The sequence below is a fragment of the Lolium perenne genome, chromosome 4, assembly GCF_019359855.2.
Source record: "Lolium perenne isolate Kyuss_39 chromosome 4, Kyuss_2.0, whole genome shotgun sequence".
NCBI lineage: Eukaryota > Viridiplantae > Streptophyta > Magnoliopsida > Poales > Poaceae > Lolium > Lolium perenne.
Genome location: NC_067247.2, coordinates 120,894,955 through 120,966,440, shown reverse-complemented (window position 1 = coordinate 120,966,440; position 71,486 = coordinate 120,894,955). Strand labels below are relative to the sequence as shown.

The 71,486-nt window shown below is 45.9% G+C and overlaps 2 protein-coding genes, 1 long non-coding RNA gene and 1 other non-coding gene across 7 annotated transcripts; 3 read left to right on the top strand and 1 right to left on the bottom strand.

The window, feature by feature from the left end:
* Positions 1-42,972: 42,972 nt before the first annotated feature.
* TRNAP-UGG (transfer RNA proline (anticodon UGG)) lies at positions 42,973-43,044 on the top strand. Its single transcript has one exon. It is a non-coding gene; the product is annotated as a tRNA-Pro (tRNA).
* A 1,968-nt stretch (positions 43,045-45,012) lies between these two features.
* On the top strand, positions 45,013-47,463 carry LOC127293767 (uncharacterized). 3 transcript variants are annotated; one of them, XR_007846125.2, is made up of 5 exons: positions 45,015-45,174; positions 45,267-45,369; positions 46,228-46,441; positions 46,702-46,854; positions 47,123-47,463. XR_007846125.2 is itself a non-coding variant. In XM_051323415.2 (4 exons), exons 1-4 carry the CDS (start codon positions 45,058-45,060, stop codon positions 47,175-47,177), a joined length of 489 nt encoding a protein of 162 aa, XP_051179375.1. In that variant the 5' UTR covers positions 45,013-45,057; the 3' UTR covers positions 47,178-47,463. The 3 variants fall into 3 exon arrangements, 2 of the variants coding, with proteins under 2 accessions (XP_051179375.1, XP_051179376.1); XM_051323415.2 differs by lacking the exon at positions 46,702-46,854 and having other exon boundaries at positions 45,013-45,174; XM_051323416.2 differs by lacking the exon at positions 47,123-47,463 and having other exon boundaries at positions 46,702-47,100.
* A 159-nt stretch (positions 47,464-47,622) lies between these two features.
* Positions 47,623-57,895, bottom strand: LOC127293766 (uncharacterized). Of its 2 annotated transcripts, none has more exons than XM_051323413.2 (12): positions 57,560-57,895; positions 56,883-57,163; positions 56,588-56,782; positions 55,834-56,180; positions 54,670-54,961; positions 53,991-54,149; positions 52,978-53,343; positions 52,543-52,608; positions 51,509-51,557; positions 51,298-51,421; positions 51,083-51,165; positions 47,623-48,275 (listed from the first exon to the last, which is right to left on the bottom strand). In XM_051323413.2, the coding sequence occupies exons 1-12, from the start codon at positions 57,723-57,725 to the stop codon at positions 47,860-47,862; spliced, it is 2,544 nt and encodes an 847-aa protein (XP_051179373.2). In that variant the 5' UTR covers positions 57,726-57,895; the 3' UTR covers positions 47,623-47,859. The 2 variants fall into 2 exon arrangements, with proteins under 2 accessions (XP_051179373.2, XP_051179374.1); XM_051323414.2 differs by having other exon boundaries at positions 56,883-57,152; positions 57,560-57,757.
* Positions 57,896-70,100: 12,205 nt separating this feature from the next.
* Positions 70,101-70,725, top strand: LOC139830903 (uncharacterized). Its single transcript, XR_011744421.1, has 3 exons — positions 70,101-70,244; positions 70,330-70,567; positions 70,677-70,725. It is a non-coding gene; the product is annotated as an uncharacterized lncRNA (long non-coding RNA).
* Positions 70,726-71,486: the final 761 nt, after the last annotated feature.

Below are 71,486 nucleotides of genomic sequence, written 5' to 3'. Positions count from 1 at the left end.
GTTTGCCATCAAGGACCTGGGCGCTCTTCATTACTTCCTTGGCATTGAGGTCACTCGGCGTCCTGATGGCTTCTTCCTTCATCAGCAGAAGTATGCCCATGAGTTACTTGAGCGCGCTGGTATGCTCAATTGTCATCCTGTCGCCACCCCTGTAGACACGAAGGCCAAGGTTTCCGCTCTCGACGGTTCTCCAGCGTCTGATGCTCCGTTCTATCGCTCTATCGTTGGAGCTCTACAGTACCTGACGCTCACACGCCCAGACTTGCAGTATGCTGTTCAGCAGGTGTGTCTCCATATGCACGCTCCTCGTGATTCCCATTGGACGCTCGTCAAACGGATTCTCCGTTATATCCGTGGCACGACGCATCTTGGACTCACCCTCACAGCGTCCCCCTCTATGGAGATGGTAGCCTATTCGGATGCCGACTGGGCTGGCTGCCCCGACACTCGACGCTCTACCTCCGGCTACTGCGTCTACCTCGGTCCCTCACTCGTTTCCTGGTCATCGAAACGACGGCCTACTGTTTCGCACTCTAGCGCGGAGGCTGAGTACCGAGCTGTGGCCAACGCCGTTGCCGAGTGCACATGACTTCGACAGCTGCTTCAGGAGTTGCATCACGGTGTGTCCCGCGCTACGGTTGTCTATTGCGACAACGTCTCGGCCGTATATCTCTCCGCCAACCCCGTTCATCATCGCCGGACGAAGCACATTGAGCTTGACATTCACTTCGTACGCGACCAGGTTGCTCTCGGACAGACTAGGGTTCTTCATGTTCCGACTGCGCAACAGTTTGCCGATGTGATGACCAAGGGATTGCCGACTTCTACCTTTGAGGAGTTTCGTTCCAGTCTCTGTGTCTCTGGCGACGCTTCGACTGCGGGGGGGTGTTGAATATATTGTATATGTGTGCGTTGTGTAACCGGCCCACCTCCTAGTTTTCTTGTATAGTTGAGGTAGAGGCCCGCATCATGTACTATATATACGTGCCAAGGTGCACCGATCAATGTATTCCGCTTGCACCTAAAACCCTAGCCTTCTACACCATCAAGACAAAGTTGCGTCACATACTTTGAGATGGAGGAAATATAACATCTCTTACAATACAAGCCAATATAAATGAAAGTTTAGTCAACACAAAAGCCGAATCAGATCACATAGAGAATATAGGGAGATATATTACCATAGTAGGAAATATAGGGATCGGATATGCTCAACGGAACCCGGCAACGGGCGAGGATGAAATCGTGCCCGTGCAATGATTGGACATTAGGAAGTACTAATGTATTGCACTTAGTATAGTGCTATGTATTGATGGATTTGCCAGCTGTGTATGTGAGCTAAATTTAATGAACCTGGTCTGCATGTTGACTAAATCAACCGCAATCATTGTTATCTGATCACACACCACACCGAGACATGTGTCACCAACCAGTAACGTTTAAGTCTACAATTTAATTAGAGTTAGATTCGTCTCTTAATATCATAGCAACAGTAAAAAATCAAGCTAATTAAAAAAATTCAATCAACAAAAATTTATAATTATCATGGCTAAGAAAATAGTGTCATTATATATTCGCTTGAGAAATCAAATTTAATATCTTGAATTTTTCCTATTTTGCACATATTCAAAAATTAACTGTTTTCAAACACGATTTCATTTTTTTTGCATCAGATAGTTTAAAACTTTGTATCAATCCCCATTTTGAGCATTTAAAATTCTAGGGAGAGGAAACTTCAATGCTCTAAAATTTTGAACAGCCTATAATGGACGGAGTGCAAACTAAAAGTAGAAGGTAAAGACATTCAACGTGTGTTTACTGTGAATGAAAATATCTGATTGCAAACCTGGAACAATTTTCTTGACCGGTAAATAATGGTATACAACTACATTAGAAAATTTTCACGATTGGAAAAAATTTCCCAGGTCAAGGTTTGGAAACACAAATGTGTTTGTGCTAAAATAAAGTTCATGAGTTCAAGGGCGTGGTTTTAAATAAAAATGTTCATAGTTTCATAATACACCAATGGCTACAGATAAAATCGATAGGTACAAAAAATATTCATGATGTTTAAAAAATTTCATGGTTTCAAAATGTATTAGCCAAAAAGTTAAAAAGAAATCGTGCAATGTAACCACTTGTATGCACTATGCAAAATGAACACCTATTTTTTTGAATGCACATGACAACTACTAGACTGCATCTATGTTCAACGCCCACCTAATCTCACAAAATTTGCACCAACAAAAAATGCAAAATCTGATAAAATGACAAAATCAACAAAAAATTGACAAAATTTGGAGGTTTGAATTGCACTAGTTCAATACTTTACCTATCAGATTTTATCTTTTTTAGTGCAGCCAATCATGCGGTTATTTTAAGTTGAGATTTTTTTCACGTTCTTAGAGTACATCATTTTTTTTATCTCTATATATTGTTTCTCTAATTTTGAAAAACTTCAAAACACCATTTTTATGTTGTTTTAAAACATCCTCTACAAGAATCGCGCGAGGATCCGAAGGATCCGATTCCTGAGATTAGTAGCCCGTGCCTAAACAAAATCTGCCCATGAAGCTAAGAGCATCTCCACTCGTCTCCCCACAGAGCCCCCCACGGCCACTTTTTTCCATCCGGACGGCGAAATTCGGCCCAGTCGCGCCCCCGGTTCCTCGTTTTGGTCCGGATTTGCGCCTATTTTCATCCGGCGATCCCACGCCATCCCCAGCCCCCCGGGGAGCGCTCGGGGACTCCGGATGAAGCTAAACCAACCGCCCACGCCCACGTGTCTCCTCTTTCGTCCGGATTCCCCGAGCCATCCTCTTTTTCCCCGAGAAACGCCGCTTGGGGAGCACACGACTGGGAAACTACTCCTCCCCACGCCAAATCTTCCTCCAATCCGGACGAAAATTTCGCCGGATTTGGGCGTGGGGAGCGCCAACGAGTGGGGATGCTCTAACAGGTTTGATTATGCTACTGCCACTACCAGCCAACGATTCATTAAATTCAGTACGTGGGATAAATATAGTCAATAACTGCACCGTGATTCACTACATCCACTCAATTAGCTCTGTGATTATGGGTGTCAACCAGCCCATAATTATCCATGAGAGCAATTCCAATAGTATAGCCAGCTGCTGGCTATAAGCCAAGTTATAGCCAACTTACAGCCAACATATACAATAGTGAGCTATAAAAGTAGAGTACTTTATCAATGTATGGCCCATTTTTCACTCTCACAAAGTGCCTAGGAGCACGTGCTAGAGCTGGCTCTTGCATAAGAGCCCACTCTTCTTCTCTCTCCTCCTCTCTCTCCTCCAACTAAGTAATAATATATTATTTTAATTCTTATAGTCAGCTGACTAGGACTTATTGTATTTGCTCTGATAATCAAGGAGTACATGCAAGGCTGCTGGTCGCTGCTTGCATTAAATGGAACGCATTGAATTCGCTAGGCCCCTATATTGAATGTGCAATCAAAATGCTCCCACTTGCATACTGCCAGGAGTATATCATGCCTATCCAACTAGATAAGGAAACTTAAATCATGTGTATTAATTTGACGCTATATTAGGTGCTAATCACATAGCGATCATTAATGCCAGGGATTTCGACCTCGCGCGTAGCCGGGTCCCAAACGTGCGGGTCGATATAGGGATATGTTTTTTTTTGTATAAAAAAAATATATTAATACCAAAAGATACCAATTACACCTAGCCTCTGCAACAACGCTCCACCCTAGTGGCAGTACGGATGCACACATTCAAATAAGAATAAAGAAAACTAAGAAATAAAAGTCCCACTACAACATTCCATGCCTAGCAACAACAATACAATCACCGCCGTGACAACTCCTGAAATATAGACTCTCCAAAAGGGACACCTCCAAGAAGGGAACAGTGCACCAGCACCGTCGTCGCCCGACCAAAGGTCTTAGGTTTTCACCCTGAAGATAGTCCCCACACTCAAAACAAAACCTCCAACATGGTCATTGTCATGCACAACCAATTAAGGTTAGACCTTGGGTTTTCACCCTGAGATGTAAGACTCTGAACTTCACCTGTGTTGCTGCCCCCACATGCATAACATTGTTGTTGAGCCCGGAACGCCAAGCAAATCCCTCAGCATCACGAAGACTCGAACCTCCTTTAGCCAGTCCACCAGTCCGACCTTCATGATATTCCTTCTTCTGATTTCACCATGGACCAAAAAGTCACCTGATGTCAACACAGAATAGAGCTTCGCGCTGCTCCCTCCGGAACCAAATGGTCGGAATAAAAACATGGGTGCGCGCGACTGAATAGCACCCGATCCAGCAAACTCCAGGCAAAAGATGCATTGTTCCATTCGCCGGCGGAGATTTCCGGAACTCATCTCTCCAAGCGGATCAAGGCAAACTGACCTCGGTAGATCTTCATCTTCGCTTGCGAGAAACCCGAGGACCGCCACCAAAAACAATGCAAGACCAGCAGCCCCCACGCCGCCAGTCCCTCCTGACGGATCACCAAGGAAGATGACGGCGGCGCGAATCATACGTACCACCGCCAAACCGTCACCGGGGGAGGAGGCCGCCACTGCTCCACCGAATCCTCCATGGCTACCGACGGAGAGCATCAGGCCCCGGCCAAGTAGCCGTGTCGCTCGGCTTCCTCCACCGGCGCTTCATCACCTCCCATAGAACGCTGCCACGGAAACCCTCTCCACCCCCTCATCGTTCGACGGAAGGGGTGCCTCCACCTCCGCTGGGGCCGGGGTTGTGGCCGGGGCCTGGGCCGGAGCCGGGGTCGAGGCCAGCAGCAGCGGCGGCTAAAGGGGCGGCGGTCCGGGGGCGGCTGCTCGGGGCGGGGCGGGCGGATCCTCCACCGCCGCCCGGGAGGAGGCCGGGAGAGGAGGAGGGTGACGGCTAGGTCAGGAGGAGGGCCGCCCTAGTCCTATTGCTTGAATTCAGTCTATATAGGGATGTACCCCTGTCCTCCAATTATTAATTGAACATCTAAAAAAAAACAAGGATAATCAAACATAAAAAGAGTAGACAAGTACCAGTTTTATTTTACTGGATGTATAAAGGAATTATGATGAAGAGCATGACACAACAAATTAAGCGTATTTCAAACCTAGAGAAATATACTACAGATGAGTGCCTGAAGATGGGAAATATATTAATTACATATATGTGTGAATACATTGTTCTGAGATAATAGTAGCCTTAGACAAAACAAAGCCACATGATGATCACAAAGATCGCTACCAAGAATGAAACATCAAAAGTAGCTAGCATAGAAGAAGAACATTTTAATAATAATCCATCAGCAGCTCGCCAGATTCATACCCGTAGATCTCAAAGTCCCAGTGAATTGAGTGATCTTCACATGACCCATAGACTGGGATCCGTCCAGCTTGCAAATGTGAAGCTCCTTGTCAAATGTATCGGACCCGGAGCAAATCTCGATTTTGAGCGGTTTCTGCCCTGAATCAAATCATGATGCTGGTTAGCTAGCTCGCCGGGCTTGACGAGCGATCACGTACGCCGGCCTCTCCCACAACCCCAATTCGTCATCGCGGCGATGGGTGACTTCGAAGGTCGAAGTGATTGCGGTGTTTCGGCAACTCAACGAGAAGATCGACGTGCTCTGTGGCCATAGTGGTATCATGGATGATACCACTCAGAATCAGATGGCGACGTCGCGGCGTTCGTGCGCGCTGCAGAAGCACTACGGGAAAATCAGGCGCTGCCGTGCAACCTATCAATGCCGTGAGCCGCCGCACAGCAAAGAAATCATTGCCGTGCGCAGCAAGCAGCACGCACGGCAACGACACTCCGCACGGCAAAATCTGAGAGCAGCGCACGGCAATGAAGGCAAGCACGGCAAAGACAGAAGCGGCACACGGCAAAGAATCTCATCACGGCAAAGTACAAAGAAAGCTCACGGCAAAGAAAGGAAGACGGCAAAGTCCCTACATGCCGCACGGCAAAGAAACAATGCACGGCAAAGGCCCTGGGCATTGCCGCGGCTCGCCCCTTTGCCGTGCGGACAGGTTAGTTGCACGGCAAAGGCACCTTTGCCGTGCGTTCCCTTCTTTGCCGTGCGCCAATATAATTTTTTTTGTTTTTCTTTCTATTTTATTTCATCTAATACTTATATTTATTTGTTAATTAGTTTTTCTTTTTGATGACTATTTATTAGATAATGTGCAATACAAAATTACTCTCCATGTTCATCCCTCACGGTTTCGGAGCAACCCGCGGTTCGGAAAATCTCCTAAGTGTTATCGCCCAACGGTGAGGAAAGTCACACCGGGGAGCTAATTTTGCACCATTATATCTTGCACCACACTTTCACACATATCATAGGTCCACATGCAAGATTTGGTGGGGTTCCGGTGCTCCGGCGGTCGTTCTCCCCCCCCCCCCCCCAAAACAGCGGAACGTGTTCCCCGGCGGGTCTACCCCCCTAGATTTCTCCGCGCGAGGGTACACCAATGTACCTTTTCATTCTTTTAGGTTTGTTTAGGACATATACACATGGAGAACCAAGATTGGGACCCTTTGGCACATATACCCGCATCTAGAGCCATTGTCACACGATCGAGGGTGTGCCTGATCTACTGGTTAGGGTTAGGTGTAGGGTTAGGGCTAGGGTTTAGGGGGTAGGGCTAGGGTTTAGGTTAAAGGTAAGTATTTATGGTTAGGTATAGGTTTAGGGTTTAGGGTTAGGGTTAGGGTTTATGATGCATGGTTCTGCAGCTCCGGTGTCGTGGTTTAGGGGTTTAGAGGGGTTTAGGGCTCGAAGCCTCCCCAGTTTAGGGTTTAGGGGAGCTACTTTTGCAGCATTAGAACTTGCACCACACTTTGACACATATCATAGGTCCACATGCAAGATTTGGTGGGGTTCCGGTGTTCCGGCGGTCGTTCTCCCCCTCCTCCCCCCAAAACAGTGGTATGCGTGCCCCGGCGGGTCTACCCCCTAGATTTCTCCGCGCGAGGGTGCACAAATGTACATTTTCATTCTTTTAGGTTTGTTTAGGACATATACACATGGAGAACCAAGATTGGGACCCTTTGGCACATACACCCGCAGGTCGAGCCATTATCACACGATCGACGGTGTGCCTGATCTACTGGTTAGGGTTCGCCGTAGGGTTAGGGCTAGGGTCTAGGGTTTAGGGGAGCTACTTTTGCACCATTACACCTTGCACCACACTTTGACACATAGCATAGGCCCACATGCAAGATTTGGTGGGGTTCTGGTGCTCCCGCGGTCGTTCTCCCCCTCCTCCCCCCAAAACAGCGGTATGCGTGCCCCGGCGGGTCTACCCCCCTAGATTTCTCTGCGCGAGGGTGCACCAATGTACTTTTTCATTCTTTTAGGTTTGTTTAGGACATATACACATGGAGAATCAAGATTGGGACCCTTTGGCACATACACCCGCAGCTCGAGCCATTATCACACGATCGACGGTGTGCCTGATCTACTAGTTAGGGTTCGGCGTAGGGTTAGGGCTAGGGTCTAGGCTTTAGGGGAGCTACTTTTGCACCATTACACCTTGCACCACACTTTGACACATAGCATAGGCCCACATGCAAGATTTGGTGGGGTTCTGGTGCTCCGGCGGTCGTTCTCCCCCTCCTCCCCCCAAAACAGCAGTATGCGTGCCCCGGCGGGTCTACCCCCTAGATTTCTCCGCGCGAGGGTGCACCAATGTACTTTTTCATTCTTTTAGGTTTTTTTAGGACATATACACATGGAGAACCAAGATTGGGACCCTTTGGCACATACACCCGCAGCTCGAGCCATTATCACACGATCGATGGTGTGCCTGATCTACTAGTTAGGGTTCGGCGTAGGGTTAGGGCTAGGGTCTAGGGTTTAGGGGAGCTACTTTTTCACCATTACACCTTTCACCACACTTTGACACATAGCATAGGCCCACATGCAAAATTTGGTGGGGTTCCGGTGCTCCGGCGGTCGTTCTCCCCCTCCTCCCCCCAAAACAGCGGAACGTGTGCCCCGGCGGGTCTACCCCCTAGATTTCTCCGCGCGAGGGTGCACCAATGTACTTTTTCATTCTTTTAGGTTTGTTTAGGACATATACACCTGGAGAACCAAGATTGGGACCCTTTGTCACATACATCCACAGCTCGAGCCATTATCACACGATCGAGGGTGTGCCTGATCTACTGGTTAGGGTTAGGTGTAGGGTTAGGGCTAGGGTCTAGGGTTTAGGGGAGCTACTTTTGCACCATTACACCTTGCACCACCCTTTGACGCATAGCATAGGCCCACATGCAAGATTTGGTGGGGTTCCGGTGTTCCGGCGGTCGTTCTCCCCCTCCTCCCCCCAAAACAGCGGAACGTGTGCCCCGGCGGGTCTACCCCCTAGATTTCTCCGCGCGAGGGTGCACCAATGTACTTTTTCATTCTTTTAGGTTTGTTTAGGACATATATACATGGATAACCAAGATTGAGACCCTTTGGCACATACACCCGCAGCTCGAGCCATTATCACACGATCGATGGTGAGCCTGATCTACTGGTTAGGGTTAGGTGTAGGGTTAGGGCTAGGGTCTAGGGTTTAGGGGAGCTACTTTTGCACCATTACACCTTGCACCACACTTTGACACATAGCATAGGCCCACATGCAAGATTTGGTGGGGTTCCGGTGTTCCGGCGGTCGTTCTCCCCCTCCTCCCCCCAAAACAGCGGAACGTGTGCCCCGGCGGGTCTACCCCCCTAGATTTCTCCGCGCGAGGGTGCACCAATGTACTTTTTCATTCTTTTAGGTTTGTTTAGGACATATACACATGGAGAACCAAGATTTGGACCCTTTGTCACATACACCCGCAGCTCGAGCCATTATCACACGATCGAGGGTGTGCCTGATCTACTGGTTAGGGTTAGGTGTAGGGTTAGGGCTAGGGTCTAGGGTTCAGGGGAGCTACTTTTGCACCATTACACCTTGCACCACACTTTGACACATAGCATAGGCCCACATGCAAGATTTGGTGGGGTTCCGGTGTTCCGGCGGTCGTTCTCCCCCTCCTCCCCCCAAAACAGCGGAACGTGTGCCCCGGCGGGTCTACCCCCCTAGATTTCTCCGCGCGAGGGTGCACCAATGTACTTTTTCATTCTTTTAGGTTTTTTTAGGACATATACACATGGAGAACCAAGATTGGGACCCTTTGGCACATACACCTGCAGCTCGAGCCATTATCACACGATCGACGGTGTGCCTGATCTATTGGTTAATTAGGGTTCGGCGTAGGGTTAGGGCTAGGGTCTAGGGTTTAGGGGAGCTACTTTTTCACCATTACACCTTGCACCACACTTTGACACATAGCATAGGTCCACATGCAAGATTTGGTGGGGTTCCGGTGTTCCGGCGGTCGTTCTCCTCCTCCTCCCCCCAAAACAGCGGTATGCGTGCCCCGGTGGGTCTACCCCCCTAGATTTCTCTGCGCGAGGGTGCACCAATGTACTTTTTAATTCTTTTAGGTTTGTTTAGGACATATACACATGGATAACCAAGAATGGGACCCTTTGGCACATACACCGCAGCTGGAGCCATTATCACACGATCGACGGTGTGCCTGATCTACTGGTTAGGGTTCGACGTAGGGTTAGGGCTAGGGTCTAGGGTTTAGGGGAGCTAATTTTGCACCATTACACCTTTCACCACACTTTGACACATAGCATAGGCCCACATGCAAGATTTGGTGGGGTTCCGGTGCTCCGGCGGTCGTTCTCCCCCTCCTCCCCCCAAAACAGCGGAACGTGTCCCCCGGTGGGTCTACCCCCCTAGATTTCTCCGCGCGAGGGTGCACCAATGTACTTTTTCATTCTTTTAGGTTTGTTTAGGACATATACACATGGAGAACCAAGATTGGGACCCTTTGGCACATACACCCGCAGCTCGAGCCATTATCACACGATCGACGGTGTGCCTGATCTACTGGTTAGGGTTCGGCGTAGGGTTAGGGCTAGGGTCTAGGGTTTAGGGGAGCTACTTTTTCACCATTACACCTTGCACCACACTTTTACACATATCATAGGCCCACATGCAAGATTTGGTGGGGTTCCGGTGTTCCAGCGGTCGTTCTCCTCGTCCTCCCCCCAAAACAGCGGTATGCGTGCCCCGGCGGGTCTACCCCCTAGATTTCTCCGCGCGAGGGTGCACCAATGTACTTTTTCATTCTTTTAGGTTTGTTTAGGACATATACACATGGAGAACCAAGATTGGGACCCTTTGGCACATACACCCGCAGCTCGAGCCATTATCACACGATCGACGGTGTGCCTGATCTACTGGTTAGGATTCGGCGTAGGGTTAGGGCTAGGGTCTAGGGTTTAGGGGAGCTAATTTTGCACCATTACACCTTGCACCACACTTTGACACATAGCATAGGCCCACATGCAAGATTTGGTGGGGTTCCGGTGCTCCGGCGGTCGTTCTCCCCCTCCTCCCCCCAAAACAGCGGAACGTGTGCCCCGGCGGGTCTACCCCCCTAGATTTCTCCGTGCGAGGGTGAACCAATGTACTTTTTCATTCTTTTAGGTTTTTTTAGGACATATACACATGGAGAACCAAGATTGGGACCCTTTGGCACATACACCCGCAGCTCGAGCCATTATCACACGATCGACGGTGTGCCTGATCTACTGTTTAGGGTTCGGCATAGGGTTAGGGCTAGGGTCTAGGGTTTAGGGGAGCTACTTTTTCACCATTACACCTTGAACCACACTTTGACACATATCATAGGCCCACATGCAAGATTTTGTGGGGTTCCGGTGCTCCGGCGGTCGTTCTCCCCCTCCTCCCCCCAAAACAGCGGAACGTGTGCCCCGGCGGGTCTACCCCCCTAGATTTCTCCGCGCGAGGGTGCACCAATGTACTTTTTCATTCTTTTAGGTTTGTTTAGGACATATACACATGGAGAACCAAGATTGGGACCCTTTTGCACATACACCCGCAGCTCGAGCCATTATCACACGATCGACGGTGTGCCTGATCTACTGGTTAGGGTTCGGCGTAGGGTTAGGGCTAGGGTCTAGGGTTTAGGGGAGCTAATTTTTCACCATTACACCTTGCACCACACTTTCACACATAGCATAGGCCCACATGCAAGATTTGGTGGGGTTCCGGTGTTCCGGTGGTTGTTCTCCTCCTCCTCCCCCCAAAACAGCGGTATGCGTGCCCCGGCGGGTCTACCCCCCTAGATTTCTCCGCGCGAGGGTGCACCAATGTACTTTTTCATTTCTTTTAGGTTTTTTTAGGACATATACACATGGAGAACCAAGATTGGGACCCTTTGGCACATACACCCGCAGCTTGAGCCATTATCACACGATCGACGGTGTGCCTGATCTACTGGTTAGGGTTCGGCGTAGGGTTAGGGCTAGGGTCAAGGGTTTAGGGGAGCTACTTTTGCACCATTACACCTTGCACCACACTTTGACACATAGCATAGGCCCACATGCAAGATTTGGTGGGGTTCCGGTGCTCCGGCGGTCGTTCTCCCCCTCCTCCCCCAAAACAGTAAACGTGTGCCCCGGCGGGTCTACCCCCTTGATTTCTCCGGGCGTGGGTGCACCAATGTACTTTTTCATTCTTTTAGGTTTGTTTAGGACATATACACATGGAGAACCAAGATTGGGACCCTTTGGCACATACACCCGCAGCTCGAGCCATTATCACACGATCGACGGTGTGCCTGATCTACTGGTTAGTGTTCGGCGTAGGGTTAGGGCTAGGGTCTAGGGTTTAGGGGAGCTACTTTTTCACCATTACACCTTGCACCACATTTTGACACATAGCATAGGCCCACATGCAAGATTTGGTGGGGTTCCGGTGCTCCGGCGGTCGTTCTCCCCCTCCTCCCCCCAAAACAGCGGAACGTGTGCCCCGGTGGGTCTACCCCCTAGATTTCTCCGCACGAGGGTGCACCAATGTACTTTTTCATTCTTTTAGGTTTGTTTAGGACATATACACATGGAGAACCAAGATTGGGACCCTTTGGCACATACACCCGCAGCTCGAGCCATTATCACACGATCGACGGTGTGCCTGATCTACTGGTTAGGGTTCGGCGTAGGGTTAGGGCTAGGGTCTAGGGTTTAGGGGAGCTACTTTTTCACCATTACACCTTGCACCACACTTTGACACATAGCATAGGCCCACATGCAAGATTTGGTGGGGTTCCGGTGTTCCGGCGGTCGTTCTCCCCCTCCTCCCCCCAAAACAGCGGTATGCGTGCCCCGGCGGGTCTACCCCCTAGATTTCTCCGCGCGAGGGTGCACAAATGTACATTTTCATTCTTTTAGGTTTTTTAGGACATATACACATGGAGAACCAAGATTGGGACCCTTTGGCACATACACCCGCAGCTCGAGCCATTATCACACGATCGACGGTGTGCCTGATCTACTAGTTAGGGTTAGGTTTAGGGTTAGGGTTAGGATTCAGCGGTAGGTGACAAGGTATCAACTTGTCAATGCCTATGGATTGTAGGCTAGGGTTTAGTTGGAAGTAGAGGGCAAGTAGATCTCGAAGGTTTCAGCCGAAAAGTACTCGACGATTGTGAAAACTAGGGTTTGTAGACAATGATTCGATTCCCTCTTCGTCCCTCGACTCCCCCTTTATATAGGAGGTGGAGCCGAGGGATTCGTGCTATACAAGTTACAGAGTCCGGGACGGTTTCTAACTCATCCCGCCAGATTACAAACAATACTTCCTATTACAACTCTTAACTTTCCTTAATATATCTTGGGCTCCCGAATCTTCTTATTCTTCGGGTAGTGGGCCTTCAGTAAACCCCGGGTACTATCTTCGGCAAGCCCATTTGGGATGCCTATGTCAGTAGCCCCCGAGATTTTGCTTGAATCGTAGAGTCAGGGAAAATCTCCACTGTTTATTTTTATTCGAAAGCTTTAACCTTTTAATATTTCTTCACATAAAATTCTATATTGTACAGGGATAATGGTAGTTGGGGCTAGTTCATCTGACGGATCAGGTACTAGTTAACTGCTCTAGTGGCAATCCGCAAAAACCTACTTCAAAATCACGTCCCTGGACATGATCTCGGGATACTGGTGTAAACTTCGACAGGTGCCGCTTAAGGTCTTACCATTCTGTCGAGTCCCAGTCAAATTTATCGAGTACCTAACGCGTCCGTTAGGATTTTTCTTCGTATCTGTTGATACGGATAAAAGTAGCAGAGCGCAGTCTTTGGCGATGCCACGCCCAGCAGAACGGATCTGGGGTCTTACCTTCGCAAATTTGCGGCATTCAGAAATTGATCGCAACTTTGGCGTTCTGAGAATATATTGTCGAGTGCTTTTCTGGCTGTTGGAATGGCACATTTTATCGAGTCAAATATGACTTATATTGCTCTCCCGATGGGAGTATATGTAGAGTTAATTATAACTCGGAATATACTCTCTTGTTTTTCTATCTTTCCTTTGTTAATTTCATCGGGCACGCGAACAGCGTTCCCGATGGGAGTAGCCCCCGAGGCTACAACCAAGAACTTGTGCTTGGTTATAGGCTCAACATTTTAGTCCACCTTGTCGCTATATTGTCATTATTTCCCAATATGATCTCTCTTTTCTTTTCTTTTTTATCTCTCGGGTGCGCGAACAGCGCTCCCGATGGGAGTAGCCCCCGAGGCTACAGCCAAGGACTTGTGCTTGGTTGTAGGCTCCCGCAATTTCTACACTGCCATACTCGAAATTTTACTTTTTGTCGAAGTAGCCCCCGAGCATTTGGGCAAAAACTTGTATTTGATCAAAGGCTCCCGAAGTATTCAAATAACTCCTCCTGTCGCCAATCTTCTTTTATTTTCTTGTCGGCATGCTTTCCTTAATCAAATTTACTTCATCTCTGTTTAATAGTCTTGATTTTTCTGCCCTGTGGGTCCATTGCTTCTACCACGTTGACACGTCGTGCAAGTGGGGGACACACGTCCTCCGCTTTTCCTGGCGCACGTACGGTAACGCCTATCTCAGTAAAAATACCTTTTTACCCTTTTATCTAGAAGATTTGTTGCCACCACACGATTTCTTCATCCAACGGTGCATTGCCTCGCCCGATTCTTATATAAACCTTTCTTCAACCTCCGTTCACTCCTTCGCTTGCGCCGCACATCTGTTCCCCTTCGCAAAAGCTTCCTCTGCGCCCAACTCTCTCTGATCGTCCGCACTCACGAACATTGCTTTGCCCATTGTCGTTGATGCCACCGCGCACACGACTCACTCGCCACAGCACTCCAGAATCCAAGATGGCCGCCGAAGATCTTGAGTGGGAGAGATCTAAAATCTCCAACCAGGACGTCAACACACTGAAGAGGCTTGGCCTCATGAAGAAGGAAGACGCCATCCGCTTTCCCAGCGAAGAAAGCTACCCCAACCCTCCAATGGAGTACCGGGTTAGTTTCGTTGATCACCTCATCCGCGGCCTTTCGGCCCCAATTCACGATTTCCTCCGCGGCCTTCTTTTTGTTTACGGGATTCAGCTGCACCAGTTGACCCCCAATTCCATCCTTCACATTTCTATTTTTATCACACTTTGCGAATGCTTCCTCGGAATCCCTCCTAATTGGGCTCTGTGGAAACGCATTTTCTGCCTCCGCCGCAATGGCTCCCACAACGCCACCTATAACATTGGCGGCGTTGTTATCTGTGTCCGCACTGATGTCGATTACTTCGACGTCAAACTTCCTGATTCTGTCCAAGGATGGCGCAAAAGGTGGCTCTACATTCACGAAGAAAGCGCCAACTCTGTTGAACACAACATAATTCCTTTCGACGGAAGTGCCAAAATTCAGCGCCGCCGCTCCTGGGATGCCGAAGCTTCCGAAGAGGAGAAAAAGGCGACAGAGGCACTCATGTCTCGTATTTATGAGCTTCAAAACACTCAAGGCAAAGAGCTGTCTGGTGTTCAAATTACTGCCTACTTTCTTAGGATTAGAGTGCAGCCTCTTCAGGCTCGCAAAAATCCCCTTTGGACGTATTCTGGTGAAAACGACGCCAATAGAATCTCCAGTGATCTTTCTGCAAAGGACTTGGAGAAGTTGATTCGAAGAGTTCCCCGCTTGGTCAAGAAGGATCCTATTCCCTCCTCTTGTCGCGTGGAACCATACAGCGCCGCCAATCCTCTCCCCGAGGTATTTTGTCTTCTCGAGTTTCTATCTTGTTCCGAATTTTTCCTGCATCTCATTGTATTGGTATCGCTCTAATTTTTCGTTTGTCGCTATTTTCTTGCAGAACCATCCTACTATGACTTCCCTTCCTCCTCTTCCTGAGGATGGAGAAGTCGAAGAACAGGCTATCGTTGCCGAAGATACCCAAGGTTCTTCTATTCCTGAAAGTGAAGTCGCAGGTTCTCACAAATCTACGGCTTCCCATGAAAAAGAAGTTGAATCTGAAGCCAGTGAGTCGACGCAATCCCTTCCTCCTGCTGTTTCCCCAAGGAACAAAAGAAAAAGGAATGATGCCGAAGATTCTGGCACTTCTAAGGCTGAAAAAGTTGTTCCTTCTCATCCGAAGGCAGCTTATGATCCTTATATTGAATCCCTCGTCAGCTCGTAAGTCATCTTTATTTCTCCCCATTCTTGTACTCGAAATGTTTATCTTGTCTTGCTTTTTATGCTGCCGATTTTTGATCAACAGTGATGACGAGGAAGAAGTACCAACTATTGACGTGGCTCCTCGGACAAGCACGTCACGTACTGTACTTGCCTCAGACACGCTAGTTGAAGGGGAAGAATCCTCGCCTCCTCAACAAAACGTCGTCACCACAACTCCACCAGCAAGCCCCCTTGCTCCTTCACCAAAAAGGACAAGGATTGAAACACGTCTTGAACCTGCCCCTCAATTGGGCAGCTCGTCGACTCTGCTCTTAGATGATGTAAGTTTGTCGATATCTATATTTCCGCTATTTTGCTTCTTCACGCCTTCACTCTCTTTTTCATGCCGATGTTTCTCTTGCTGTGTTCTTCTTTAACAGCCCATGATCAAAGAGCTTCTCCGCATCGGATCCCAATTTATTGGGTACCGTGAATATGCTAACAGAGCCGAAGGTAACAACTTTTATACTTGCCGTTTTTCCTTGACTTTTTGCTCCTGTTGCTTGTCGCGATTTTTGATCTTTCTTCTCTCTCTTTTTTATATCTCGACAGAGAAACTTGCAGAGGCCAACAAACGTGCCGACGCACTTGCTCAAAAACTTGAGCAAAGTGAGGCGGCTCGCAAGAAAGCCGAACTTGTTGCTAGCGAAGCCAAGGCCGAAGCTGATGAAGCCAAGGCAAAAGCTGCTAGTGTCGAGGAACTGCAGAAAAAACTTGAGGATACTGCATACGCATGCTTAAACGAGCACAAAGCTGCACAAGCTTCTCGTGAACAGGGGATCCTCAAGCGCCTGAAAACCCAAAGTCGCCGCACTTTCAGTAATATTATTGATCCTTTCTATTTTTATGAGAGTCGTTGTTTCTTGTTGTTTAACCAACGCTTTGTTTCCTTGACAGACCAAACAAACCAAGATTTTGATCTGGCAAATCCTGTCGATGACCCTCTCCTTGACGCACTTTCCTATCTGGAGCTGCATGGGTCCGAAATTCGTGAAGGCGTGGCAAATGCTAATGCAGGATTGTCGGCGTTGTTCCCCTACTTCTTCCCGAAGAAAGAGGAGCCCTTGACTTTCCTTAACCTTGCCAAGATGTTCAATTCACCAGAAGACCTTGGACTGAAGATGCGCCAAGAAAATATGAAGATTGCCGTCGAAAACACTGTCGCTTTGGTTGCTGACAGTCAACAGGCTGTTGATTGGACGAAAGTTGGCGACACCGAGCAGATAGAGCAATCAAGATGGAGGTCGCTGATTAAGGCAGCCAAGCCCAACACGAAGAAGATCTTGGCCTATCTCGGGATCAAACCAGCGTCGACTCCTAGCTCATCAAGGCCGGAGGTCTAGTTGCATGCCTCTTTATTTTTCTTTCTATGTTTCTTTTGCTCTTGTCGCCAAAGTAGTCATTTGGCGACACGTACTTCCTTAGCTCCACTGTAATGCCTTTGTAATTATTCCGAGAGATTAATGAAAACTCTATCTTTGCTTGTTATTTGATGTTGTCTTGTTTAAATTTCAGTTGATATTTGATAACTATACTCCATCTTCCGCTCCTTCCAATGTTTCGCCTTCTTCTTCTCGCTCGAGGAGAGCTCTTGCTGATACTGCACCTGTCGAGGATACCTTGTCGCAAGAACTGGATGAACTTCGGCAGCAACTTCAGTATGCGAAGAAGCAAACACTTGTGATGATGGAAAAGTCTCATAAGTCATCTGAAGCCGAAAAAATTGCACTTCAGCAAGCTCGCGAAGCCGTGGCTGCTAAGGAAATTGCTGCTTCCGAGGCTGAAAAGGCGACTACTCGAGAAAATTTCATGCTCGAGCTAATGAATGAAGCCAGTGCAGATATGTCGGGTATGCTTGTTTCATCCTCCGATATCTTTCATCTTCATGCTATGTCTCTTAAAGGTTTCTACTTCGTTGTTTTGATAGGTTCCTTTACTGATGCTGCTGCCGAGGAAGAGAGGGTAAATACTAGGACGAACCTCCTTGTTAACCTTTCCCTGGACCATGGTTCTCTGTTTTGGGCTACTCCGGAGAGGACCCGCCAAATTGTCAGGTTTCAGGATCGCGCCTCTCAAACTCGCGACTTCCTTGATTTCTGTACCAAGACCTTGTCTATGGTTTATAACTCCATGTTTCCTCGGAACATTCAACCAAAAACTCTTCCTGAGTTAATGGAGAAATTCAAAGATGCTCACAAGATCCATGACTTCGTCAGAGCTCAATTGGTGGCTGGCGCCAGATTTGCTCTTATCATGCTTCAGATCTGTCACTCAAATCTTGACCTTACCCAAGTTGTCGCGAAAGTTCATCAGAAGGTAAAACGTCGAAGAGTTGGTGTTGACCGAATTAACACGAAGGTTTCGCCTATAGCCGAAGAAATGATTGAAGACCTTCTTCGGATGGACGCCGACTTTTTTGCCGATGGTCACTATGCTGATTTTCTTGGCGCTGCTCCTGAAGAAAACAGAGTTACCCTTGATGACATATTGAATCAAGACTAGTTATTTTCCTCCTGTAAATAATTCTTCTTTGTAACCCATGACTGTGATTATATTGTGAAGCAATCATTATATTTCTATGTTTGTCTAGCCCCCGAGTGTTTCGGTGACTCTTTACTGTATTTGTATATTGCGAGGTTTTAAACCAAGGCATTTATGTATGTATGGCGAATATGAGCCCCCGAGCTTCTTTATTGAGTACCAGTTTCTATTTTTATTGACTCACGAGGTATTTTAATACCAAGGCAAGGCTTTTCTTTTTCGATGAACTATATTGAAATTCGTCGGAGCAGAGACTTTGAGCATGTCGATAAAGAAAAGGTTATATTGACACTATCTTTATTATATTGCAGCACCGCGAGCCCGCCTCATTAAAAACCTTTCCCGGCCCCACTCGGTGCCCCGAAAAAGGAAAAGAGTGCGTCTGAAAACTCGCGGGTGTTTCAGTACATTGAAGTTTTACAAGGACTATATTTCAACTCTAGGCGTAGAACCGCCTGAGTTGCGCCACGTTCCAGGGGTTTGGCTCCTCCACCCCTGTCTTCTTGTCCTTTATCCTGTATGCTCCTCCTCCGATTACTTCCGTGACAATGTAAGGGCCAAGCCATGGTGACTCGAGTTTTTCATGACTTTTTTGCGTGAGCCGAAGAACTAGGTCTCCCACCTGAAAAGATCTTGGCCGCAAACGTCGACTGTGGTAATTCTTCAAGTCCTGTTGGTATTTGGTTACCCGAGACAGTACTTCGTCTCGAGCTTCATCAAGTGCATCGACGTCATCTTCTAGTGCTTTTCTCGACACTTCTTCGTCATATTCGACGACGCGTGGAGAGTTGTGCTCTATCTCGATTGGTAATACTGCTTCTGCTCCATGAACCAGGAAAAACGGAGTTTCCTGTGTTGCTGTGTTTGGTGTTGTTCGGATGCTCCACAACACACTTGGTAGTTCTTCTGGCCAGGTATGTCGAGCTTTTTCCAGTGGTCCTAACAAGCATTTCTTGATGCCATTGCAGATGATGCCATTGGCTTTCTCGACTTGCCCATTGGTTTGAGGATGTGCAACTGACGCAAAGTGCAACTTGATACCCACCTCTTCGCAATAATCTTTGAATTCGTGGGATGTGAAGTTACTGCCGTTGTCTGTGACGATGCTGTGGGGCACTCCAAATCTGAAGACGAGGCCTTTTATGAATTTTACTGCGGATGCTCCGTCTGGTGAATTTATCGGCTTCGCTTCTATCCACTTTGTAAATTTGTCGACAGCTACTAGCATGTACTCCTTTCCTCCTGGCCAGGATTTGTGTAACTTGCCCACCATATCAAGCCCCCATTGGGCAAAGGGCCATGACAATGGTATTGGTGCTAGCTCTGCTGCTGGAGAGTGAGGTTTTGCGGCAAACCTTTGACACGCGTCGCAAGTTCTTACTATGTCCTTGGCGTCCTCGATTGCTGTCAACCAGTAGAATCCTGCCCGAAAAACCTTGGCTGCAATAGCTCGACTACTTGCGTGGTGGCCACATATTCCTTCGTGTACATCCTTCAGAATTATTCTTCCTTCTTCGGGTGTGACACATCTTTGCAGGACGCCTGAAATACTCCGTTTGTACAATTCCCCTTTGACTACCGTGAAAGCTTTGGAGCGTCGAATTACTCGCCTTGCCTCAACTGGATCATCGGGTATTTCTTTCCTGAGGATGTACGATATGTACGTCTGCATCCATGGTATCTGTATCACCATGACCAGGTCCTGATCTTCTTCTTCTTCCTCTTGCTTTTCCTTGGTAGCCCCGAGGGTTTCTTCTCCTTCTTTTTGATTTTGTCGATTTGGTGGATCTCTCTGTTATCTCTTCCCGTAATACACACTGGCGGGACTGCAAGGCATTGCGACCCGATGTTTGCAAGAACGTCGGCTTCGTCGTTGCTCAATCTACTAATATGATTTACTTCGCATCCATCGAACAACTTCTCGAGCTCGTTGTACACCTCCTTGTATGCCATCATGCTATCATTGACTGCGTCACATTGGTTCATAACTTGCTGAGCCACTAACTGTGAGTCGCCAAAGATTTTTAGTCGAGTTGCACCGCAAGCTTTCGCCATCTTCATCCCGTGTATGAGGGCCTCATATTCTACTTCATTGTTAGATGCGTTAGGGAACGTCATCCGAAGGATGTACTTCAATTTGTCGCCTTCAGGTGATATGAGTACTACTCCTGCGCCAGCCCCTTCCAGTCTTTTGGACCCATCAAAGTTCATGGTCCAGGTCCTCGACAAGTCCGGAGGTCCTGTGTTTTGCAACTCCATCCACTCTGCAATGAAGTCCGGCAGAACTTGCGACTTGATTGCTTTTCTTTTTTCATACGTGATGTCCCGAGGGGAAAGTTCTATTCCCCAAAGGGAGACACGACCCGTAGCTTCTGGATTGTTCAATATATTTGACAAGGGAGCTTCATTGACCACTATGATCGGGTGTGCCGAAAAATAGTGGCGCAATTTTTATCTTTGTTGTGAACACTCCATATGCTAGCTTTTGGTACTGAGGGTACCTTTGTTTTGAGGGCGACAAAACTTCGCTCACAAAGTATACTGGCCTCTGCACTCCATGGATTTTCCCTTCTTCTTCTCTTTCAACAACTAACACCGTGCTAACCACTTGGGGTGTGGCTGCAATATACAGCAGGAGAGGTTCCTTTTCCTTTGGCGCCACCAAAATTGGTGGTGTCGAAATTGTGCGCTTCAAATCCTCGAAAGCTCTGTCGGCCTCTTCGTTCCATTGGAATTTATCTCCTTGCTTTATCAGAGCGTAAAATGGTAACGCTTTTTCTCCCAGTCTGGCGACGAATCTGCTCAGAGCTGCGACTCGCCCAGTTAGCTGCTGTATCTCTTTCAACTTTGTTGGCTTCCTCATTGTTACTATAGCTTGTATTTTGTCGGGATTTGCTTCAATCCCTCTCGCTGAAACTAGGAACCCCAGAAGTTCTCCTGCTGGGACGCCAAAAGAACACTTCGTCGGGTTCAGCTTGAGGCAGAATTTGTCGAGGTTGTCAAAAGTTTCCTTGAGGTCCTCGATCAGTGTTGTCCCCTTTTTTGACGTTATGACGACATCGTCGATGTATACTTGCACGTTTTTCCCGATCTGTGTCGCCAAACACTTCTGCATCATTCTCTGATATGTTGCTCCCGCATTTTTTAGACCGAAGGGCATTGTTCTGTAGCAAAACACGCCGTAAGGTGTAATAAACGCGGTCTTTACTTCATCTTCTTCTTTCAATCTGATCTGGTTATAACCAGAATATGCATCCAGGAAGGAAAGACGTTCACATCCAGCCGTGGAGTCGATAATTTGATCGATCCTCGGGAGGGGAAAGTGATCCTTTGGACAATGTTTATTGAGACACGTAAAGTCGACGCACATGCGAAGGACCTTAGTGTTTTTCTTCGGCACCAGCACAGGGTTTGCTACCCATGTGGCTTCTGTGAATATCTCTTTGATAAAACCAGCTTCTCGTAGTCGATTGATTTCTGACAGCATGGCTTTGCGGTTTGGTTCCGAAAAACGCCGCAAAGGTTGTTTGATTGGTCTCGCTACTGGATCCAAGTTTAGGTGGTGCTCGGCAAGTTCCCTGGGTACTCCTGGCATGTCAGCTGGACACCATGCGAAGATTTTCCAGTTCTCACGGAGGAACTCGACGAGCGCGCTTTCCTATGCGATATCCATGTCGTTTGCGATAGATGTCGTCTTTTTCGGATCTGTCGGGTGAATCTGCACCTCTTTTGAATTTTTCTCGGTATTGAAAGTTGATTCTTTGTTTGGCCTTCCAACGTCTGGCAGTACGTCGTAATCAGTCATGCTTTTTGACGCCAAGTACTCAGCTTGCATCCCGAAAGTTTCTGACAGCCGGTGAAAATCCTTGTCGCACTTATCGGCTAAGGCAAAGCTTCCTTTGACTGTGATTGGTCCCTTTGGTCCAGGCAACCTCCATAACAGGTATGTATAGTGTGGCACCGCCATAAATCTAGCATATGCTGGTCGTCCCAACAGAGCGTGGTATTGCGACGGAAAATCCACGACTTCAAATTCGAGCCTCTCGATTCTATAATTTTCTCGGGTCCCAAACTGAACGTCGAGGTTGATCTTCCCCAATGGATAACTTGGTTTCTCCGGTGTGATGCCGTGGAACCTTGTGTCTGTTGGCTTCAAGTTTGCTAAGGATATGTTCATCTTCCTTAATGTATCAGCATACATAAGGTTTAGGCTGCTGCCGCCGTCTATGAACACTCGAGAGACATCAAATCCCGTGATAACTGCTGGCAGAATAAGTGCTGACTGCCCTGGTCGAGGAACTTGCTGCGGATGATCTGCTATGGTGAAGCCAATATCTTGTCCTGACCAATTAAGGTACTCAACTGTTGGTGGAGGCATTTTCTCTGCCATAAACACCTGTCGTGAGATTACTTTCTGAGCTCTATTGGACGGCCTTCCCTTCTGAATCATCGACACTGCTCCGTTGGAGTTAGGATCAACATAAGGTGGAGGTGGAGGTGCTGCCGCTATTCTGAGCTGATGCCGATTGTAAATGCCTGTAATCGCGGGAGGAGGCGGCAAGTGAATCTCGCTTCTGGGTTCTCGAGGATTTCTCTGTGCTGCCCGCGCGTTAGCGTTCTCTGCATATCGCAACATTGCCTGAAAATTTCGACAGTCTTTCTGCAGGTGCCCTAACTGTCTTTTACCGTTGCTGTCGAGGAAAAAGTGCATCTGACACGGTCCATTCATCATCTCTTCAGGGGACACGAAAGGTCTTGGGAACCTAGGCCCGCTATTTTGCCTGTTGCGTGAATCATCCCTGTTATCACCTCGCTACTCACTGCTTCTCTGATAATCATCTCTGTTGTTTCCTCCTGTATTTGTCCGAAAACCTGCCGAAATTTGTCCTGGAGCGTCATAGTTCTGGTACTGCCGAGGAAATCTTCGCCTCGGTTGATAGTTTCGACCACGGTCCTCCTCTGGCGACCTGTGCCGTTTGTTGTGGACAGCGTCTTCTCCATCTGCCCATTTATTTGCTATCTCCATTAATGCGGATACTGTCTTTGGATTGGTCCTTCCCAAGTCCTCGACAAAATCTCCACGCCTGACTCCTGCGACAAACGCGTCTATTGCTCTCTCGTCAGATATATTTTCCGCCGAGTTTTTGATGATATTCCACCTTTGGATGTACTTTCTCATTGGCTCGTCTGGCTTTTGTCGACATGCTCTCAACTCCTCTAACGACGCAGGTTTTTTGCACGTGGATCTGAAGTTCTTGACGAACACATCCTCGAAACTTTCCCAGCTGGCGATGGATCCTGGAGTGAGTTTCTTTATCCAAGATCGTGCGGCTCCACTCAAATGCACCTGGATGCTTTGCATAGCTGTTGCCCTGGTTCCTCCTGTGAGCTTCACCGTCTCCAGATAGTCGACTAGCCAATCCTCTGGATCTTGAAGACCGTCGAACTTCTTGAAATTATCGGGTAACTTGAATCCTGAGGGGACTCGAGTTTTTCGGACTCTCCTCGTAAAGCATGGTAAGCCGCACATATCTTCGTCGTTAAGTTCTGGAGATTGCCGATGATCCCTTCTGCTTTGCCGCGCTCTGTCGACCCTTGCTTGTGCTGCTGTGTCTCTTGCTCCACTTGGTCCTTCAGGCGCTGCCGCTATTGCTGCTGCAGGTCGTGGACTATTTTGCCTTGCCGCTCCTTCGGGAGGCGTTGATACAAACGCTGTCCCCATAGCTCCAACTCCTGCTACCGCCATATTGTACAGTGTTTCCCTTGGATCACCTGGAGGTGGTTTAGATGCAAGGATAAAGGCATGTGTCGCCATATACCCGGCTTCTGGTGTCTTAGGGATGATGTTTCCTCTTGTATCTATCGACATGAAGGACATGTCGAGGTTTTGGACCAAGTGTTCTCTTTCTGCTTCGGGTATGTGTTGCAGCCTTGATCTTGCTCTGTTCCGCGCCTCCATGTGGCTATCACCCGAAGTTCTAGATTGTCAACTTAGATCTGCCCTTCTCCTGCTGGATGCAGAAGCTGCCTCCTTTCTCCTGTTCAACTCAGCTGTCTGTTTTTCCAATTCCCTGGCAGCTCGTGCGAGCCTATATTGATATGCTTGTAATTCCTCTGGTGTGGCCGTGGTAGCCATTGGTTCTGTACCGTTCATAGCTCTCGCGGCTCTGTCCCACGCTGCTTGTGAAAGTTGAACTCTATCTCGCGGCTCTGGCCCGACGTATTTGTTGCCTAGGCCTTGTCGCAGATTGGAGGGATCGACGTATGGATTTCCCAGATCGTCGAAAGCCTCAGATGTTTCCTCTTGATCTTCAATGGCATAAATCTGATGATACTTTGTACTCCGATCTATGTTGGGTTTGGTGACATCATCGTTGAGATTGATGAAGACCTTGCCCACTGTGATAGATTTGTCGATGAAGTCGTAACTGTCGACATCGCTTGAGCCATCGCTTATGCATGAGTCCGCAGATGACTCAAACGACATGTCGCCGAAGATCTTGGCGAGTTTCTCTCTTGCTCTGGTGCTGACGTAGCGTGTCGCCGAAGTTTCTTCTTCTCCTAACTCGGTTGACGATGCATAGCTTGAAAAATCAGAATCGACCGCCGACGATCCCGACGAAATCGGAATTTCGACACGATACGATCCCTCCTTCTCGACGCGAAAGTGAAACCTTCCGAACGTCATCTCCATGGGCTCCGCCAGATACGCATATGCATCCAAACGGGAGGGTGGGTGAGGAACAAAATCGACAAGACCAGCAGTGATCTGTTTACCTCGATCCATTGTATTGCTCGCGGTTGACGATGTCGAAGATCTTGAACGTGCCATCGAGATCAGATCCTTACGCCTCTAGTTCCCACAGATGGCGCCAATTGACAAGGTATCAACTTGTCAATGCCTATGAATTGTAGGCTAGGGTTTAGTTGGAAGTAGAGGGCAAGTAGATCTCGAAGGTTTCAGCCGAAAAGTACTCGACGATTGTGAAAACTAGGGTTTGTAGACAATGATTCGATTCCCTCTTCGTCCCTCGACTCCCCCTTTATATAGGAGGTGGAGCCGAGGGATTCGTGCTATACAAGTTACAGAGTCCGGGACGGTTTCTAACTCATCCCGCCAGATTACAAACAATACTTCCTATTACAACTCTTAACTTTCCTTAATATATCTTGGGCTCCCGAATCTTCTTATTCTTCGGGTAGTGGGCCTTCAGTAAACCCCGGGTACTATCTTCGGCAAGCCCATTTGGGATGCCTATGTCAGTAGGGCTAGGGTTTAGGGTAAAGGTTAGGCATAGGTTTAGGGTTTAGGGTTAGGGGTTATGATGGGATTCCGGTGCTGCGGTTCTCATTGTCCCCCTCCTCCCCCGCCTCCCCAGTTTAGGGTTTAATTAGGGTACCGGGGAGCTATTTGTGCAATGGTGAATTTTTTTGAAATTGAAAAGAATGATACATACATTATTAAATAATACACATGTTAACAAAATTGGATTAATAATTTTTTGAAATAAAACTATTTTTTTATAATTAAAATGTTAAACAAAAATTTAAAAACCTTTGCCGTGCACAAACGCACGACAGAGAACCCTGCCGCACGGCAAAGGCCCTAAAGCGCACGGCAAAGTCCCGCCGCACGGCAAAGGTGCCCTTGCGCACGGCAAAGGACTGGTCGCACGGCAAAGGACCTTTGCCGCACGGCAAAGGACCTTTGCCGCACGGCAAAGGCGTGTGCACGGCAAAGAGGTAGATCTTATTACGCATCGTGTCCCGACCGGCCAGCTAGATCTTGTCTTCTCTTCGCATCGAGCTAGCTCGCACGCACGCCGCCGCCACCTCTCCCCCGCTACCAGCCACGCCGCCACCGCCACCAGCCACGCCCGCACGTCATCGCCTCTCCCCCGCCGCTGCTGCTTCTTCTCTCCCGCCGCCTCTCCCCCACGTACCGTTGCTGCTGCTTCTCCCCCGCCTCCTCTCCCCCGCCACCAGCCACACCCCCACCGCCACCAGCCACGCCCGCACGCCGCCGCCTCTCCCCCGCTGGCGGCTGCTGCTGCCCGCGCCCCTCCCCTCGCCAGCTGCTGCTGCCCGCGCCCCTCCCCCTCGCCGGCTGCTGCTGCCCGCACCCCTCTGATACGTCTCCAACGTATCGATAATTTCTTATGTTCCATGCCACATTATTGATGTTATCTACATATTTTATGCACACTTTATGTCATATGTGTGCATTTTCTGGAACTAACCTATTAACAAGATGCCGAAGTGCCGATTCTTTGTTTTCTGCTGTTTTTGGTTTCAGAAATCCTAGTAACGAAATATTCTCGGAATTGGACGAAATCAACGCCCAGGGTCCTATTTTGCCACGAAGCTTCCAGAAGTCCGAAGAGGAGACGAAGTGGGGCCACGAGGTGCCCAAACCCTAGGGCGGCGCGGCCCCCCCTTGGCCGCGCGGCCCTGTGGTGTGGGGCCCTCGTGCCCCCTCCTGACTTGCCCTTCCGCCTACTTAAAGCCTCCGTCGCGAAACCCCCAGTACCGAGAGCCACGATACGGAAAACCTTCCAGAGACGCCGCCATCGCCGATCCCATCTCGGGGATCCAGGAGATCGCCTCCGGCACCCTGCCGGAGAGGGGAATCATCTCCCGGAGGACTCTACGCCGCCATGGTCGCCTCCGGAGTGATGTGTGAGTAGTCTACCCCTGGACTATGGGTCCATAGCAGTAGCTAGATGGTTGTCTTCTCCCCATTGTGCTTCATTGTCGGATCTTGTGAGCTGCCTAACATGATCAAGATCATCTATCTGTAATTCTATATGTTGCGTTTGTTGGGATCCGATGAATAGAGAATACTTGTTATGTTGATTATCAAAGTTATGTCTATGTGTTGTTTATGATCTTGCATGCTCTCCGTTATTAGTAGATGCTCTGGCCAAGTTGATGCTAGTAACTCCAAGAGGGAGTATTTATGCTCGATAGTGGGTTCATGTCTCCGTGAATCTGGAGGGGTGACAAGAACCTCTAAGGTTATGGATGTGCTGTTGCCACTAGGGATAAAACATTGGTGCTATGTTCAAGGATGTAGTCACTAATTACATTACGCGTAATACTTAATGCAATTGTCTGTTGTTAGCAACTTAATACTGGAGGGGGTTAGGATGATAACCTGAAGGTGGACTTTTTAGGCATAGATGCATGCTGGATGGCGGTCTATGTACTTTGTCGTAATGCCCAATTAAATCTCACTATACTCATCATAATATGTATGTGCATGGTCATGCCCTCTTTATTTGTCAATTTCCCAACTGTAATTTGTTCACCCAACATGCTGTTTATCTTATGGGAGAGACACCTCTAGTGAACTGTGGACCCCGGTCCAATTCTCTATACTGAAATACAATCTCATGCAAGACTGGTTCTCATGTTTTCTGCAAACAATCATCTTCCACACAATACGGTTAATCCTTTGTTACAGCAAGCCGGTGAGATTGACAACCTCACTGTTTCGTTGGGGCAAAGTACTTTGGTTGTGTTGTGCAGGTTCCACGTTGGCGCCGGAATCCCTGGTGTTGCGCTGCACTACATCCCGCCGCCATCAACCTTCAACGTGCTTCTTGGCTCCTCCTGGTTCGATAAACCTTGGTTTCTTTTTGAGGGAAAACTTGCTGCTGTGCGCATCATACCTTCCTCTTGGGGTTCCCAACGAACGTGTGAGTTACACGCCATCAAGCTCTTTTTCTGGCGCCGTTGCCGGGGAGATCAAGACACGCTGCAAGGGGAGTCTCCACTTCTCAATCTCTTTACTTTGTTTTTGTCTTGCTTAGTTTTATTTACTACTTTGTTTGCTGCACTAAATCAAAATACAAAAAAAAAATTAGTTGCTAGTTTTACTTTATTTGCTATCTTGTTTGCTATATCAAAAACCCAAAAAAATTAGTTACTTGCATTTACTTTATCTAGTTTGCTTTATTTACTGTTGCTAAAATGGCTAACCCTGAAAATACTAAGTTGTGTGACTTCACAACTACAAATAATAATGATTTCCTATGCACACCTATTGCTCCACCTGCTACTACAGCAGAATTCTTTGAAATTAAACCTGCTTTACTGAATCTTGTTATGCGAGAGCAATTTTCCGGTGTTAGTTCTGATGATGCTGCTGCCCATCTTAATAATTTTGTTGAACTATGTGAAATGCAAAAATATAAAGATGTAGATGGTGACATTATAAAATTAAAATTGTTCCCTTTCTCATTAAGAGGAAGAGCTAAAGATTGGTTGCTATCTCTGCCTAAGAATAGTATTGATTCATGGACTAAATGCAAGGATGCTTTTATTGGTAGATATTATCCCCCTGCTAAAATTATATCTTTGAGGAGTAGCATAATGAATTTTAAACAATTAGATACTGAACATGTTGCTCAAGCTTGGGAAAGAATGAAATCTCTGGTTAAAAATTGCCCAACCCATGGACTGACTACTTGGATGATCATCCAAACCTTCTATGCAGGACTAAATTTTTCTTCGCGGAATTTATTGGATTCAGCTGCTGGAGGTACCTTTATGTCCATCACTCTTGGTGAAGCAACAAAGATTCTTGATAATATGATGATCAACTACTCTGAATGGCACACGGAAAGAGCTCCACAAGGTAAGAAGGTAAATTCTGTCGAAGAAACTTCTTCCTTGAGTGATAAGATTGATGCTATTATGTCTATGCTTGTGAATGATAGGACTAATGTTGATCCTAATAATGTTCCGTTAGCTTCATTGGTTGCACAAGAAGAACATGTTGATGTAAACTTCATTAAAAATAATAATTTCAACAACAATGCTTACCGGAACAATTCTAGTAACAACTATAGGCCATATCCTTATAATAATGGTAACGGATATGGTAATTCTTATGGGAATTCTTACAATAATAATAGGAGTTCACCCCCTGGACTTGAAGCTATGCTTAAAGAATTTATTAGTACACAAACTGCTTTTAACAAATCTGTTGAAGAAAAGCTTGGGAAAATTGATATACTTGCTTCTAAAGTCGATAGTCTTGCTGCTGATGTTGATCTTTTGAAATCGAAAGTTATGCCTAATGAAAATCATCATAATAAAATTGCTACTACAGCAAATGCCATCCAAGTTAGAATTAATGAGAATATAAGATTAATGGCTGAAATGCGTGCTAGGTGGGATAGAGAAGAAAATGAAAAACTAGCTAAAGAGAAGAATGTAGCTAAAGTTTGGACTATTACCACCACTTGTAATGCTAATGCTACACATGTTGCTGCACCTCCTACTATTAATAATAAAAGAATTGGTGTTAGCAATGTTTCCACTTCTAATGCAAAGCGCGAGAAACTGCTCGAAACTGCTAAAACTGCTGAAAGCCCACTTTGTGATAAAGCTGCTGAAATTTTTTCCAACATTGGGGATGATGATCCCATTGCTTTAGATTATAATGGTTTGAATTTTGATGATTGCCACATCTCTGAAGTTATAAAGTTCTTGCAAAAACTTGCTAAAAGTCCTAATGCTAGTGCTATAAATTTGGCTTTCACGCAACATATTACAAATGCTCTCATAAAAGCTAGAGAAGAGAAACTAGAGCGCGAAGCCTCTATTCCTAGAAAGCTAGAGGATGGTTGGGAGCCCATCATTAAGATGAAGGTTAAAGATTTTGATTGTAATGCTTTATGTGATCTTGGTGCAAGTATTTCTGTTATGCCTAAGAAAATTTATAATATGCTTGACTTGCCACCGCTGAAAAATTGTTATTTGGATGTTAATCTTGCTGATCATTCTACAAAGAAACCTTTGGGGAAAGTTGATAATGTTCGCATTACCGTTAACAATAACCTTGTCCCCGTTGATTTTGTTGTCTTGGATATTGAATGCAATGCATCTTGTCCCATTATATTGGGAAGACCTTTTCTTCGAACTGTTGGTGCTATCATTGATATGAAGGAAGGTAATATAAAATATCAATTTCCTCTCAAGAAAGGTATGGAACACTTCCCTAGAAAGAGAATGAAGTTACCTTTTGATTCTATTATTAGAACAAATTATGATGTTGATACTTCGTCTCTTGATAATACTTGATACACACTTTCTGCGCCTAGCTGAAAGGCTTTAAAGAAAAGCGCTTATGGGAGACAACCCATGTTTTTACCTACAGTACTTTGTTTTTATTTTGTGTCTTGGAAGTTGTTTACTACTGTAGCAACCTCTCCTTATCTTAGTTTAGTGTTTTATTGTGCCAAATAAAGTCGTTGATAGAAAAGTTCATACTAGATTTGGATTACTGCGCAGAAACAGATTTCTTTGCTGTCACGAATCTGGGCTGTTTTCCCTGTAGGTAACTCAGAAAATTATGCCAATTTATGTGACTGATCCTCAGATATGTACGCAACTTTCATTAAATTTGAGCATTTTCATTTGAGCATGTCTGGTACCTCGATAAAATTCGTCAATGCGAACTGTTCTGTTTTGACAGATTCTGCCTTTTATTTCGCATTGCCTCTTTTGCTATGTTGGATAAATTTCTTTTATCCATTAATGTCCATTAGCTTTATGCAATGTCCAGAAGTGTTAAGAATGATTGTGTCACCTCTGAATATGTTAATTTTTTATTGTCGCTAACCCTCTAATGAGTTGTTCTAAGTTTGGTGTGGAGGAAGTTTTCAAGGATCAAGAGAGGAGTATGATGCAACATGATCAAGGAGAGTGAAAGCTCTAAGCTTGGGGATGCCCCGGTGGTTCACCCCTGCATATATCAAGAAGACTCAAGCGTCTAAGCTTGGGGATGCCCAAGGCATCCCCTTCTTCATCGACAACATTATCAGGTTCCTCCCCTGAGACTATATTTTTATTCCATCACATCTTATGTGCTTTGCTTGGAGCGTCGCTTTGTTTTTGTTTTTTGTTTTGTTTGAATAAAATGGATCCTAGCATTCACTTTATGGGAGAGAGACACGCTCCGCTGTAGCATATGGACAAGTATGTCCTTAGTTTCTACTCATAGTATTCATGGCGAAGTTTCTTCTTCGTTAAATTGTTATATGGTTGGAATTGGAAAATGATACATGTAGTAATTGCTATAAATATCTTGGGTAATGTGATACTTGGCAATTGTTGTGCTCATGTTTAAGCTCTTGCATCATATACTTTGCACCCATTAATGAAGAAATACATAGAGCATGCTAAAATTTGGTTTGCATATTTGGTTTCTCTAAGGTCTAGATAATTTCTAGTATTGAGTTTGAACAACAAGGAAGATGGTGTAGAGTCTTATAATGTTTTCAATATGTCTTTTATGTGAGTTTTGCTGCAACGGTTCATCCTTGTGTTTGTTTCAAATAAGCCTTGCTAGCCTAAACCTTGTATCGAGAGGGAATACTTCTCATGCATCCAAAATACTTGAGCCAACCACTATGCCATTTGTGTCCACCATACCTACCTACTACATGGTATTTTCCGCCATTCCAAAGTAAATTGCTTGAGTGCTACCTTTAAAATTCCATCATCACCTTTGCAATATATAGCTCATGGGACAAATAGCTTAAAAACTATTGTGGTATTGAATATGTAATTATGCACTTTATCTCTTATTAAGTTGCTTGTTGTGCGATAACCATGTTCACTGGGGACGCCATCAACTACTCTTTGTTGAATTTCATGTGAGTTGCTATGCATGTTCGTCTTGTCTGAAGTAAGAGCGATCTACCACCTTATGGTTAAGCATGCATATTGTTAGAGAAGAACATTGGGCCGCTAACTAAAGCCATGATCCATGGTGGAAGTTTCAGTTTTGGACATATATCCTCAATCTCATATGAGAAAATTATTAATTGTTGTTACATGCTTATGCATAAAAGAGGAGTCCATTATCTGTTGTCTATGTTGTCCCGGTATGGATGTCTAAGTTGAGAATAATCAATAGTGAGAAATCCAATGCGAGCTTTCTCCTTAGACCTTTGTACAGGCGGCATAGAGGTACCCCTTTGTGACACTTGGTTAAAACATGTTCATTGTGATGATCCGGTAGTCCAAGCTAATTAGGACAAGGTGCGGGCACTATTAGTATACTATGCATGAGGCTTGCAACTTGTAAGATATAATTTACATGATACATATGCTTTATTACTACCGTTGACAAAATTGTTTCATGTTTTCAAAATCAAAGCTCTAGCACAAATATAGCAATCGATGCTTTTCCTCTATGGAGGACCATTCTTTTACTTTCAATGTTGAGTCAGTTCACCTATTTCTCTCCACCTCAAGAAGCAAACACTTGTGTGAACTGTGCATTGATTCCTACATATTTGCTTATTGCACTTATTATATTACTCTATGTTGACAATATCCATGAGATATACATGTTACAAGTTGAAAGCAACCGCTGAAACTTAATCTTCTTTTGTGTTGCTTCAATGCTTTTACTTTGAATTATTGCTTTATGAGTTAACTCTTACGCAAGACTTATTGATGCTTGTCTTGAAGTACTATTCATGAAAAGTCTTTGCTTTATGATTCACTTGTTTACTCATGTCATATACATTGTTTTGATCGCTGCATTCACTACATATGCTTTACAAATAGTATGATCAAGGTTATGATGGCATGTCACTCCAGAAATTATCTTTGTTATCGTTTTACCTGCTCGGGACGAGCAGAACTAAGCTTGGGGATGCTGATACGTCTCCAACGTATCGATAATTTCTTATGTTCCATGCCACATTATTGATGTTATCTACATGTTTTATGCACACTTTATGTCATATTTGTGCATTTTCTGGAACTAACCTATTAACAAGATGCCGAAGTGCCGATTCTTTGTTTCTGCTGTTTTTGGTTTCAGAAATCCTAGTAACAAAATATTCTCGGAATTGGACGAAATCAACGCCCAGGGTCCTATTTTGCCACGAAGCTTCCAGAAGTCCGAAGAGGAGACGAAGTGGGGCCACGAGGTGCCCAAACCCTAGGGCGGCGCGGCCCCCCCCTTGGCCGCGCGGCCCTGTGGTGTGGGGCCCTCGTGCCCCCTCCTGACTTGCCCTTCCGCCTACTTAAAGCCTCCGTCGCGAAACCCCCAGTACCGAGAGCCACGATACGGAAAACCTTCCAGAGACGCCGCCATCGCCGATCCCATCTCGGGGGATCCAGGAGATCGCCTCCGGCACCCTGCCGGAGAGGGGAATCATCTCCCGGAGGACTCTACGCCGCCATGGTCGCCTCCGGAGTGATGTGTGAGTAGTCTACCCCTGGACTATGGGTCCATAGCAGTAGCTAGATGGTTGTCTTCTCCCCATTATGCTTCATTGTCGGATCTTGTGAGCTGCCTAACATGATCAAGATCATCTATCTGTAATTCTATATGTTGCGTTTGTTGGGATCCGATGAATAGAGAATACTTGTTATGTTGATTATCAAAGTTATGTCTATGTGTTGTTTATGATCTTGCATGCTCTCCGTTATTAGTAGATGCTCTGGCCAAGTTGATGCTAGTAACTCCAAGAGGGAGTATTTATGCTCGATAGTGGGTTCATGTCTCCGTGAATCTGGAGGGGTGACAAGAACCTCTAAGGTTATGGATGTGCTGTTGCCACTAGGGATAAAACATTGGTGCTATGTTCAAGGATGTAGTCACTAATTACATTGCGCGCAATACTTAATGCAATTGTCTGTTGTTAGCAACTTAATACTGGAGGGGGTTCGGATGATAACCTGAAGGTGGACTTTTTAGGCATAGATGCATGCTGGATGGCGGTCTATGTACTTTGTCGTAATGCCCAATTAAATCTCACTATACTCATCATAATATGTATGTGCATGGTCATGCCCTCTTTATTTGTCAATTGCCCAACTGTAATTTGTTCACCCAACATGCTGTTTATCTTATGGGAGAGACACCTCTAGTGAACTGTGGACCCTGGTCCAATTCTCTATACTGAAATACAATCTACTGCAATCTTTGTTCTCTTGTTTTACGCAAACAATCATCTTCCACACAATACGGTTAATCCTTTGTTACAGCAAGCCGGTGAGATTGACAACCTCACTGTTTCGTTGGGGCAAAGTACTTTGGTTGTGTTGTGCAGGTTCCACGTTGGCGCCGGAATCCCTGGTGTTGCGCCGCACTACATCCCGCCGCCATCAACCTTCAACGTGCTTCTTGGCTCCTCCTGGTTCGATAAACCTTGGTTTCTTTCTGAGGGAAAACTTGCTGCTGTGCGCATCATACCTTCCTCTTGGGGTTCCCAACGAACGTGTGAGTTACACGCCATCACCCTCCCCTCGCCACCACCCGAGCTGCCACCGGCCGCAGAGAAGAGCTCCGGCCGCCACCACCTGGCCCGCCTCTGCTGCCCTGCAGCCTCCCGCGCACGTCGGGCGTGAGGTATGTGCCTCTTTTTTTTGAAATTTTCATATTACTTACTGTATTTAGGGTAGTTAAAAAATATTATGCATGCTAATTAGTAGTTACAATAAATATGCATGAAAATAGGATTTAGTGCTTTAGAATGTAGGATTTAGTAGAATGTATGATTTAGTAGAAGTGGGATTTAGGTTAACTGTAGAAAATATATTTAGGGCAGAAAATAAAATAGAAATATGATTTAGTTTAATATAGGAATTGGATCGGCAAGACTTGAATGACTAATTTATTTTTCCGCATTTGCAGGCGATGCTTCGGGGTGGACATAGGGGCCGGCGTTGTCGGGGCGCTTGAGGAGCGTTGTCGGGGCGTTTCCGGAGGGGATTTTGCCGGAGGGTCGTTGGTCTTCTTCGCCGGCTGTCGATCACGCTTCGAGGGTGAGAATCCGTTTGCCTCTCTTGTACCTAGGTTTTTTTTGTGTCTAGATCATCAAGTCTGTCGCGATACCTAGGCGTCTCTTCCCGACCATAAGGGTTACGCGGATAAATATGCATTAGTGGTCTCGCATATTATGAACCGTAACTCTTACGGCATTTATCGGGACAGCCGGCGGATGCATAGTTGGGTACGTTCTCCCTGCTCTACCCCGATCCGAGACAGGATTTCGGTAGCGCCTCCCCGTTGTTCTCCGGATGCACACCCCTCTCGGCTTTTTGCCGAGTCTCGGCTTTTTGCCGAGACGTGTATCGGGAGAGCAGCGGGGAGGTGCTGCCGAAATTCTGTCTCGGATCGGGGTAGAGCTGGGAGAACGTACTCAATCTACGGATCCGGCGGCTGCTAGGAGCCCACCTAGTAGAGTTTCAGGTTGATGCACGCGTAAAAAAAAAGATATGATGCATTTATTTCCTATTTGATATATAAATGCTATGTTCGTCTGTTTTGTTGCTGATTAGAGGATGGATAATCGTGGTTGGATGTACGATGGCAGAATCAGTCAGTGGAACTATACTGATGAATGGGGAGAAAAGACCGAGCAGTTTGTGGATAGGGCGTTTGCCATCCCTAGCAGACCTATAAGAGTTTGGTGCCCTTGTAGTAAGTGCGCTAACCAAAAGACACAGGACAAGGACACTATGAGTATGCACCTGATCAAGTTTGGGTTCACACCGTCCTACAAGATTTGGACTTACCATGGAGAAAAGGCAAAGAAACGTGCTAGGAAGGAGGTGCGGCAGATTCAACCTAGGGGGGAATATGACACTGGTTTTGATAGGTGCTTAGAAAACTTGGCTAATGGTAATGTGCCTGAAAGCTCTCATGTAGAGGTGGAGACACCTCAGGACGCGGAGACAAGTGAGGGCCCGGAGGAAAACACAAAGGAGTATTATGAGGCTCTGTTTGCTTCGCAGAAAACCCTACATGAAAATACAGAGGTTACCCAACTAGATGTCATCGCTCGCCTTATGGCCTTGAAGTGCCATAGGAACTTGTGCAGAGATGGGTTCGATGAACTTCTGGTCATCGTAGGCAGCCTTCTGCCAAAAGGGCACCTCTTACCGCAAAACTTCTACTATTCGACCAAATTGCTCAGTGACCTTAAGATGTCATCTCAGCAGATACACGCTTGTCCAAAGGGATGCATGCTATTCAGAGAGGAGCACGCTGACACAAATTATTGCATCAAATGCAATTCCTCTAGGTACTTTGAGGTAGACCGCAATGGTGATGGTCAGAACAGGCAGACCACAATTGCCAAGAATATCCTCCGCTATCTTCCAGTTCTACCGAGGATCCAGCGGCTCTTCATGACCGAGGATACTGCCCAGCAGATGAGGTGGGCCATGGAAGGAAATAGATACACCGACAAGATGATACATCCGTCGGATGGTACTGCATGGAAGAACTTTGTCAAGAAATTTCCACTGAAAGCAGGTGACCCGAGGAGCGTAGCAGTTGCGATATCAACCGATGGGTTCAATCCATATGGTATGTCGGCTGCAGTATACAGTTGTTGGCCAGTGTTTGTTATTCCCATGAACCTCTCCCCTGGCGTCTGCATGAGATCAGAGAACATGTTTGTGTCGATGATAATCCCAGGGCCCAAATACCCGGGTAAGAACATGAATGTGTACATGGAACCGCTGGTGGATGACTTGGTTCATGGCTGGGAAGGTCGCGGGATCCGAACATATGACGCATCAAAGAAGGAGAACTTCGATATGTATGTGTGGTACCACACGTCCCTGCATGACCTGCCAGCACGTGCTTTGTTCTGCGGGTGGTGTACACATGGGAAGTGGCCTTGCCCACAGTGCAGACAGGTCGTTACTTTCTTCTGGCTAAACAAGGGAGGCAAGTATTCATGCTTTGATGAAGCTCGACAGTTCCTTGAGCGGAGGCATGCATACAGGAGTGATGTAAAGAGTTTCAAGAAAGGCCGTGTTGTCCGTGGCCCGAAGCCAATTCTAAAGACCGGAACGGAAATCAAGGCCGAGTTAGATGCTCTTCAGCCTAGCCCTGATGGGAATGGTTTCTTGGGATATGGGGAGACACACCAATGGACTCACAAGCCGTGCTTATGGAAGCTCCCTTACTTTGAGTTTCTCGAGCTCCCGCATAACATTGATGTAATGCCTACCGAGAAGAATATCAGTGAAGCCATTTGGAGCACGATTGTGGACACTGAGAAGACGAAGGATAACATAAAGGCTCGAATTGATCAAGAAATGTGGTGCGATAGGCCGGAGTTGAACATGCAGCCACCTAATGGTGCCAAAAAAACTTGGACTAAGCCACACGCTCCGTTCTGCCTCACAAAGGCCCCAAAAAGGGAGGTCTTCCAATGGATGAAGGACTCCTTGTTTTTCCCCGATGGGTTCGCAGCCAACTGGATGAGGGGCCTGAACATTGAAACTTTGCGAGTACAAGGACTGAAGAGTCATGACTACCACATATGGCTTGAGCGGATAATGCCAGTGATGATTCGAGGCTATGTCCCTAAGAAGACTTGGCGAGTGCTAGCGAGGTTGAGTTTTTTCTTCCGCCAGATTTGTGCTAGGGAATTAGACACTAAAGTGATTGAGAAGCTGGATGAAGAGGCACCCGTGTTGCTTTGCGATCTAGAGAAGATCTTTCCTCCAGGGTTCTTTAATCCGATGCAACACATGATTCTGCACCTCGCGGAGGAGTGCTTAAAGGGGGGCCCGAATTGGGGCCGTTGGCAGTTTGGTCCCGAGAGAGAAACACAAAAGCTTCGTCAAATGACTGGCAATAAATGCAAGATCGAAGCATCCATAGCCGAGGCAGTCCTGAACGTGAAGGTGGCAAACTTCACCACTAAGCACTATGATCCCAACATTCCCACAAAGCACAACCCGGTCCTCCGTTACAATGCCGCCAACAATGAAGAAGTACCCAAGCTTAGCATCTTCGTGGGGATTGGTGGCAAGTAAAGTGGCTCGAAGCCGTACAGAACGGACCTACATGAGCGGACCTTGATCCACTCGTATGTCTTAATCACCATGGTCGAAGTGAAGCCGTACATCGAGTAAGTGCGAACCATTTAATTATTCGCAAACATTCACTCGTATGTTCGTGGCTAACTCTTCCTCTTTTCATCGGTATAGGAAATTCAAGGCTATACATTGGAAGAATACCCACAGGGAGCCTACCCCGGAAGAATCCAAGCAAATTTTCGATAAGGGCGGCGGTTTCGGTTTCAGTAGCTGGTTTTGTAATTCGGTACTATTCTATCCAAATTAGCTAGCACTTCCGACATTTATCGGTCATTTCTCGTTCTAAACTTCTCGTGCAAAACTTGTAGGCAAGAACTGACAAAGAGATGAAGTCAGAGCTAAGAAAAATTGCTAGGGGCTTTGACCATTCCGTAGAAGCGTTCAACTCCTATGACGTGAACGGGTATCGCTTCCAGACCCATCAATACACAACAAGCTGGCCCAACGCGAAGACAATAAATAGCGGGGTGGTATGTCAAGGTGATGATGGGCTCCATTACTATGGAAGAGTCGAGGGTATATACGAGCTGAATTACGGGTTTCACAAAGGGCTAAATCCCGTCGTCTTCAAATGCCATTGGTTTGACCCACGTCGGGTGAGACGGGATCCTGAAATTGGGTTGGTTGAAGTTGAAAGGAACTCCGTTTATAAGGGAGAGGATGTGTACATCTTGGCTACCCAGGCCTTTCAAGTATTCTATCTCCCGTACGCGTGCAAAAACCCGACAAAACGTCTACATGGATGGGATGTTGTGATGACGGTGCCTTCACGCAATAGGCCGCCCCCGCCAAACAAGGACGATTACCGCCGCGTAGACCCCTCAGCAAGGAGTGTCGAGTTTTATCAGGAAGAAGGGCTCCCCGGCCATTTCACAATCGGCTTGCCGACTATCGATGACATGGTCGTAGACGATGAACAAGAAGACGCGGGCATGGATGGAGACAATGCAGAAGATGAAGCTGAGGATGTTTGTGCCCCGGAAGACCTGAGTTTGCTCGAGGCGTTCAAAGCAGGGATTGACCTCGATGCAGATGGACCACCTCCAGGTTTCATTGATGATTATTGGTTCGCCGAGCCTGATGACGATGAGGAGACACGCGGTCCAATCATGGATGGCGACACAGGTTACTGATCTATGTAGTAGTAATTGTGAGGCTAGCCTATTTGTAATAACTCTGTGTAACTGTGATTGTCTACCTAGGTTATTTGTAAGAAATCTGTGCTATGTTTGAGAGAACTCTATGCTAGCTATTTGTTGCTTCCACTAATTAATGTTCATCTATTTGCATTATTGTTGCTTTCATTAATGTTCATCTACTTATATTTCTGTTGCTTTCACTAATATTTATCTCTTTACAATATTGCGTACTAATAAACCACTCTCTTCATTTGTGTTTGCAGGTGATTGAAGCATGCCGCCAAAAAAAAGAAGGGGTGGCGGTCTTACAAAGAAGCTCAAGGACTTGGTAGGTGTAGGGTCTTCGAGGCGGGGCCACGAGCTACTACCCCCCTCCTAGCCCCCCTCCCGTCGCTCCCCCAGTGCACGTGCGACCGCGTAGGAAGAATGCGACGCGGGTACTCACTCCTAGTCCTAGCCCCCCTCCCGCAGCCGATGATGATGATGATGAGGTGGAGGACCAGGAGCACCACGGGGGTGGGGAGGACCAGGAGGAGGAGGAGGGGGTTGGGGAGGACCAGGAGGAGGAGGGGGTGGGGAGGACCAGGAGGAGGAGGGGGACGAGGAGGACCTCTCGGAGGATGAGGGGTTGGGGAACTTACCGTTCGATCCTGATCCAAACCTAGTTCGATCCTGAGGCCACGTGATAGGAGGCCATATCGGCTTGGGATAACACAGCTCCCCGCGCTGAAGCACTGGCGCTACAGCCATGTTGTTCTAGTGCCCTATGGAAGGAGGTACATGTTAATTTTTGGCATTTCGTTATCGCAATTTTGTCATTATCAAAATTATTATCACATACATATTGATGTCGTCGTTTCATGGTGCAGCTCGTTCACGTATGAAGACCCGTCGCAGAAGCCGCCACGTGGGTACTCGAACATCCTTGGGGGCCTACTTAGAAGGTATTTCCCTGGGATAGTCAATCTCCCTAGTGGTGGCTGCGACGTAGCTTGGAGGTGGTGGCACTACAGCCTCGCGGAAGATGCTCTTGGCCGCGGTACCTTGGCGGACTGCGTTGTTCGCAAATTTTGGGTACGTGACTTTTGACTTCTTACCATTCATACACTCTCCTTGGTTGACAATAATTGCACTAATGCCCCTTGTTTTACCTATGTGCATGGTTGCAGAAATACTTCAAGAAGGCCGAGGGCAAGGAAAATGCGTGCGATGATGTCCTTCACCAGCTTGCAAGGAAGAGGGTGACTGGCATGCACTACGAGGCACGTGTTCAGTGCATCCGCGACTGGCATGCCGACCGCTTCGTCCACATGACTAAGGAGGACGCTCGCGACACGCTCATGCAGCTGTGGCAGTACATGCAGGTATTTGCATTTGTGTGTTATTGATTTCTTTATCGTCATGTAGTTTATTTTACCATAATGGGTTTATCTTGTGCATGTAGAACCCTCCTCAGTACGTCGGCGCAGATGACAGGTGCTTCCTTGCGATGGTCATGTGGTGGACATGCCCCCAGTACCTCAAGAAGCACGAGGATGACAAGAAGAAGCGGGCAGAGATGCGAGGTGGATCGCATATCCAAGGCAGCCTCCCCATCTCTCTTCACCTGCAGAACGAGGTGAGCAAATTAATGGTTCCTTCATTATTTGAATTCATGTTATATATTTGCTAACTCTGCAAGGGTGTGCCACTTCACTTTATTACATGTTCTCTTTTGCAGGAAGTGAGGACAGGAGCGAAGCCTAACGTCTTTGCCGTGCTGAAGAAGATGAAGCAAAGGAAGACGCCGCATCCTGAGACGGGGTCCGTGTGGGTTAACCCGCAATCCGAGACCCAGTGCACGTCCTATGTCTCCAAGTTCAAGCAGAAGTACGGCGAGGACGCCAACCCAGAGGCCGAGGACTTTGAACCTGAGGTTGCGGTGCTTGCGGGAGAAGGCTTGAAGCATGGCCGCCTATGGTTTGGTGAAGGGGTTGTCGACCCAGCGACGGTTCCCTCTCTCCGCCAGATCCGTCGTGGTCGTAAGAGCGGCCAGCCTGAGGTAGAGCTCCGGCCACGGGCTTCGGATCTAGCTGTCGAGCGGTTACGGGTATGTTCTTCCTCCGACCTCTACCTTTTCTTTACATGCACATGCTTTCCATTGAAATGTTAATGACATCGCGGCAACACATCGTAGGCGGAGATGGCAGAAAAGGAGCAGGCGGCCTAGGAGCACGCACGGAACTTGGAGCGTCAGGTTCTGGAGTATCAGCAGCAGCAGACACAGATGATGCTGCAGATGCAATAGCAGCAGCAGATGATGCAGCAGCAGCAGGCACAGATGAGCTGGCTGATGAGCCAGGCGGCTCTGTCTTCTCCACCGGGGAGTATTCCTGCTCCTCCACCTTACTCCATGCCGTGGATGCCGCCACCGCCCACTCAGAGCCCGGGGACACCTATCACCGTTAACAACTTGAACATCGTCCGGAGCATGAACCGCGGTGAGTCCTCTTGTGCCCAACCCGCTACTTGTACTTGTTCAAGTGTTCAATATGCAAATGCAAATGTTCATTCCATCAACCTTATAGATTATATGTCACAAGGAAATGACGATGAGGCCGGCGGAAGCGGAGGACAAGGTTGATGGCATGGTCTTCGTGCACTCGTCGTCGTTGTAATGGATTTGTTCGCACTTGTTATGGATTATTCGCACTTGTTATGGATTGTAATAATGGACATTGCACTTTTTATGCATAAACGATGTGTGTTGATGTATTTGTGGTTTTGTTGATGTGTTTGGTGATGCTATGGTGAATATATATGTTGTATATGTTATATATATGTGAAATGCAATTTTGAAATGCAGAGATTAGTGAAAAACAGAAAAAAAAAATAAAAAATCCAGGGGCCTTTGCCGTGTGTATGCACACGGCAAAGGACTTTTGGTCACTTTGCCGTGTGCATACACACGACAAAGGCGCCACGTGGAGCTCACCTGTGCTCCTGGCACGCTGCTGGGTGTGCCTGGAGGAGGCTTTGCCGTGCGGGCTGGGGTGTTGCCGCACGGCAAAGGGAGCACGGCCGGCAGAGTCAGGCGCACGGCAACGAGGATGGCGCACGGCAAAGAGGACGCCGCACGGCAGCGATCGGCCGCACGGCAAAGGGGCGCGCGCACGGCAAAGATCCCGCGCACGGCAAAGCGGCCGCACGGCAACGTTGCGCGCGCACGGCAAAGGCCTTTGCCGTGTAGTATGGTCAGGCGCACGACAATGTCTTTGTTGCCGTCGGAGGCGTTGCCGTGCATACGTTGCCGTGCGTCGACGCACGGCAAAGCCTTTGCCGGGCAAAATAGAGCCTTTGCCGTGCGATCTGTCGCACGGCAACGAAGTGTTTTCCCGTAGTGAAGGCATGCAGATCAACACAAACACGACGCGCTGCGCCACCACGACGCCACCAGCAGGCCTTTCGATGTTCTCGCTCGCCAAATTGATCTGACGGCGGCAAGCCGGCAGCCGTCACGCGCCCCGGCACAAGCAAAAGCAGTTGTGGTGCACTGCGCGCGAGGAGCCGAGGGCGACATCGAGAGTCGCATCATCCGCACGAGGAAGCAGGGCGTTCTCTGGGATCTTCCGGATGGAGTTCAGATGAGTTATTCCCCGGAGTGCGGCGCAACTAGCCGCACGGCCATTCAGTCGGCATCAGCGGAGGAGGCGGCTATGAGCAGTTCAAGAAGTCGATACGTTTTGCCTGGGAAGTTGCACCAAATTAGTAGCTAACTTACAACTAATGGGAATTAACAATTTAAACAAAAGTGGGCGTTTGGTCTAGTGGTATGATTCTCGCTTTGGGTGCGAGAGGTCGCGAGTTCGATTCTCGCAACGCCCCAGTCATTTTCGTTTTTTTCTTCTTTTTTCCTTCTCTCTTTTTCTGTCCTAAAATCTAGACAAGTTTATCACGGCTAACCTGGTCTTTTGGTCTTCAACTTCCCTCTACTGAAATTACACTTTCATAATCTTATGTTTGAGATATAGCCATGAAAAGAATTATCCAAACACAAAAAAGTAGGCCAAACATTTTTCCATCTTTCTCCTTCTCTACTTTTTTTAGTCCTAAGATCAATGCTAGTACTTCTTCCTATCTCGAGGTTTTAAAATCTAGACAAGTTTATCATGGTTAACATGTTTTTTAGGTTTAACTTCCCCTTGCTGAAATTATACTTTCATAATCTTTTGTTAAGATATAGCCATGAAAATAATTACATATCCAAATACAAAAAATAGGTGAAACATTTGGATTTATCACGTCTAGATCCTAGCTGACTTACACTTAACTCAATCTTAGTCATGTGATGTCATCAAGTCTCAGTTGCGACTTATGTGCAACTCATAGATCATCACGAATCTTGAAGCAAATTTAATGGTGTGGATATTTTTTTCGTCATTGCAACCCACTTGCAACTATGAATCTTAGCTGCAAGCAATCCACTTACAACTATCATGTCAGCATGAATCTCGAGGCAACCCAATGGATAAGGAGTCGACCGACACATAATAAAAATCAGGCGCCTAATTTCTAGCAAAATGCACCCCAATGCTAAAAGGTATACGTAGAAGCCATATTTATTATTTGTGACCCTTGGAACCATTCTTTGCAATCATAATAACTCTGCGATTTTGTCGCGGGTAAGGCATGGATTGCCCATTTTATTTTGCGAGGCTTTGAATCGTTTTGCTTCTGACGTAATAATAACTTTGCGGTGTGCCGCGATTTGATTGATAGTACTAATAAAAGTACTTTAGTACTATCCCTCTAGCTCTAAATACTCGTCTTAAGTAGTCAAGTTTAATGAATCTAGTAAGTATGTAAGAATTATTTAACACCGAAGGGAGTATGTTACTTTCCTCGTAGTGCGAATCAAGCTAGCTAATTGCGACGAACTGCACTTAATTTTCCGGTTTCCAAATTGAAAGAATGTCCCACTTTACTTTTGCATTTGCTCCAAACGACACATTTACTTTGGCATAGCTCAAATGCCCCATTTTACTTTGGCCATTTGTTGAAATGTCCTACTTTGAACTTAATAGGTTTCTCCCTCTAATCTTAGATCTGCTATGACGCTTTGCCCCTCCCCTCTCCTCTCTCATGTCTCTCCTCCCCACTTCGAATCTGGCAGTTGTTTTGGAAATTTTGACAATATTTCCCTACAAACCAAATTAATCAATGGCGGAAATTGCAAATATGAAATAAGTAGATGCAAATAAAGTTTACATGAACACTCCCATAGCCAATAGAGCACAAACTGATGTCCTTGGTTGCATCACAAAAGGAGCACAAATGTTATGTCTTCGGTTACATCACAAAAGGAGCACAAATTTTATGTTTTTTTAGTGAGTTTGCATCTCACAAACTACAAAACAACATAAGCACTTAGCATAACCCGATTCAGTTCAAATGTTATGATTTTACACAAGTGCTACGAATTTGATGAACAACAGTAACATTTGTGTAAAATCATAACCCGATTTAGTTATGTGTAGATGCTATCATTGCTATGAACTGATGAACAACATACAGTTGTGTTGTTTCAGTTATTATGATATATAAGTCTCGGTAGAGTTTCAGTAGGTAAACGTTTGAAGAACAAAATACCAGTTTCAATTTGATTTAAGTCGATGCATCATCTTACACTCATGTTTATTCTGAAGATTACTTTCCAGTAGAAGCCTCATCGTGGAGCTCCATTTCTTTAAATTATCAAAGAAATGCGCGCGCCATGGGCCTCCTACAGATCTTTCTGAGGGTGGGCCTCATAGTGTTTTCTTCTCAATTATACTAAAATTGTTCATCTGAGCCCACAAACACAAACCCCTCCTCTTCGACTCTCTCTCTTCCCTTCCCATGGAGGCGCCGCACCACGCACCCGCCGCCGGCGAAACCCCACCTGCGCCGGCCGCAGAGAGCAGCAGCAGCTCCGAGGAGTCGCGGTGGCTCGCGAGCCTCTCCGAGCCCGAGCTCGTCCGTGACGCCCCCCACCTCTTATTCTTTCTCCCTCTTCTTGCTTTGATATTCCTGTCCTGACAAGAGGTTCGATGGTGGTGGTGCTGCAGGATTTCCTCATCAGCTTGAAGATGCTGGCTGTGAAGCGGGCCGAGACCGCCGGCCGCCCTCACCTCGCCGACGCGTTCGATCTGCGCACGCTGCGGGCGATCGGTACTTCTTTCAACTGCCGCCATTGCTCCACCGCACCTCCCCTCTTCTTCCGTCGATCGACACTGGGGTCTTGACTTCATCCTTACTTATGCAATCTCTGTAACATTCATCACACTATTATGCACCTTGCAGAAACAACTAAAAATAAAACTGTGCTAAGTATTCTTAGAATTAGTTATTTGCCAACGGTCATGAATAGTTAACCGTGCCTTATGGCATCCTGGCTAGTCCCCTCCGTCCCGGTTCATAGGGTTTGCGTGTATCCCTAGGTTATAAATTTGACAATGATAATAGAAGATATATATTGCAAAATATATATCATAGAAACTCACATGTACTACTACTTTCTAATGATATAATTTTTGTGTTATACAATTGATATTATGTTGGCCAAATTGAGAACATAAGGATACGCGCAAACCTAGTAGTGGCTCAGTGATAAATGCTGATCTTTCCCTCTTGGTGGTCAAGCTACAGTCTTTGTTATTATTTGCCTGCTCTAGTGTCATGCCATGGAAACATTCAGCTGTTTATGCTATTCTTAATACTCTGAATTTGTGTGACAAATGAGACATATTTGGAATAAAACTAGGAGTTACTAGCATAGCTCATTATTGCTGATTCAGAGCTGCAGCATACAGTCTCCACAAAATGCAGCACACTCGAATATTTCCCGACTTAACATCTATTCAGTATTTGGGCTGGCTTCGCACAAAAAGAACTATTGTAGATCCTTCTTCATCTGCAATTGCATGAAAAAATGCAGCATTTACTGTTTCTGAATACACTGCTCGCCTTTTGTTCAGTGTCTTCCATCACATTGTATGGGGAATCTATCTGATGAACCTGTTTTTCCAGGTGTTGCTTTGCTGGAGAGTCTCAAAGAACGCCTAAAAGAAACCGCGGTTGATCCAACCATTCTTGATAGACTTGCACTCTCAAGGGATCCTGATGCGGATGCGGATGCTAATGCCAGCGTCAGCAGTAGCGATTCCGAGGTGTTCAGGCGGCACAGCAAAGATCAGCCAGAGCCAAGTAGCGTCAAGAGTAAACGGAAGAGGATGCAGGATGGGTAAGTCTTACTCCCGTTGCTTAGGACATTGTCCATGCTTTCATTTTTCTCGAATCATACATATGCTGCATCGTGTTCAAGTTACATACCCGTGCTACTAGATTTTCAGTTTTTGATCATCTCAAGCAATTTAGTTGCCCTTAGCTCAGATTGATACATCACATAATTCCACCTTATGCTGAAACTTGCTATCTTGAAATCTACTGCCCTTCTAGAGGTGTGTTGAGGATGCAGCTATGGTGTGTTTCTGTATGATGTAGGTTCCAAAGCAAAAGGAGGAGAAAACTGAGCGAGAGCAGATAGTGGCGAGCATAGATTGCTATGACTTTTCTTGCTAATACAAGTGATCAAGTGCAAACACCCAGGGCTATTGTTGAGCAAGATCGCTGATGATGCTGCTACTGCTGCTGCTGGTAGTAGTTTAAATTTTGCAACGCCCTTTAGTTGTTTCAGTATGTCTTCCAAGCTTTTCTTGGTCCAGACTAACAAGTGAGGAACTCAAATAGATAGATTTTCCTTTTGTCAGTCAAAGAGTTTCTGAATGGATGTAACCAAGCCTGCAAATTATGGAAGGAAACATTATTGTTAACCTGCATCATGTGCAGTCCTTCTCTCATGTTGAGATAAATATATTGGGACATCGGCATGCTTCATCAGCATACTCACGTGTGGTTATTATAGGAGGTCATCATCCAGAATGAATATATGGAAGAGAAAAATGAGCAAGAGGAGATAGCGGTGAGCAGATTTCGACAATTTTCCTACTGCTAGTGATCTAGTGCAGACACCCAGGGCTTTTGCTGAGGAAGATAGCTGAGGCTGCTGCTGGTAGTGTAAATTTTGCAACGCCTTTAGTTGTTGCAGTTGTCTTTCAAGCTTTTCTTGTTCATAGTAACAATAAGTGAAGAACTCAACTACATAGATGCCCCTTTATTCAGTATAAGTGTTTTTGAATGGATGTAACCAAAGGGGCATTTTATTGTTAACCTACATCATACCCAGTCCATTTTATATTTTGGCTATTCTTGGTTTGCATTGCTCATTTTAATTCCTTCCATTTATCTTGGAAGCTCATAGCTTGCCACGTGATTATCATACACGTGCAGATGGTGTGCATACATGCATTATTTGACAAAATATATCTCCCATCGCTCCATGCGTACAGATCATGTCGACAACACTTGATAACCTTCTACGCATGACAATTGATACTCCAGTTGATTGGACTTATATATACTGTAATGTACATTGTTTGATTCCAACACTAGAGCCCACACTATCACACACCACGCAAAAGTCAATCAGTTACTTGTCTAATGAAGTTGAATCTTGTACTGTACACCTCTTTTTCTGCCAGATATGACTTTTAGGAAGCTACACTTAAATTACAACCCAGGCTGATGTGTTGTGATAACATTTCACTTGCTTGAGCTATTTTTGCTTGAGACTGCTTCTGTGGCAGCCTTATTTTTTTCCCATTTGAGCCTATTGTGCAACGTAGAAGGGGGGATATCCAAAGCCCTAGCAAGTGCCCTCAATGTAGACCTTTTCTCGGGAGGAATAGAAGATATTCTTGAGAGACCAAGGTCTGCCCTCTTTCTACCGCATCTCCCCTTCTTTTTATTGGAAACATCAACCTCTTCCCCTCTTGCAAGCTGATCGTTTGCCTTCTTCCATATCCTTTCGACAGTTCTTACACTTGTTTTCAGAAGATTAGCTACATGTTCTTTGTCTGTCTTCTGAATTTTTTTGTTTTTGCTTAGTGCTTTCAATGCAATATATGCTGCAAATCTATGACTATCTGGCAGCTCATATTTGTGTACCTGCTCAGCACCTGCAAAGTTATATGAATAGCTAGTTAGATGCAGTCATAACATTTTATACACGTATTAGACAAATAATGGCAAACAAGTGCAGCTATGTATGCATGATAGCTAGTAGACAACCAATAACTAGTGATAGCTATCAAATTCACTTTTGTTTATACTCGATCAAGTAGTAAAATAAATACATAGCTCTTTACATGTGCTCATAAGTTTTATATGCTCACACCTTGTCAAGAATATTTCTCATGTTTTATATGCTCACAATTTGTTCTACTTCTGGAGTACAAGGAAGATCAGACAAATTTGGTGTACCAGAAATCAAAAGCAAGTTCTATTTTGTAGGAAAGGGTTGATTTCCTGTTCGAAGCAACTTGTCAAGGAAGTATTTATAAGCATGCAAGGCGCCAACCCTGGCCTCCATCTTATAAATGCAGGTGGCAAATCCCATTGTTCTGTATAATATACGGCTTGCACTCAAAGCAAATGTTGCATCTGGATGATACTGAACGTCTAAACGCCACTGTTCTGCATTGCTTGCACCCAAAGCAAATGTTGTTTCCATATGTTTCTTGCTTGGGAAAAAGGGATCTCACGTACGAATTGCATTGTTTTAATTGGCAGGTGATGCTGCTGAGTGAGATGGACCCTCTCATCTCAGCCCATGGTGCGCAGATGACAGAACCTGTCTTCATGGACAGGAATAGTAGCATCATGAAGTTCTACCCTGTGGACTGTAGGCAAAGGGCAGCGGGCAGGCAGTTCGTGTTCCGGTGGATGGCAAGTTGTGCGGGGATGTGGCACGCGGGCTCCTAATGGGATTCCTCAGGCGACACATGCCCTGACGGTAACCGGGACATCTTCAGCTGCTACAAGAACCGGAAGATTGGGATGGACGAGGCCTACTTTTCCCAGTTCACCGCCGAAGTCTTCAACGGTACAAGGGGCACAAGATGGCCATCGCCGGGAAAGTTTTAGTCCATTCCTCACAACTAATTCCCAAATTAAAAGGGTACAAAAAATAATCAATGAAATGCTAGCGGAGATTTTAACGGAGGCAAAAGATTTGCCTCATCCTTTAATTAAGAAGAAGAGGTCCCAGTTAATTAATGGAAAACCGGGCGAAAACCATCACAAAACCGCTGAGCGACACACGTGCTGGATAACCCACACACAACCCACGAAGGAGGGCCTCGCCGAGACCGCACACAAGCGTCATTGTCATCACTTCTCCCCTAGGAGACCAAAACGCCAACCCAAAACTCTGAGCAAACGACTCCGACTTCGCCATAGATGATGGTCGAACCAGCTCACACTGTAGAGGCCGTGCGGAGCCACATGAAGATCCGTGCCAAAAACTCCGCAAGCTGCAACAAGACAGCACAGCTCCGACTCTGATGAAGAACTACGAAGGAGAACCAGGCAGGCTGGTGCCACGGAAGATCACCGAACAAACCAACTGTCGCCAGTCATCGTACACCACCGTGACCTCACCACCGCAGCTTAGACTTCACAGCAACAAACTAGCTGAGGCAAACCTGCGGACACGCTGGAGAAAAGCCAACTACCTCAACGTCTCCAACATCGCTCATCCCCACCATTGTTGCCACAGAAGCCTGAACACAAACACCTTTCCCTGCCACTGGTCCCGCTTGCCGATGTCCAGCTCCAAAGATGAAGCCCCCAAGAGGGAAAATGACACAACAACACCGCCATCGCCTGATCACACAAGATCAAGGGTTTCCCCAGGAGCTGCACCGTAGACCAGAACTGTGCGGGAGCAATGCAGCGATGCCTCCAGGAAGGTCAATGACAACCGCAGCCGCCGCCAGCACTAGGGTCTTTTACCCAAGCTCCCAGCACACCCTCAGCCACCCAGCACCCTGCACCGACGCCTACAAGCCCAGCAACCACCACCATCGAACCTTCCCGTCGACGAAGAAGCAACATCCACCACAGTCAGCCGCACCTCGCGGAGACAACCGGCGACCAAACTCGCACGACGCACCAGACTCAAAAGGCGAACCGGATGCAGAGCCGCTGGACGCAGCATGAGCCGCCGTGCCCCACCGAGCACCATGCCAGCGAGCAACAGGGGAGTACTGCCCGAGACCAAGAACCACCATGGTTCCGGGCCGCAGCCGTACCTCAGGCGCGACAATGAGCACCACGCACGCCACCTAGCCTGCCGGGACCAGAGCTGATGCGCCAGCAACACGGAGCCGCCTCCACACGCCAACCTCCCTCAGCGCCAGCCACCCACACCACCACCGAAACTGCTGCCATCAACCACCACCACGAGCTCGTCCGCACCACTCCAGGCTGCCCCCAACCCGTGAAGGGCCGCCACTGGCCAGGGCCCCCACACGCCGGCTAGCCGCAGCAGGCGACCACCGCCCCAGCCACAACAGATCTGGGTGGAAACGCCCATCCCCGAAGTCGCCCCGCCCTGAGCTCGGCCCCCTCCCGCGCCACCACGCCGCAGACGCCAGCCATCAGCCGCCACCACCACCGTGACCCAAGTCCGCCGACTCAGCATACCCGGCCATCCACCACGAGAACAGGGACCCCCGGCCACCTTTGGTAGCGGGGGGTGCCACCACCGCCGCAGCGAAGGCCAGCGGCAGGGAAGGGCTTATTCGAGGGGAGCCTGGCAGCGTGATTTGGGTGCCCCTGGCGCCACCTGGGGGGCGACGCGAGGGGGAAGCAATGTTGACGGGGATTGTCTTGCCAATATTTTGGCCAGGGCATCCTCCATCAAATATGATAGGCAACAAAAAATTTGAGGGCTAGTTTGGGCATCATGAACCAAACATACCAGAAGCCTTTGTTGGAGGAGTCATGCCCAGCGCCTTGAGGATGAACGCGTAAGTGAAGGCGTCTTCTCGCAATTTCTCGAATCTGCAAGTTCAACAAGTGAAGTTAGGTCACAAACACAATGCAGCTTCTTCCTTTTGGTACCAACAACATCATACACCAAGAACAAGCGCTGGAAACCAATTGAAGAGGAAGTAATGTCTCGTTTCTATTTACCTCCCTGACTTGGAGAAGTGCCCAGCACCGAGCTCGCACTTAAATAGCAGGAGATTGTCATCCGTTTTCAGCTCCCTCAGCTTTGCCACGAATTTAGCAGGCTCCGAGTACATCACGCGAGGATCTGGTTATCACAGAGGAGTGAGCTGCGAGCATGTAATGTAACTGCTATAACTGTAGCCAACAGAAACTTGGAAGCCAAGGACCGTACCGTTTAAGCCAGCAGTGACTAGAATGTGGGGGTACTCTTGTGCTTTTACCTGCAGCGTAGACAGACACCTCAGGTGAATACATTTCTGCAGCAAGCCTACATAGCGTGTGTGTAACACCCCGGCCACACCCCGGCCGGACCTGCTACCCTGGCAGCTTTATAGGACCTCTAGATTAGGCCGACAGACCAACACATGTCTTTCCTGCGCACTTTATCCTCACTCGTGCACACCCGGGAAGGACTTCCCGGTCGGTCACCCATCCTCAAATTGCTCCAGGCCAAGCACACGTAACCTCGGAGTTCTTTGGAGATGAGCTTCCGGAAAAGAAGTTGCAACTTGTTGGTATGAGTATTCTATCAATGCTATTGAGCCCTAAGCCAGGATGTCACAGTGTGCAGCAAGTTAACATATATAACCCTTATGGACATGAGTAGTACTATTACGGTTCACACATTAATAAAGTCTTGTCCCAGCTCATATTCATGTTTTCTTGAACTGAAATTTGTGCGTCCAAAGAGTAAGGGAACTATCAGTAGTGCGACTGACAGTACTCAAATAAATAGCACCCAGAAATAAAGGCATTGAGGGCAAATAAGTGGTGTTTTGGCTCAGGTCTAAATGCACCTATTAAAACAAATGCATTTTAAGGTTATTCTAAAATGTCAAAAAATTCTGAAAAAAAATCCCAGGTGTACATCTGGACATTCTATGCTCACTCAAAAAAAAATTGTGAAAAAAGACATTTTGTGTGGCCTACGTAAAAAGGATAAAAACATGTCTCGTGAAAAGCTATTTTGGATCACCGAAAATTGTGTTTTTTACACAGCTCATAAAAATGTCATTTCTTTGTGAAACTTAGTGTGTGAACATATAATGTCAAGATGTACACCCAAATATCTTTTTCGGAATTTTTGGACATTTAAAAAAAAATAGACAACGGGTGCATCTACACCTATGAGCCAAAGTGGATTTTCCTTGAGGGTAATCCTAATTTAGCAAATTTGTGTAGGAATACAGAAATATCAGCACTTACATTATCAACAGGGGAATACGACTTCATGTAATAATAGTATTCTTCTTTTCTTGGATCGCCCCACTCCTGAACCAAAAGGACAAACAGATGACTTGGTGAGAGAAGAAATAAAACTGCATGTGCATTGCAATAGGCACAAAGTATGTGCATTGCAATGGGCACGAAGAATAATGTTAATATCCTTACGTGAAACTATTGAGTTCCTACTTTTGTCATAAGGATAGAAATGACATAAACCCTATAGATGTTCAAATTATGTAAAAATGAATTTGGTGAGATCTTATAGGGAGACAATTATTTCCTAGTTTTAAGACCCGTCCAAGTTAATTCTGGCCTGGATCCAAGTTAATCCAAGTCTAACTGAAGCTAGCATAGAAGTGACAATATGACAGTGAAACATGGAAACAAAATAAATGCAACATAGGAGATGCATACCTCCCATTCAGCTGTAGTAAACGGGATAGTTGGGTCAAGCATACTTGTGAGAACATCAACAAAAGGCACCCCAGCAACAGCTGCCTTGAATAAGTCAGGCCTCATATTTAGGACAGCACCCATCAATAGGCCACCTGCACTTCTCCCGTTGATGCAAAGCTTTTCTTTCGAACAGTATTTGTTTTCTATCAAGTGCTCAGCACAAGCAATGAAATCGGTGAAAGTGTTGTCCTTTTTGAACAACTTTCCATCTTCATACCACTTCCGGCCCATTTCACCGCCTCCACGGATATGAGTTATCACATATATAAAACCCCTGTCCACCAGAGAGAATCTAGACCCCCTGAAAGTCGGATCTATGCATATCTGTTGGCATAAGAAGTGCACACAATAAGCATGGTTAGCACAACATACTTATTCTGTTAATAATATCAGTTATATGACCACTTTTATGTGTTAAAAGGAAACTGCTATGTTTACCAGTTGTTCAGCAGACTTTACCAAACATACAATATCAAAAACCAGTATTATCAGATAGGCAAATTCCTTAAATGTTTAGGTTCTCTTTTCTTGTCTATGCCCCAATTAACTTTCAAACGTAAACTTGTAATTCAATTTGCCTCAGGTCTTGAGTGTTTCTTATTTCACATGTTTGTAAAATATATCACGCATTGAAGCTCATTATGTACCAACTATTTGATGAACCACTTTGACACTTTCCTGGATAAAGGCATCCAATGAACAGCAAGTGTGTAATATGTAAATGTGAAACAGATTGTGTTTGTTGCACACATACAGAAGAAAAAACGTTAACACTAAGAAATCGTTAAAGATATTCATGTGCAGAGACTTGGTATTTGTCGTACAAATAAACTGAAACTACTGTGCAAATTGAAATGACTGTCCAAACGAGTGACCCACATGACTGCATCCAAGATGAACCATACATATCTGCATGAGTTATATGACACTACAAAATTGTAGAAACTTGTCATAAAAGATTGTGTCCACACCTCATACGAGCCATACCCATATAGCAGTGTGGGGTCTGAGCCATCAAACTTCACCATATCTTTTCTGTAAAGAATGGTCATGGGAATCTGAGTTCCATCAGAAGCAGCAGCCCATTTTCTCTCCGTTACATAGTTTGACGCATCAAATCCACCTAAAACCTAAGAACATTCAAAAGTTCAAATCAACAGGGTTTTAGAGTTACTTCTACTAAAATTGGTCAACAAATTAACACATTTGCTAGAATGAAGCAGGTACCAAAATGTAGTCCATACACAGTCATACTTATGCAACTTTAAGCAAAATAAATATGTTTTCCACATGAAGATTATATTAGTATAAAGTATAATGATCGATGACATGTGGAAACAGAGAGAGTATTAAGTTTGTAACTAAAACAAGCACCAAGATCTTCTGTTTGAATACTGCAGATCATCACGTACTAACTAACTAACTATACTATCAGAATAATCTAGCAAAATATGGGAAGTAGAAGCAGTAGCCTAAGCATCAAATAAGAACTACCCAAATGATAATTGACAGTTGAAATTATGATATTCATTCATTGTGCTACAGTTTGTACAGAAGGGAATCCTAAGGCAGATGCACGGATTGTTCCATTGCATTGGTACTGATAAAAATAGGGTACACAAAAACTAAATGGTGCATGTGATAACTTACAGTGTCAATTTTCTTCAGCACCGACACTCCTGTATCCATGTCATAGTCAAACACAGAGGGTGGCGTCCTCATTGAGCTATAATAAAAACGAATAATATTTGAATGGAATTGTGATGTCTCTGGTTCCACTGCATATGCTGGGTCAGCAAAATCAATTGCCCGTCCTCCCTGAAGTTGCCCAACTGCCTCTCCAGTGGCTGGTAGGCGATATACAGTTGCTTTTGGTAGACCATTCTCACGCTCATATACAGCAATGTGATTCTCAAAGAGCTGGAAGTCCTGAATTTTCACACTGAAAAGAGATGCAAGTTTTAAAAACAAAGGCGCTACTTAATGATACAATGAGCATTGCAGCAGCCCTAACACATAAATACATAATACATCCATTAATAAGAGCAAGCCACAGTCAATTAAATTTGCAATGAACAACTTAGCTGATGGGTGCGCCCAGTTGTCTATTTGACAAGGATAATATATGACTATCCTAGTATAATCTATTACTATCATACTTCAATGCAGATGGTTGATTGTATTAGAGAAAACCCTTGAATGTCGTTTTCATGGCATCAAGCTTCTGGCATGCTTCATAACTGTAAGAAACAAAACCTAGGAAGAAATGTAGCTAAATCTAGAACTTTGTATTGCCATCACACCAATAATCCATATGACCAAGATTACTAGACAAAAAAGGTCAGTGGGTTCAGGTTCATTAGCTAGCCATACATTGTGTCAATTATGTATGTGCAAGAATGTAAAAATGTAAAAGCAATAATTGTACAAGAACACAGTATTTGCCTCTTTTTTTTCTCATGGGAGAGCATCCAAAGAAACTAGGTCCATGGTGTAGCAGTGAAAACTGCTCGCAGTTCGAGTATTCGTACAATAAATATATTATTCTTATCTATGGATTAACATAACATAGAACGTGGTGTTCTATTTTGCAATCGGATGAACAATGTCAAAGTTCACAAATATCATGATTTACTATTACTGTTCATATATCATCTAGAAGTGACCATAAGGAAATTAATACAATGATACAGATAAAAATGCATTGATTATAATGTTTACATATATTGAAAATTGGGTACTGTCTACCCATATATGATCCATCAACCACAAGACTGACCTTTCAAACATAAGTGGTGGGATGAAGTTGATTACCTTTCTCTATGTGGTAGCAAGACAGTGGTCTCAGCTACATTATGCAATGGGCAAGCAACCAATTCAGAGTTGTACAACTCATCACTTCGCCTCTTAATATAGAAATGGTTTCCACGATGACCAGCTGTTGTATCTATGCCATCTACACGAGGTGTCAAAACTACAAGCTCCTTGCTCTGATTGGGTATGTCTAGGTAGAATATATAGCTTGTATTTTTGCTTCCAGATTCAATAAATAAATACTGCTTGCTTTCAGAAGCTTGAAGAACGAGTGAAAACGTGTTATCCTTTTCATGATACAGGCAAATATCATCTAACTGATCAGATCCTAGCTTGTGTAGCCATACCTGCAAAAGCCCACAAGAGGCAAAGACTCAATAAGCTATTATAAAAACTTTTAACATACATGCATACAGATACACACACTGATGATAACATCAAAACTAGTAAACACACGTGCACATACACACATGATGATAATGTCAGAACTTGCCACTATAATATCCAATTATAGAACATCTACACATGAAGAATTCAAGTAACAATATTCCTTTCGAAGAAAATAACGTTAAAAGAACTGGTATGCACCATGCAGACCACTGCAAATAGTGGCTTGAGAACAATGATCACTAGAGCAATAACACTAAGCTAATCACAGAACATCATTTTTTTTATATATTTCGTCTAGTGCAGTATGCACCTTGCTAGCACAGATCAGGATAAATTTAATGTAGGAATAAGGGAAGCCACATACTTTGTCGGGCCGAAGAATGCCGTCCATTGTTATGTAAACGAGGTTGTCATCACCAGCCCACTCAATGTCAGAAGTAATTCCTTTAAGTGGTTGCCCAACATATTGTCCGCTCTCCACGTCGATGACAAAGACAGTGTAGGTTTCATCACCCTTAGTGTCTTCTGCGTAAGCAACTAGCTTGCCACTGGGGCTGACCTGAAATTAACATTTAGTTACGAAAAACATGAGAAGCGCATGCATGAAAAGCAGGCATCGCACATAGACACGCGAAGCAGCGGATGGTCCACAATTATACCTTGAAAGCCCCAGTGCTGTAGTAATCGTGGCCCTCAGCCTTCACATTCTCGTCCAAAATAATGTGCTCGGCAGGCGCATCAGGCCCCGTGGGCATCACATCATGGACTGTAACAGGACTGTCGGTCGGTACAAGACGGCAGCAGTGCTGCACATACTCCTTGCCGGTCAACGTTCGCTTGTAGTAGTAGTACTTCCCTTTGCGGAGAGGCGCATCTACATCGTCTTCCTTGATCCTTCCTCGGATTTCAGCAAATATCTCGTCCTCGAGCTGTTTGGCATCTAGAAGGAAGTGGACGGAAGAGGTAAGCAAATGTCGCGACATCCAGCGCACCAACCTTCTCCACTGCGAAGCGGACACTGGTTCTCGTTCTAGACCTATAGCACTGATATAACCAGCGCCGCCACCGCGTGAACAGACGGGTTCCGCTAGCAAATAGTACTAGAAATGAAGCTGAGCAGGGTCATAACCCACTAATTTCGGCCGATGGCAATGCAGCTCGATCTAGTAATGAGCAGTGTGTAATTATAGTATCGGGAAGAAATACTAGGAAATCTGGGTGAAGCCACACCAACTAAGTGACACGATCACCCACCAAACCTAATTCAAGCGAGCGAGGGCAAGCATGTCACCTAATCTAATTTAGGGAAGGGAGACAGGAAGAGTAGTGATCTGACCGGACATGAGGGCGGCGGCGTAGTCGTTCTCGGCGCGGAGGTGCGCGAGGACGGCCGGGTCGGCGCGGGCGTCGTCGCGGAGCCAGTAGTAGTCGTCGACGCGGACGTCGCCGTGCTCCGCCAGCTCCCGCGGCACCTTCCTGGCCACCGGCGGTGTCCCGGCCATCGATTCGGCGGCGGGGGAGACGCAGGAGCGCGAGGGGTTTAGGAAGGAGAGGGGGGAGAGATGGAGGGCTTGGCGGCGCGAGATGCCGGAGGAATGGGCTCGTCGGAGGAGCGGCGGTCGGTGGGGTTGTCGGGAGGGGAGAGAGCCGACGGCAAGGCCCTGGCGGAGGAGCATTTAGTTATGGGTCTTTTTCTAGAAAACACCCTATGAAAACCTTAGAGAGACCGAGCTCACCCCCCGTGTTGGAAACGTGATAACACTGAAAGAAAATTCTGCTTTTGTTAGAGACCAAAGTGTTAAACATGGATTTGATTTTTTTTAACATGTAAACATGGATTTGATCATACTTCATAGTTCATACCACTACCCTCCTAACCATTCATCTGCTTCTCATTTTGGAGCTGGGTTCCATCTGTTTACGATGACGTCTTTCAAAGTTCACACCTACAACATTACCACCAATGAGCGAATGTGATCGCGCTCTGCTCGGTGCACAAAGATGAGATTGAAGGGCGAGTGAAAGAAATGCTCCAGATTTTTCATGCATGATCAAAACGAGCACAAGTCCCTTCATGCTCCCGATTTCGCTTATTCAGATGAAGGATGGGTCATGGCATTTTTGTGTTGATTATTGCCGAGTTTACCCTCATGCTTAAGAACAAATTTCCTATGCTTGTCATCGAGGAGCTCTTGGATGAACTAGGAAGTATTGACACGGTGGCACGCCGTGCCCGTAGGGCTATCATGAGGAGATTAACAAAAAGTAGTAACATTTGTTTCGTGAATAAAAGAGGTGATGGATAATGTAGCTTTTTTGAAATAGTTGTAGAAGAAGGTAATCGTATTCTCGTAAGGCAATCCTAAGACGATTAACAAAAGGTATCATTAATATCATTGTAAAATAGAAAAGACAATAAATAGTGAAGTATTTTGTTTCTCACAGCTACCATAGCAAAACCATGAAAATACTATAGCAGAAGGCAACTACGGATAAAAAGTTACCATCGGAAAATTATTGCAAAAGATTGCTGCTCGTGCACATTTGGAAATTACCGATGAAGGCTACTTCCTGTGCACATTTGGAAACTGTTCTTAAATAATTACCATAGTTAATGCATGGCAGGAATGACATATTCAACTACCTGTGGATAATAGTTATGGACAAAAATATCCCATATTGCAATTTGTTGATGATACACTTCTTATACTACCAGCTGATATAGACCAAATTGGTTATCTCAAGACATTGCTGCAAGATTTCAGTATGTCCACTGGCCTCAAAATAAACTACCACAAATCTTTCTTGGTTTCTATCAATACTTCTGTACAGAAAAGCCAGGAGCTTGCCAATAGTTTTGGCTGCGAGTTAGAGGCCTTGCCCTTTACATGCCTTGGATTGCCAATGGGTACTACAAGACCCAGAGTGGATGATCTTACACCCATGATATGCAAAATTGATAGGAGGCTTTCTGGGCTGGCAAATCTAATGTCCTATAGTGCAAGACTGGTAGCAGTAAAATCTATTATTTCTGCTATGACAAATCACATAATGGGAGCAATGAAACTGCATGCCACACATATTGACCATGTTGAAAAAGCAAGCAGAAATTTCCTATGGAATGGGAAAGATATTCATAAAAGTGGGTCATGTCTGATCAAATGGGAAAAAGTATGTCTACCTAAGAAGTCTGGAGGTCTTGGTGTGCTTGACCTTAAACAACAAAATAGAGCTTTGATGATCAAAAACCTATATAAATTTTATAATTGCAGAGACATACCTTGGGTACAGCTAGTATGGAGAGCACACTATGACTCTGGAACATTACCAGATCAAGCAAACTTGAAGGGATCACGCTGGTGGCGCAGCTGTATTGCACTACTGGAAGAATTCAAGCAAATCACCACAGTGGTACCAGGTAATGGGCACAGAATTCTTCTCTGGTTAGATAAATGGAGTGATAAATGGAATGCCTCAAACCTGCATAGCAAATTTCCCCAACTCTTTTTGTTTGCTAAAAACAAGAAAATTACATTAAAGTATGCAGTGCAGCAGATGCAGGAGAATCGATACAGTATGTTCCATACACCCCTATCTACCATTGCAGATGAGCAGTGTATCAGACTACAGAACACTCTAAACTGCTTCACTATCCTAGAGAATGAAACAATGGAGAAGGATAAATGGTCTATGGATGAAAATAATGTGAAATACTCGACCAAAAAGGTATATCTTGCCATCACTAAGCCAAGCATAGCTGAAGCAGATATGCCCAAGAGGCAATAATAAAAGTGGTTATTATATATCTTTATGTTTATGATAAATGTTTATATATCATGCTATAATTGTATTAACCGAAACATTGATACATGTGTGATATGTAAACAACAAAGAGTCCCTAGTATGCCTCTTAACTAGCTTGTTGATTAATGGATGATTAGTTTCATAATCATGAACATTGGATGTTATTAATAACAAGGTTATATCATTGTATGAATGATGTAATGGACACACCCAATTAAGCGTAGCATAAGATCACGTCATTAAGTTAATTGCTATAAGCTTTCGATGCATAGTTACCTAGTCCTTATGACCATGAGATCATATAAATCACTTATACCGGAAAGGTACTTTGATTACATCAAACGCCACTGCGTAAATGGGTGGTTATAAAGGTGGGATTAAGTATCCGGAAAGTATGAGTTGAGGAATATGGATCAACAGTGGGATTTATCCATCCCGATGACGGATAGATATACTCTGGGTTCTCTCGGTGGAATGTCGTCTAATGTCTTGCAAGTATATGAATAAGTTCATAAGAGACTACATACCACGGTACGAGTAAAGAGTACTTGTTAGGAGACGAGGTTGAACAAGGTATAGAGTGATACCGATGATCAAACCTCGGACAAGTAAAATATCGCGAGACAAAGGGAATTGGTATCACATGTGAATGGTTCATTCGATCACTAAAGTCATCGTTGAATATGTGGGAGCCATTATGGATCTCCAGATCCCGCTATTGGTTATTGGTCGGAGTGAGTACTCAACCATGTCCGCATAGTTCGCGAACCGTAGGGTGACACACTTAAGGTTGGATGTTGAAATGGTAGAACTTGAATATGGAATGGAGTTCGAATATTTGTTCGGAGTCCCGGATGAGATCCCGGACATCACGAGGAGTTCCGGAATGGTCCGGAGAATAAGATTCATATATAGGAAGTCATTTTATAAAGATTTAAAATGATCCGGAAGGTTCTACGAAAGGTTCTAGAAGGTTCTAGAAAAGTACGGAAGAAACCACTATGGAAGGCGGAGTCCCAAAGGGACTCCACCACCATGGCCGGCCAACCCTAAAGGGGCCCAAGTGGACTCCCCTAAGGGGGCCGGCCACCCCCTCCCAAGGAAGGGTGGGAATCCCACCTCTAGTGGGAGTCCTAGCTTAGGTAGGTTTCATGTGATATGGAAGGTTTTGGTTTGGGGTCTTATTCGAAGACTTGTAGACCAACTCTTGGGTGTTCCACCTATATAATGAGGGCCAAGGGGAGGGGGCCGGCCACCCCAACACAACAAGGTGGCCGCACCCCTATAGTGGCCGGTGCCCCCTCTCCCCAAACCCTAGCCGCCCCACTCCTCCACTTCCCGCACGCTTAGCGAAGCTCCGCCGGGTTTCTCCACCACCACCGACACCACGCCGTCGTGCTGTCGGATTCAAGAGGAGCTACTACTTCCGCTGCCCGCTGGAACGGGGAGGTGGACGTCGTCTTCATCAACAACCGAACGTGTGACCGAGTACGGAGGTGCTGCCCGTTCGTGGCGCCGTGATCAAGATCTTCTACGCACTTTTGCAAGCGGCAAGTGAACGTCTACCGCAGCAACAAGAGCCTCATCTTGTAGGCTTTGGAATCTCTTCAAGGGTGAGACTCGATAATCCCCTCGTTGCTACCGTCTTCTAGATTGCATCTTGGCTTGGATTACGTGTTCGCGGTAGGAAAATTTTTGTTTTCTATGCAACGAATCCCTACAGTGGTATCAGAGTCGTATCTATGCATAGATGGTTGCACGAGTAGAACACAATGGTTTTGTGGGTGTTGATGCTCTTGTTATCTTTAGTTTGAGTACTTTGCATCTTTGTGGCATAGTGAGATGAAGCGGCTCGGACTAACTTTACATGACCGCGTTCATGAGACTTGTTCCTCGTTCGACATGCAACTTGTATTGCATAAGAGGCTTTGCGGGTGTCTGTCTCTCCTACTATAGTGAAGATTCAATTTACTCTTCTATTGACAACATTAGTATCAACGTTGTGGTTCATGTTCGTAGGTAGATTAGATCTCTCTCGAAAACCCTAAACCACGTAAAATATGCAAACCAAATTAGAGACATCTAACTTGTTTTTGCAGGGTTTGGTGATGTGATATGGCCATAATGTGATGATGAATATGTATGAGATGATCATTATTGTATTGTGGCAACCGGCAGGAGCCTTATGGTTGTCTTTAAATTTCATGTTGAGTAGTATTTCAAAGTAGTTGTAATAGTTGCTACATGGAGGACAATCATGAAGATGGCGCCATTGACCTTGACGCTACGCCGACGATGATGGAGATCATGCCCAAAGATGATGGAGATCATGTCCGTGCTTTGGAGATGAAGATCAAAGGCGCAAAGACAAAAGGGCCATATCATATCACATATGAACTGCATGTGATGTTAATCCTTTTATGCATCTTATTTTGCTTAGATCGCGACGGTAGCATTATAAGATGATCCCTCACTAAAATCTCAAGATAATAAAGTGTTCATCCTTAGTAGCACCGTTGCCAAGACTTGTCGTTTTGAAGCATCTCGTGATGATCGGGTGTGATAGAATCAACAAGTGCATACAACGGGTGCAAGCCAGTTTTGCACATGCGGATACTAAGGTGGCCTTGACGAGCCTAGCATGTACAGACATGGTCTCGGAACACGTGATACCGAAAGGTAGAGCATGAATCATATGGTTGATATGATGAACACTTTGAGTGTTCGCCATTGAAATTACACCTTGTCTCGTGATGATCGGACTTAGGTGTGGTGGATTTGGTTTGTGTGATCACTAAGAAAATGCGAGTGACAAGGTATCAACTTGTCAATGCCTATGGATTGTAGGCTAGGGTTTAGTTGGAAGTAGAGGGCAAGTAGATCTCGAAGGTTTCAGCCGAAAAGTACTCGACGATTATGAAAACTAGGGTTTGTAAACAATAATTCGATGATTTCCGCGTCCCTCGACTCCCCCTTATATAGGAGGCGGAGCCGAGGGATTCGTGCTGTACAAGTTACAAAGTCCGGGAAGGTTTCTAACTCATCCCGTAAAATTACAAATAAGACTTTCTATTACAACTCTAGCTTTCCTTAATAATATCTTGGGCTTCCGAATCTTCTTATTCTTCGGGTAGTGGGCCTTCAGTAAACCCCGGGTACTATCTTCGGCAGGCCCATTTGGGATGCCTATGTCAGTAGCCCCCGAGATTTTGTTTGAATCGTAGGGTCAAGGAAAATCTCGACCGTTTATTTTTATTCGACAGCTTCGACTTTTCTATATTTCTTCTCATAAACATCTATATTGTACATGGATAATGGTAGTTGGGGCTAGTTCATCTGACGGATCAGGTACTAGTTAACTGCTCTAGTGGCAATCCGCAAAAACCTACTTCAAGATCACGTCCCTGGACATGACCTCGGGATACCGGTGTAAACTTCGACAGGTGCCGCTTAAGGTCTTACCATTCTGTCGAGTCCCAGTAAAATTTATCGAGTACCTAACGCATCCGTTAGGATTTTTCTTCGTATCTGTTGATACGGATAAAAGTAGCAGAGCGCAGTCTTCGGCGATGCCACGCCCAGCAGAACGGATCTGGGGTCTTACCTTCGCAAATTTGCGGCATTCAGAAATTGATCGCAACTTTGGCGTTCTGAGAATATATTGTCGAGTGCTTTTTTGGCTGTTGGAATGGCACATTTTATCGAGTCAAAGATGACTTATATTGCCCTCCCGATGGGAGTATATGTAGAGTTGATTATAACTCGAAATATACTCTTTTGCTCTTCTATCTTTCTTTTTCTCTTTCTTTCTTTCTTTTTTATAATTTCATCGGGCACGCGAGCAGCGTTCCCGATGGGAGTAGCCCCCGAGGCTACAGCCAAGGACTTGTACTTGGGTGTAGGCTCCACGCCTTATGCCGCTATATTTTCTTTTATCTCCCGAAGTTTTATAATTTCTCGGGTGCGCGAACAGCGCTCCCGATGGGAGTAGCCCCCGAGACTATGAACAAATATTTGTATTTGGTCATAGGCTCACGCCATTTCTATCTTGTCCTTCTGGATCTTTTCCTTTTTTTCCAAAGTAGCCCCCGAGCATTTGATCAAAAACTTGTATTTGATCAAAGGCTCAGCATTATTTTTCCGTGTCGCCTTTTATGAAGCTGTTGAGTCAAATTTTTTCTTCTGCCAAGGTGACGTTGTTGCTGACGATAGCCACGATTGCTAGTCAGAAATTTGCGACAAGTCTTTTCTCGCTGCCATGCGGGCCCAATTGATCCACTATCTTGACACGTCGTGCAAGTGGGGGACACACGTCCTCCGCTTTTTCTGGCGCACGCACCGTAACTTCCCCAATGTTGAATTACTTTTTTACCCTTGTTGTTACGTGGCTATCATCTGACACATTTTCCTTATCCAACGGTCCGCCGCTTCAGCGCACCTCTATATAAGGTCTTCTTCCTCCTCGAGCACCTCCGCTCGCGCCGTCCTCCTGCTCCCATCTGCAAATTTCCTCCTGCGATCCACAGCCACCTAAGCTCCTCGCCTCCAAGCTGCAAACCCTGCGCCATTGTTGATGCCACCTCGTCGATTGACAAGGCACAGTACGCCGGAGTCCTCCATGGCCGCCGTGGATCTTGGGGCGGCGGAGTGGGAAAGATCGAAGATTTCCACTCAAGACATCAACATGCTCAAGAAGCTGGGGATCAGCAAGAAACCCAAGGCACTGTGCTTCCCCAGTGAGGAAAGCTACCCAACCCCTCCAATGGGGTACCGGGTAAGTTTTGTCGACCACCTCATCCGCGGTCTTTCCACCCCCATTCATCCTTTTCTCCGTGGACTTCTTTTTATCTACGGTCTGCAACTCCACCACCTCACGCCAAATTCAATCCTCCATATCTCCATTTTCATCACTTTGTGCGAGGCCTTCCTTGGCGTCCAGCCTAACTGGGCGCTATGGAAGCGCATTTTCTTCTGCCGCCGTAATGGCTCGCCCAATGTCGCCTATAATATAGGCGGCGTTGTAATTTCTGTTCGGCCCACTGTCGACTACTTCGACGTTGTCAACACCCGGATTTTTAAGTCCGAATGCCTATTATGTCATACATCGCAATCCCAGGAATATTGTTGTTGCGAGGCATAATAGTTAAGTATCACAGTCATCATTCATTACAAACCATAAGTCTTACAAATTGGAATCACATGATCCATTTTACACGAATAGTTGATCTATCGATCAACGAACAACACAAGTTCATAGTTCAACATAGCGGAAGCGTAAGATACAAGGACTCTCTAGTCCACAGGCCAACGCTTGACGTCGGAAGGCGCTTAGTTGTCGTAGGCGTCCTGCTGGTCATCTCCTTGGTCATCTTCATACTCTGGCCATTTGAATAGCCAGGGACAAAGCCGTGAGTACGTTGAGTACTCGCAAACTAATACTAATGTAAGTGCTAGACATTCTAGTATGGTTTGCTAAGCTCTAGTTTCTTTGCATAAAGCTAGTTTTAGTTCACAAAGTTTTGAGAAAAAAAGCTTACCCAAGAACTAACTAACTCAAGGGGGGAACATTAGTGTCATTCCCACCATTCAAGTGGTGATTTCAATTCAATTCACCACAAGTCATTTCACCATCAACCTTTTCAACATCATTTTCAAAGATATGACATCGGAAACTGTATGGCCTTTCCAACCGTCCGTAACCGTGGACGCGGCTATTCGAATAGGTTTACACTCTGCAGAGGTTGCACACTTGTGCCACAACATTTGATTTCATCCGTCGGGATTTCCCCGAATAATCGTAACACAGTACGCGGATCATCAACCATAACCTTTCACTTACGAACCCTAGTATGAGCACCTCTCCCCATGAGCTTGGCCTCCCGGCTGAAGACAACGGTCGGCACTGGAGCACTGCACAGGGCTTGGGCCGGACATTCACCTCGTTTCGCATCATATCGTATCGTTTCTTTTGTGGTAGAGGCAGCTTTCGGCATAACCCCGATGACGCTTGTTTAGAGGGAACCCATACTAAGACGCATAAACTTCCAGTTAAGCCCTACCCATAATCAGGTATTGTGGGGGTACTTACTAATTGGAAAGGTATCGCATTCAAACCAACATCATGTTTTATCAAAAATCACCATCTTCTCTTGGTCATATTCACCTTCAAAAATCATTCAATGGAATGCATCTTCATTCCAAGGTTTCAAAATCCTTTCAAAAACATGTTGTTCCCATCTAGAGTAGTCAAGTTTAGTTCATTAGCACTAGCTCTAATTCATGAGGGGTGCTACCTTGCTTTGCTTGGAAAAGACTAACTCACTACTCTACTAACCAACTTGTACTTTGACCAAAGTTAACTATAAAAGTAACTCTTTTAGAAAACAAGTAAAACTTGTAAAGTAAAACTTGGGATGGGTTCACATAAGAAAAGGTAAGAACATGGTGCCTTGCCCAAAGGCTTTGCACTTTGCAAGAATGTTAGCTTGCATAGTAATTTAGCTTGCCTTGGTAGTTCTCAAACTGTTCCTCTTCCTCCTCCTGGTAGCAACCTTCTTCTTCGGCGTACTCTCCGGTGCTACCGTCTAAATTTGAATACGAGTATAATTACTCACTAATTCAATGGCTATTCCACATATCACAAATAAACACACAAACTACTCTATGCACACACATAAATAAACTAGGGTGCATGGGTTGTGGGATTTAAATAGAATGTGTATTCCATATGTAAATGATAGTTTCCATAGGGTTCTTGAGAAATAATTTCCTCTCATTGAAATCTTCTTAAGAGTTAATTTCTCCAACAATCATGGATGAACTCATCTTGACCTAAGTCACATGTTCATCATCATCATCATTTGGGAGAATGATTTAAATGAGGTGGATCACCTCATACCATTTAAATAACTCTACCTTTGATTTAATTCTCAAGTAATTCATATAAGAGAGTTTGGGACCAGGGGTCCAAACATCCCATGAATTCATGTGAGACAAGTTTAAATGAAGTGTAATACTTCACACAATTTAATTCTAATAGTTTTGGATAATATCAACTAGTTAAACTAGTCAAAATATCCATTCATTAAACCATGGCATGATCATGAAAAGTGACCACACCATTTCATTGCATAACTAATTAGTGTAAGTCAAATGTGAGCTATTAGAGTTGGAATTAACTTAATATCTATTTTGGTTGATTTTTAATAACTATTTGAATAGGGAAAAGTCCCTGCCTTGTTATTTTTGTCACATTAATTCTACAAGGAATTTGACCATGAGGCCAGTGGCATTGGATAGAGAATTTCAGTGGCTTTCTAACAATATAAAATTCACTAAATTTGGTTTAGCCAATTTGAAATGGTTGAATTTCAAAGTTTGTGCAGTATTGGAAAATGTTTGGAAAAGTTTAAATCGAATTTGAATTAAACAGGCCGGCGGGAAACCAACGTGGGCCGAAACGGTGTAAACAGAGGAAAACGGCCCAGCAGCGCATCCAGTGCGCGCGGGCCTGCTGACAGGGTGGGGTCCGCCTGTCAGCCTCCTTTAAAACCCGAAACGGTACGAGGCGACGTGGAGCGTAGGATTAGAGAGGGATCTAACGGCTGAGGTGCATCGTCTCGCCGGCGAGAGAGAGGTTCGCCGGCGGCTCGGGTAGGGGGTGGGAGTGCTAACCAGGGCTCCCGCGGTGGCTGGCAGTGTGCGTGATGTAGATGTGGACGACGGCGAAGCTCCTGGCACCGGCGGCTCGTCCTGGGGCGGCTCCAATCGACGGCGGCGAGGTGCGGTACTGGCGGGCTCCGATCCTCAAATTGGGGCAGCTCCGGCGACAATCGAGCGAGTGGTTGGGTGGAGGAGAAGCAGTGGAGGATGGTGAACGAGACGGTGTGCTCAACTTCGTCCAGGGAACGCCGTATTTATAGATGGCCAAGGGTGCTGCGTGGCCGTGAAGAAGTCGACCGAGGTGCGGCGGTTCCGGCGAGGTGTTGGGCTAGGCAAGGGTGCTACGACATTCTCCTCGTCCAGGCGAATCTGTAGGTGGCAATGGCGCGGTCGGGCGGCGTCTGTAGGCGACGCATTGCTTCCGTGTCTGCCGTGCTGGTCGCGGGATCGCGTCGTCGTCTACGGCGACGGCGGGCACGGGTCGTGGTCTTGGGCGTGTCTCGGTGGCTGCGTGGCGACACGGCGATGCTCAACTCGCGGCTAGGTGGTCCAGGGCGTGCTCGAGGTGGCCAGCAGCGCGTGTCCAGGGCGCGTCCGCGGCGCTCGCTCGCGACGTCCTCGGCATGGCGCGGCCACCACTGGGCGCGTGTGTTCCGGCGACGGTCGAGCTCATCCTCGACCAGGGCTGTGCTAGGCGAGGCTAGGCAGTGTGGTGGCGTGCTGTGGCGAGGGGGCCAGGGTTGGCAAGCAAGGGAGAGAGGGGGAGGCTCGGCATGGTGATGCCATGGCCGGCATGGCCATGCCATGCAATCTAGCTCCTCCTCCTTAGCTCCACTATGCTTCCTTTAGGGTTAGAGGGGGCAGGGGAACCATTTGGTGCAATTTGGGGTAGGTTAGTTTGAGTAGATCACTATTTGCTATAGTGTGTGAATAGTGTTCAAATTTGGAAAATACAAAATTATCCAAATTGGAAATAATTCAAAAGGGAAAAGTTTGTGATATGTGAAGGTGGAGATAAGTTGTAAATGACCAGAGATGAATTGAGGTGGTGGTGGAAAAATTAGATTTCAAAATTTGGCCAAAATGGCTAAGTGAAGATTGTTGAACTTGTTATAAAGTTGCAACTTTGGATGAGCATAGCTAATGATCAAAGATGAATTTGGCAGGGTGGTCTTCATCAAAGTTGTTCACCTTGATGTTGACTTTGAAATGGTGCAAAGAGTTAGCAAGAATTGGTTTGAGAAAATTGAATTGCAGGGGCTCAAAGTGGTGATCAGGCTAAAATTGGCAGATTTGGTCATCATCACATGTGAGTGGGAAAAGTGTTTGAAATTCATTTGAATTGTGAACCCTTGCTTCCAAAAGTTGGAATAAGTGTTTAGTAACATTATTCAACTAATGGTGAAGACTCAATAGGTCTAGGGTCAAAATTTATAAAAATGCCATAGGGCATATGTGAGGGTTTTTAGGGTTTTTCAATTATGGGAATTTCTTCCTTTTTGATTTATTTGGTTGGTGATCTTCATATGATCACCCTAGGGTTTTAGAGCCAATCAAATACCAGTAATAACAATCATCATGGCATATCACTCAAATGCACAAGTCCTATGCATGGTACTATATGCCAAAGAAAAGTTTTTGTTGGTTTGCAATTTTGTATTTCTGGAATCCTCTAACTTTCTTTTTATTGAAATTTGGGGTGTTACAGACGTCAAGCTTCTTGACTCAGTTCAAGGATGGCGCAAGAAGTGGTTGTACATTCAGGAGGAGAACCATGGATGTGCGGAGGACAACATCCCTCCTTTTGATGGCGCCGAGAAAATCTTTCGCCGCCGCTCCTGGGACGCGGAGGCCACCGAAGAAGAAAGGGCGTCGACAGAAACCTTGATGGCTCGTATCCACGAGTTGCAAAATACTCGCGGCAAAGAGTTATCGGGTGTCCAAATCACTGCATACTTTCTTAGGACTAGAGTGCAGCCGCTTCAGGCTCGCAAATATCCTCTCTGGAAATATGCCGGCGACAAGGACGTAGATCGGTTGTCGGTGAATTTGGAGGTCAAGGATTTAGAAAAACTTGTCCGAAAAATTTCATCTCTCAGCAAAAAAGATGCTGTCCCTTCTTCTTGCCGTGTGACACCATTCAGCGCCGCCAATCCACTTCCCAAGGTAATCTTTGTCTATTGTCTTGTTGTTGCTTTGCTATCTTTTTTGTAACTTCTTTTCTGACATCTCTCCCAGTTTTATTTTGCACAGAATCATCCAGACCTTGTCTCGCTTCCTCCTCTTCCTGAAGGTGGAGAAGTCGAAGAAAGGGCCATTGTCACTAATGACAATCAAGAAGCTCCATCTTTTGTGAATGAACCCGTGGATTCTCGAAAATCTGCGGGATCTTCCGAAGGCATTGCGTCGGCACTATCTCCTCCTCCCGCTGTTTCTCCAAAAGGCAAAAGGAAGAGGAATGACGTCGAAGATTCCGGCACTTCCAAAGCCGAAGAAGTTGATCCTTCACGTCAGAAGGCAACTTATGATCCTTATCTTGAATCCCTCGTCAGCTCGTAAGTCATTTTTATTTCTCCTTATTTCTGTACTCGAAATTTTTGTCTTATCTTGCTTTTTATCTTTGTCGATTTTTAATCACAGCGATGATGAGGAAGAAGTACCAACTTTTGACGTGGCTCCTCGGACGAGCACGTCACATACTTTACTTGTCTCGGATACGCCAGTTGAAGGAGAAGAATCCTCGCCTCCTCAACAAAACGTCGTCACCACTACTCCGCCTTCAAGCCCCCTTGCTCCTTCACCAAAAAGGACAAGGATTGAAACGATCATTGAGCCTGCCCCTCAATTGGGTAGCTCTTCTACTCCGCTCTTGGATGATGTAAGTTTTTTAATTTTCTTGCCAGTATCTATATTTCCTCTATTTGCTTTTTTACACCTTCATTCTTTTTCCATACCGATGTTTCTCTTTCTTTGTTCTTCTTTGACAGCCCATGATCAAAGAGCTTATTCGCATCGGATCCCAATTCATTGGGTACCGTTAGTATGCCAGCAGAACTGGAGGTAATAACTTTTTTGCTGTCGTTGTTTCTGACTTCTTGCTCCTGTTTTTTGTCGCAATTTTGACCTTTCTTTTCTATTTCGACAGAGAAACTTGCAGAGGCCAACAAGCTTGCCGATACTCTTGCTCAAAAACTGGAGCAAAGTGAAGCGGCCCGCAAGAAAGCCGAACTTGTTGCTAGCGAAGCCAAAGCAGAGGCTAATGAAGCCAAGGCAAAAGCTGCTAGTGTCGAGGAACTGCAGAAGAGACTTGAGGATACTGAAACTGCTTTAAACGAGCACAAAGCCGCACAGGCTACTCGTGAAAAGGGGATCCTCAAGCGCCTGAATTCGCAAAATCGGCGCTTCCAAGGTAATTTTATCGATCCCTTCTATTTTTTATAGGACCTGCTTTTTCTTGCTTTTGACCAACGTTTATTTCCTGTGGCAGGCCAAACAAACCAAGAGTTTGATCTGGAGAATCCCGACAATGATCCTCTCCTTGACGCACTTTCTTATTTGGAGTTTCATGGATCCGAAATTCGTGAAGGCGTGGTGAATGCTGACGCAGGATTGTCGAAGCTATTCCCCTACTTCTTCCCGAAGAAAGAGGAGCCCAAGACTTTCCTTGCCCTTGCCCAGAGCTTCAATCCATCAGAGGACCTTGGGCTGAAAATGCGCCAGGAGAACATGAAGATTGCTGTCGAGAGCACTGTTGCCTTGGTCGCTGATAGCCAACAAACTGTTGACTGGATGAAGGT

Bases quoted from the DNA above. Each gene is read 5' to 3' on its own strand.
- LOC127293767 (XM_051323415.2), top strand. From the start codon at position 45,058: ATGGAGGCGCCGCACCACGCACCCGCCGCCGGCGAAACCCCACCTGCG. The intron at 45,370-46,227 runs GTACTTCTTTCA...CTGTTTTTCCAG, and splicing joins GCGCACGCTGCGGGCGATCG to GTGTTGCTTTGCTGGAGAGT. The intron at 46,442-47,122 runs GTAAGTCTTACT...TGGTTATTATAG, and splicing joins CGGAAGAGGATGCAGGATGG to GAGGTCATCATCCAGAATGA.
- LOC127293766 (XM_051323413.2), bottom strand. From the start codon at position 57,725: ATGGCCGGGACACCGCCGGTGGCCAGGAAGGTGCCGCGGGAGCTGGCG. The intron at 57,164-57,559 runs GTCAGATCACTA...ACTTCCTTCTAG, and splicing joins CGCCGCCGCCCTCATGTCCG to ATGCCAAACAGCTCGAGGAC. The intron at 56,783-56,882 runs GTATAATTGTGG...TGTTAATTTCAG, and splicing joins ACAGCACTGGGGCTTTCAAG to GTCAGCCCCAGTGGCAAGCT.